The sequence below is a fragment of the Spermophilus citellus genome (assembly GCF_964194105.1).
Source record: "Spermophilus citellus genome assembly, chromosome: 18".
In the NCBI taxonomy this organism is placed as follows: domain Eukaryota; kingdom Metazoa; phylum Chordata; class Mammalia; order Rodentia; family Sciuridae; genus Spermophilus; species Spermophilus citellus.
Window position 1 is genome coordinate 35,417,167 of NC_138200.1, and position 72,089 is coordinate 35,489,255.

The following is a 72,089-nucleotide window of genomic DNA, read 5'->3' on the forward strand; positions in this document are numbered from 1 at the left end:
CTTGGGGGCTTTGGGAACCTGACACCAGGTAATGGTTGCCACTCTTGGGCCGTCACATGCTGCTGACAGGTTGGGCTCCCCGAACTGATGCTTTGGAGCTCAGCTGTGCAGCCCAGGCCCCATCCCTACACCACCAACCCCTCCATATGCCACGGGTTGAGTTGGTTTGGCTGGAAACCCAGGCTGCCCTTCTGTTCCCGAGGAGTCAGAGGGCTGGATCAGGAGTGGTCTCCAAGATGCAGAGAGACAGGCTCCGGAAGGGTGTTTCCAAAAAGCAGAGTGCAAACCCTGCTGGCCTCCCATTTAGGCCCCCGCCCAGGGACAGAAGGCAGACACATCCTTCAGAACACAGGCAGGCCCTCTTCCTTGACCTCTCCAGCCTCAGAAAACTTCTGAGTCCCTGGAAAGCTCCCACTCCGTGGCCTTCCTTCCCACACGCTGGCTCCCCTGCCAGGACTCTCATCCACGGCCTGCTCACCCAGGTACTGGGGATCCAGCTGGACTCTTGTCCATTCACCCCATTTACTCTTCAGTCCCTGGTCTCGGAGCCTAGCCTCCCACAGGGTGTGCCCCACCAGACACCTGATAATAGTGAATGAATGAATGAATGAATGGCCCCCCCGATGTGGCTTCCAGAACCATTCAGGGGAGGGAAAGAGTGCGTTCTCTGAATGTGGAGACCTGGATACAGGCCTTGACTTTGCTGACCACAAATGGCTCTTGGGAGATAACCATTTCTGCTTTCCCCACTGGGCTGTTGTGGAGGTGGACTCAAATAGGAAGTTGGTGAGCAGCTCTAGAGGGACTGAGGGGTCCCTGGGGGTGGGGAACCTGACACCAGACAGATGGGGCCTGGATCTCCAGTCTTGAAGGTGGCTGTGGAGCTGGAGTAGGGTCAAGGAACATGTCTTAAAGTCACTTCACATTGGGGCCGATTCTCAGCCCTGGTCCTGGCCCCAGGCTGTAGATTTTCCTTGTGGTCACCTGGAACAGGGACAGGGGTGCCAAGCCTCCAGGATGGTTCAGGCCTAGGATGTTTCTTCTAAGCTTGAAGGTAGCAAAATGATCCAAGCTTGCTAGAATGTTGGAGTGGACACTACTACTTCTGCAGACACCCACTTCTGTGGTGGTCAAGGATCTCCCGGTGCCCTCAGAGCCAGGGGACCAGGACGAACGCGTGACGACACTCTCCCCATCTCACCTCTGCAGGTATGTGATGGTCCCGGCCTCAGGGACACACTTAGAGGCATCTGACAATGGGAAAACTCTCCCAGGGAAAAGACCCCCCATCTGGGGAGGCAGTGGAAAGAACAGGTGGGAATAAGATCTGGATTCCAGTGTCGCCTCCTCTAACTGCTGGTGGTTGTAGGCAGCTCAAGCCATCAGGGCTTCTGTACAAACTATGAAATAATTATCTACTTGGAAACCTTCTCCTGCCCTTCTCCAGAGTGGGGGAGACACCTCCCCACAGCGCCCCAGGACTCCAGACCTGTAGTGGCTGCTGTCTGCAGGGGTAGGGTATGGTGGGGCACTTTGAAGGTTCTGGTTTGATGGAAAAAAGTCTGTGTGCTCAGCAGATGCCAGCCACTTCCCTCCTTCAGAGATTGTCCCCAGATATCATTAGAGTTGGCTTCTTTCAGAAAGTGAGGACACACAGCTGGACCAGGCACTGTGGAAAGAGAGCGGGGAGCTGGAAGGGTCCTTGGGCTCCCCTCTGTGATCTGCTTCTGCAAGGTCTTGGATTTGAAAAGGACCAAAGAACGGATGAGGCCTTTAGGGACGGCTGTGGAGCCTTCTGCATTCTAAGGAATGACAGGCTTTCCAGGTGCAAAGGCACCTTCCTAATAATGGGACATCAGCAAAGGGACGGACTTTCCCGGGGCACATGCCCATGGCTTGGGGTTCAGTTCGGGCTGCCACAGTTCTTTAGTGCAGCAGTGGTTCTCCACCTTGAGGACACACTGGTATAAATGGGGACTGACAGAAAATAGGGACAGATGTGAGGTTTAGATGGTACTGGGCTGTGGCGGGGGCTGGGCTTGAATACTGGAAAAGCTCTCCTGGCAGTGACTCAGGTAGGAAGGACTGAAAACCACCAGCTCTAGGAACAGTGCCATCAATTTCATCAACAGATGAGGAAACTGTGGCCTTGGAAGGCTGAATAACTTTCTCAAGGTCACACAGCCCTAGATATCAGAGCAAGGCCCACGTGCTCAACCCAGGCATTGGTGAGCACAGAGAAGCCTTCAGAACAAGGGCCATTCTGGCTCTCTCCTCCATCCCCCAGCACTGTCCCCTGCACATGTCTGCTCCAGGACTGCTCAAGAACAGAGTGGGGAGAGGAGGAATCATAGAGGGGCCAGGAAAGCAGAAGCCTCCAGAGGGAAGTGGGTGTTTGGGACCCCAGCCCTACCTCCGTCGCTTACTGATGGGGGCCTCAGTTTCCCTAGCCAAGCAACAGGAATGGGCAGCATGCCCCGCCCTGTTCAGAGGTGTGGGGCGCTTGTGAGGCTAGGGGACCTACCGCCTCAGGAGACGGTGGATGGGGATTCAGAGAGTAAAGCCACGTCCCTGGGGCCAGCTGCCGGAGGTCTTCTTCCTGCTGCCTTTTTTGGTGACTGAAACTCTAGACTGATCCGGGAGCCAGACAAGCAGGCAGACAAGCACATTCTTTCCTCAGGCTGCCTCCTCTGCTGGGGGCAGGGAGTGGGGAAGGGCAGGGCCTGCCCGGGCCTGACCCCAGCCTGGGTTTCAGGCTGTGTTGCCCAGCAGGGCTCCCTGGGGACCAGGGGGGTAGTGGTTAAGGAAAGCCCCAAAGGCTGTGTGTAGTCTGTGGTTTGGAGTCCTGTGACTCTGGGTGCTAAAGCCACCAAGCTGGAGGCGGTGGGAGGGGGCTGATTCAAGCCCACTTGGCTTAAGTCTCCAGCACTTGCTGTGGAATTCTGCCCTGATTCTGGGCAAATCCCTGCCTGTCCAACTTCAGATTCCCCAGCAAACGCCCCCCATCCTGGCACCACAGGTGTCAAAAGAGGACTGGAACATGGAGCTGTGGCTTAAAAAAAAAAAAAAAAAAAAAAAAAAGGCTGCTCAAGAGCCCGGTTACTGATCGTGTGTCCATAAATGAAGTGGAAGGTGGGCATGATGCCTGCTCGGCTTCCTCCTACCAGCTTCTGTAGCCCTGGTCAACTTTTTCTTTGTAAGAATGTGCTCTTGGCAGTCTCCCACGGGAACAGGGTTGGACGGGCCCCATTTCTCAGGAAGGTGGGAGGCGGCTTCCTTCCTCAGCCTCCCTCAGCCAGCAGGCCGGCAACCTTGACCCAGGCCTGTCATGGCCCTCCATTCTTTTCACGGGGTGAAGGAGGGCCATCTTATACACCATCTGGCCGTAGAGTCACCTCTGGAGGAAAGGAGATTGGCCTTTTGGGGAGGTGGAAGGAATTTTGAGAACTCAAGTTCCTAGCTCTTCTATATCTCGGGTTTTCTCTGTACAAAGTGGAGATAACAGCCCACCCCAGAGCACTGCTGAGAGCATTGAGAAAAACCCATGTTGGGGTACATGGTGGGCACTCAGCATGGGGAGCAGCATGCCCGAACGTGGCAACTCTGCCCACTGTCCTCTGTTCTCTAGCAATGACACCTGCGGGGTGATCCTCATGCCAGCCCACTTTAAGGAATAAAGGCCTCTCTAGGCCTCAGCTGGGCTTCCTGGGGCCCTGTTGAAGCTCTGAAAAAGGTGCTGATACTAACCTGTGTCCTCATCCAGGTCCACTCTTCTGGTGGTGGGTGAGATCAGAGGACCACATCACACCCTGAAGATCTGTATCTGGGCTTTTGTCAGCACAGACGGGAGGGAGCCACGGTAGTGGATGTGAGCAGAGACAGTAGCAGGAAACAGGCTGCTCCACGGGGTGGGGGTGGGGAGCTCTCTTCTGAGGGGATGTGTACTCAGGAATTATAGGGCTCTGACATTTTCTGACTGGGGTGACCACCCCTAAGTGCTATATGGCACCTTTCTAAACAGAAGCCGGACCTCTCCCATTGAATGTGAACACGTGTTTTACTCAAGGTAGACTCTTGATTTCGGGCATGTAAGACTGGTGTGAATTAGCAGAAAAGGAAACGTGTTAGAACACCGGGCATGGTGACATCTGAGGAAGGGCTTCCTTGATGAGAACCTGGAGCTCTCCATGCCAGGAATGTTTCTGCTTCCTTCCTCCCAAGGATCAGCCACTCCCATGGCAGACGTGGGCAAGGCATCCCATGGCTTTCACCAGCCGAGGGAAGCCCTAAGGCACGACACTAGCTGGAGTGAAACTGGGAGTACCTGGTGCTGAGCATGTTGTCAGGCCATGCCACCTGCCCAGGGAGAATGGAGTGAGCCAGGCAGCTGCCCCCCCATGGCCCCATGCCTGCCGCAGCAGGGCAGTGGGTTCCTGGCCCTTGTGAACACCACTTCTGAAGGTCCTCCCAGTACTGCTGCCGGATGTCGCAGTAAGAAGGCACCGTCCTCCAGTTCACTCGAGCAGACATTTATTAAGCACCTATCAAGTGCAAGGCACTGTGCTAGGTGCCACAGAAATACAAAGAGGGAGCACAGACGGTCCCTGCCCACGAGGAGCTCACAGTCTAGAGGGAGGTGACACGTACACAGTCAACTGCAGCAACACCAGCCAGAGCCACACGTGCTGGAAGCAAGACACAAAGTGCTGTGGGGCCACAGAACACCATGGGGCTGCTTCTAGTCAGAGCACGGGCAAGGGTGGGCTTCTGAGGAGGAAGCCATCTGGAAGAAAGGCATTTCTAGCAGAGAAGAGGTACAACACAGGAGGAGCCCACAGGAACTGAGGAAATCTGTGTGGCTGGGTACAGTACACAAAATGGACAATCAAGTATGGCCAGAAGGCAGACAGTCATGAATTCTAGGCCCACGGGCTCTGAACTTGGTGCTCTGGTTACAACATGGGAAATCACTGAAGAGCAAGAGGGTGGCCAGAGGGGGGCTTCTGGAAGATAAACCCGGAACACTGTGCATTCTGGAGAGGGGGGAACTAAAGAGGTAGGCTGAGCAGTCAGGAACCAATCAATGCCCTTGGAGAGGGCTTGAGAGCGACTAATAGGCAGTGGTAAGCAGAGGGCAACCTCACAGGGCCCTCAAAGAGAGTGCATGGGGCAAGAGGAAGAACAACAGATGCAGGACAAGGGTCTAGGGAGTTTGAGGATTCCACAGGGCTGGTGACAGGATTAGGATAGCTACAGAAGGAGAGTGGAGTTACAGAATAGTGACCCCTAAGGGTGAATGCAGTTTCTCAAAATGTGATCCATGGACCACCTAAACGGGAATCATCAGGGTGTGGTCCTAAAGCAGCAGATTCCCAGGTTTTCCTCCACAGCCACTGAGTCTACACCTCGGGGTGGAGCCAAATAATCTGCACTTTTAACTTTCTTCAGTGCTGAGGATTGAACCCAGGGCCTCGTGCCTGCTAGGAAAGCCTGATACCACTGAACTACATCTCCAGGCACAATCTGCTTTTTCAAGGAGAGCCTCATAGGTGGCCCAAAGGTTGAGAATCACCTGTAAGACAAAGAGAACGTATTAAGGATTGGTCTTTAGGTAAAAGAAAAGGAATGAAGACTGTCTAAAAAGGGAAAACGTGGAAAATAAGGCCAATGGTATCAGATGTTGGGTGGTTGAGTGTGCATATCAAGATGAAGAACTGAGAAGAGGCCTCTGGACTTTCAATCTCGTAGCCCTGGAGGTTCTTCCTGGACTACTTTTGAGTGATGGGGCAGAAACGAAGTTTGCAACCCAGGATTAGAGAATGGGAAGTTGAGAGAAGCATCAGCAAGGAATGAACACGACTCCTCAGACACACCAGGCTATTTAGTTTAATCTAAAGGATCAGAAAAATGTGGAGAATAATGGGGAGGTAGATAATAAAAAAAGAAGTTGGGGAAAAAAAAGAAATGGAGGTAAGCAGAGTAACTGAACAAATTAGGATTGTTCAGAGACACTGGAGGAAAGCACAGGTGAGGATGAGGAAGCACTGATGAGAGATGGAGGTGAGAAGAGATTCCCAATGGAAGACCACACCCCAGAAGTGAGGGGCGCAGGCTGGGCCCCGAAGTGGGCTAGTGCCTGGAATGACTGCCTGCTTGGGGGGAGCCATGGGGCGTGTGGCAGGGGTCAGAAGAGCATTATGGAGAGCCTGGGTTTCCATGTGTACACCATTGAGTCCTCCTTCACATTCCACAAATGCCACAACAAGTCTACAAAAGTGACTCTATTCCAAAAGCTGCACCCCGGCAAGAGTCCCCGGCAACAGAGCTGAGCCTGTTCAACAATGCTGGCCCTTTACCAAGGATGGCCGATGCGCACTTGATACTCCTGACTGGCAGACTTTAGGGTCTCAACACATGCCATTTGACAGATTGTCTTTTTTATTCCCAGAGATGGTACCTGGGGCCTAGGAGAAAATACAGGGCCAGGAATCAGTCAGCTCCACCAGCTACTTGGGCTTTGACCTGGACAATCGTTCTGAGCGTCAGACACTTTGTGGGCTGAATAAGAGACATACTCTGCCCCACCAGCCACCTTGCATAAATGCCATGACACACAGAAGGCAGAGCCACTCCATGTAAAAGCAAGAAGGAATTACAATTACAAGGAAGTGCTCCTGCTGGCACTCCTAAAGTCACAGGTGGGAGAAATCTACACAGGAGGTGGAGCATCTACAAGTCTCTAAGCAACAGAACCCAGTTGAGAGGAAGTGGCTAACAGGTCATGAGCTTTCTTTAATGGTTTGATACTGGTTTTCTTAATGGGGTTTTAAATATTTAACTTAAATAAGCATGATTAATTTCAGAAAAACAAACATGAATTATATTTCATGTTATAATTTACAATATAATGCATTTCTGTACTCTTCCCATTTCCTCTTCTCCCCTCCCATATTCAAGAAAAGGGAAGAGGGTATGTAGATCTCTCAGAAACAATACTAAGTCCCTGTGGCAAACATCTATAATCCCAGCTATCAGGGAGGTTGAGGCAGGAGAATCAAAAGTATGAGGACTGCCTGGGCAATTTAGCAAGACCGCTCTCAAAAAGGGCTGGGGATGTAGGTAAGTGGTACAGCACTTGCCTAGTGTGTTCGAGACCCTGGGGGGCGGGGGGAGTCCGGGACAGTGGTACATGCCTATAATCCCAGCGACTCAGGATGCTGAGGAAGAAGGATCACAAGTTTGAAGCCATCCTCGACAACTTAGCAAGACCCTGTCTCAAAAACAAATAAGGACTGGGAATGTACATTGGTACAGAGTGCCTCTGGGTTATCTTCAGTATCCTCACCCACTCAAAAAGAAAAACCCAATACCAAGAACACAAAGGCTTACAGAACTCAAAGGCCAAGTTCAAATTGCTTCTAGAGCCTAGAAAATTCATGACCTCTCAGCCTAGCCAACTCTACCTGACATTAGTGGAAGCTTAGCCCTGGCAATCGAGATGAGTCTCCTGTGTCACTTTTCTAACATGGAAGAGAAATAAAGGGGTTGGTGACATGCTGGACTAAATCCTGAGCCTGGAGGTAAGAGTCAACAGCTGGCCTCAGCCCTCCCACCTCTGCTGTGCTTCTGGAAACAACCAGCTGTGAAGCTGAGGCATAGGTGACTGTGACTAGAGTCAACTCCCTGGCTCACTTCAAGTCTCCTGCCTCTACTTCTACAGCTGGCTGAATTGGCAACCTGTCCAAAGTGACAGTTGACGACTACTTTTGCATTATGAGGCACTGTCAAGGCATCTGGGCAAAAACATGATTGAAATACAAGTCTGGCCACCTGGAGGGTTCTGGGTTCCTCTCTTGAAGAATGCCACCCAGGTCCCACACCATGAACACCATCAGCAAGCCCTCAGCCACTATTTCTGGGTGGAAGAGAGACACGAGCTATAGGCTGGACATGAAACTGACTGAGAGCAGCCCAGGGAGAATGCAGATATAAGACAAAGCCCTTTGAAGGTCCAGTAATAGTAAAGATGTTAAGAATTATACCAGAAAGGAATTTCACTGACAATTTTGAGCGACACTGAAAACAGACAATACTAAGATAAATTAGCTCTGGGAAAGAGTCACAGGAAGAGCTGCTAGCAGGATACCAAAGAGAAGAACACATAAAAATAAACTGAGGGGCTCTGGGCCCCACGGAGGCTACTAATGCTATTTATTGGCTGGGGTCATTCTCGAGAATAGAAACTTTTTTTGGCAAAGCTGTACGAACTCCACATGTTTGTCCATGGTTAGGGCCAAAAGCTGGCCACAAATATTGGGTCCTTCAATAAACATCTCAGACCCTGGTGAGGTCTTCTGAGACTAAGACAAGACTTCGAGAGCCAAGTAGGTGTATGGAGGCCCAGGTGAGGTGAGTGTGTCAAAGCGCTGGGTGAGCAGTCTGCCCCTGCCTGGCTGCTCTGTGGCAGTGGCTGTGGGCATGTCCCGACAGTGAGCACTCTGGGCCTCAGCTGCTTCCTCTGTAGGGTGGAAAGGGAAGAAAGGCGAGACCACACTAGCTCTCAAGCTTCTTCTAGCCCCAATATTCTGTGAGTCTAACTTTGCCCTGGTCATAAACAATGGCTAGGCACAAAGTGCCATCTAGTGGCACCACTTGTCCACTCTCACAAATGGCTCCAACAAAAGACCCCGTAGGAGGAAACCAACCCCCAACTCCCGGGGGAGGGCAGAGGCGGCAGGAGAGGGGAGCACACTCCATGTTAGTGGACAGGATATATTCACCTCAAGAAAATATACTTTAAGAGGTCTTGCTTTCCTTAAGAAAGCAACTCTTTTTATTTAGAAATGCTAATCATATCCATAACCATTTTAAGGAAAATAGTTTAAAAAACATAAAAATGTAAATACACTCAAGAGTAACTGCTATTAAACAGTTCTGAACAGGCAGAAAATGTAGACTTTCCTTTTACAGAAAATGTTAAATCTGTAATAGCAGCATAATTTATATATAGAAAAAAGCTGGTTTTGAAAACCCAGATTTTTTTTTATACACAAAACATCTTTTTTTTTCCTTTTCTTTTTTTCTCTTTCTCTATATACTACAACAGGTTTTTTTTCACATTATGGTACTTCCCATCACGTATAGCCATTAGCTCAAGTTTGATCCCTCCGCCATGAGCTCAAACTTCTCAGCACAGTCTTTAATCTAACACCATGGCAGAGAGCGCATTTAGATCTTTCATGTATGGATGGGCTACCAAGATCTGGTCAATTTTCAGTCTTTGCTCAGAATCAGGAAAGATCTTCAGCAGGGCTTCCCTTAGCTCGCTGGTTTCTGCAGAAGACCTCTGTGCTGGCATGGGCAGGTTCTGTGGGACACTGGGCAGGTTTGGCAGGAGCGGAAAGTGGGACTGCTGAGGAAGCCAGTGGCTTGGAGAGGCTCCCTGAATCCGGCCTGGAGGCTGGTGGCTGGTGCTGGCTGCCTGGGTGCCAGGAATCCTGAAGCTGGGGTCAAACATGCCCACGTTCGGCAGGGCATTGAGCAGGGGTTGCATATCTCTGTGAATGAAGTGAGTCTTGGTGAGAGCAGTTACGACATAAACAAGAAACCCCTCTACAGCATGTGCTGCTGATCCAAACCCTGATCCTTAAGATGCCACTCTCTGGTTAATAGGGAAGATACCAGACTGCCATGGAGGCAGCGATATCAGCAACTACAGGGGAGCCCCGGGGTCTCCACTGATACCCATCTCTAGACTGGTAAGGACAGGGGATGAGCTAGATTCGTCCCAGGCCTGCTCTCTGAGGGCTGACCTTATCCACCTGTTTTGGCAGTAAACCAGTGTATTCGTGGGAGAATTTTTTAAAAAATAGGGACCATAGTGTCCTTCTATTCTGGAGAGTATGATTCTGAATTAGAAAAAGGAGTCCCTTTGGGTAGAAAGGTAGCCACCTCAGGCTCATGGTTCCCCCTCCCCACCAAATAACAGGTGAGGCACTATAATGGTGCCCACAACCTGAGGCAGATGGATATGGGGGAATGTGGGGGTACAGAGAGGGCATCTGTATTGTTTCAAAATCTTCCACCTGACACTGGCTTGCAGTCTAGAAATGGGACTGGCTCAACAGTTTTCCTAATTTCAAAAACTCAAATAACTTAAAAAGTAGTCCCTCGGGAAGGAAGAGACTATCAATTACTTACCACCTTTACAAAGAATCATTGGGTAAGAGATAAAAGGGCACAATGAGGAAGCAGAGAGAACTGTCCCTCTGTTCAGTCTGAACCACAGGCCCTGGACTCACACACAGGTCTTGGGACAGGGAGTAGTGAGATGGGCTGACATGCAGCAGGTGTTGGAAATGGCTGCCATCCTCCTGTTGTGGGAAGAGAGCATGACCCTTGGGAACTAAGCCCTCATTTGCATAATAAAACCCAACACTCAAAGAGAAATGATCAGGGGACTTAAACTGTGTTGGTCTCCCTAGAAGATAATACCTCTGTGTGAACTCCCTTAACCACTACCAAGTCCAAACCTGGAGCCCCCAAAAGCTCATGTTATAAATGGCAAAAATCAGCTGTGAAGTTTTACTAGGAAAGCAGCCAGGTATGGTGATTCATGCCCATAATCCCAGCAACTCAGGAGGCTGAGACAGGAGGATTTCAACTTTGAGAACAGTCTCAGCAACTTAGTGAAGACACTATCTCAACATAAAAAATGAAAAGGGCTGAGAATGTAGCTCAGTGACAAAGTGTACCTGGGTTCGACCCAATACCAAAACAAACAACAACAACAAAAACCAGGGAGAGCAGTGTTTTCCTCTCTAGAGACTTCCAGAACACTCTTATGCAAACATCTGCTGGGAGATACACAGAAGAATAACTAATTTTGGTTTAAAAAGAAAACAGGTCTGTCACCATATTATATGATCTGCCATTTAGGCCCATAAAAGACTGATTAACATCTGTTACCTGAGAATTCTGAAAACAGAAATAACCATTAGCACTACCAATCACTATTTTCCTTAAAAACAAAACCTAAACTAAACAAAACAAATGAAACTACTAAACAATTTCAGAAAAATTTAATACTGGAGATGGTAAAAAGCAACTGTCAGTTCCCCCAGGTAGTGATTCTTGAACAGTAAACATAAGCATAATAAACTGACAGGAGGAGTTCAAGTTCAAGGTCAGCAACTTAGGAAATCTCGTCTTAAAATTAAAAAAAGAGGGACTGGGGAATATAGGACAAGGGTAAAGTGGTCTTGGGTTCTTGGGTTCTATCTCCAGTATCACAAAATAAAGATTATAATACAACTTTTACACTTTTAGTCTTTCAAAGAGAGCACTTGAATATCGCACAAAAAATTTAAATGAAATAAACTTTTAAATATAAGATAGTCTAAATACCTAAGAAAGACCTCTTTCCGAAGAAATTCTTCTAATCGAGGTCCACTTCTTCCAAGAGGATCATCAGGAACCATAAATATGTCCCCCACGAATGTGTACTGAAGCAATCTACAACACAGAAAAATCACACACTGAAAAAAACACTAATTCTTTATGGCTACAGCATCTCAGATTATCTCAAAAGTTTTCACCCAACTGCAAAGGGATGATCAGCCTATAAATTATAAGACTGCTTTACTGCCTTCAAAGGAAAAAAAACCTATACTCAAATTATACTATTTTAATTTCTATTTTGAACACAAATTCAGCAGTGCTAGAAATTTTGCAATTTAGATATTTCTCTGGGTTTGGGAAGCAGCTTCTTTTTCTAATATAACTTAGAGAAACAAGATGTAAAGACTTTGGACCCAGAAGGTGATCGACAAAGATTTAACTTTTTAATGAAAATGGAAATACATGCATCCATAGGCAAACCTACTGCAAATAACCTTTTTTAAAACAATGCAATATATAAAGAAAATCTAGTCATTAAGCATTACTTACCAACTATGGGAAAGGACTGGAGATGTAGCTCAGTAGAAGAGTGCTTTTACCTATAATGTATTAGGCTCTGGGTTTAATTCCTAGACCACCAAAAAATAAACAAAATTAAGAGCCTATGTTTGTTGTCCAGATTTAGGTATTTATGTATGTTTGTATATGTGTATATGTATATCCAGATCTCAGTTTCTGGTTTGCTTTTGCAAATTCTGAACAGAAGCTGTATTGAGTCTCATTTAAAGTTGCCAACATGTAACAGGTGTGTCTAATACTGACAAGGAAGGAGCCCCAGGGCAAAGATCCTACAGAAATGTGTCCTAGAAGATTAATGTATGCTCATAAATTGCATAAAAGGCTAAGACGACTCATTCTTGGTTCAGTTATCACCAAAAGTTTTTTAACAGCATATGGGTCAAAATGCTATGTACTCATTTATAGCAAAGCTTTTTCTAAAATCCTCTAATGATTTAGCAAAATATATCAGACTAGAAGCAATTGTGAAACTTCAATAGAGACAAATGTCTAGTTACACTACTTACCAGTTATATTTGGCTCAAGGTACATTCATCTCATGTCTTAAGATTTGTGGGCTATCTGATTTTATCCTTGGTATGTGAGCAGACTCTTGCCTTTTGTTTTAAGTAACTGGACAGAGGATGCATGTTAATAAAAAGTCTTGGAAGCTTCAGTCTGCTGGGTTTGTTTTTGTTTTTTTTTATTTTGGTACAGGAATTGAACCTATGGGTGCTTTACCATTGAGCCACATCCCCTGCCTTATTAATGTTTTATTTAGAGACTGGATCTTGCAGAGTTGCTTAAGGCCTTGCTAAGTTGAAGTTGGCTTTGAACTCGTGATCCTCCTGCCTCAGCCTCTTAAGCTGCTGGGATTAGAGGCATGTGCTACCAAGCCCTGCAGTGTTTGCTGATCTTAAGGCAGTTTTCAGTAGTTGGACAATCACAGTATCAATACAAATGAAAAATTATAGCAGTGAATGCTAAATTCTTAACTTTGTTATTATTATTTATGGATCTAAACATGTTTTTAGTATAGATGACTATAAAAAAGCTCTTGAAAAGCATCAGATATGAAAAGCAGAAATATTCTCCCCTACCCGTAAGAAGTAAAACCCCAATCAGTATATTGCTTTTGGTCCCATCCTCTTGCTGGAATCACATTATTTCAGAGGTGAGATCTCAGTTGTCATGAAAGCTAACCTTTCACTTCACAGCTAAGTAACTGAGGAAGGCCTCATGGCCTGACAAATTCTGCCATGGCAAGAGGGAAGTGCCCTTGTACTCCATCATGCCACAAAACTACACCTCATTTCATGTCTGAGAACACTGATCTCTCAGAGGACACCATGTGGACAAACACAGTAGGCCCTGTCACACCACTCACTGGTTCTGAGGCTTTGAAAAGGGGGCCAACGACCTTGTAGATGGGGGGTATAGAAGAGTCTTTTGCAGGACCAATGTACACAGTGGACAGACAAAATGCAAACAAAAACAACAAACAATAACAAAAAACTTTTCTAACTAAAGACAAAGACGAAAATATTACCTTTTTGTAATAATTTCTCGCCAAGAGACTGACTCAGTCACAAATTCTCTGAAGTTATCATTTGTTACAATTATGCCACCAGTTTTGTCCGCTAAGTGTAGCAGAAACCTATGGTAATATAAGAGTTTAAAATGAGCAAACAGGCATCCCTGGCTTAGAGAAGCCATGTTATAAGAAAATAAAAAATTTCTTCTTCTTAGGAAATGACCAAAGAATTCAACCAAGGCTAGAAAAGTTATGCCCCAGTCAACTGAAGATCAGTTAGAAATGAAGAACTCTAAAATTATTAGTGTTGTTATAAAAGAACTATTCTTCATAAAATCTAGTTTTAAAAAACAATTTATACATTTTTCTAGAAAAATTATATTATCAATAAACAATGGTAATAAGAATGAACAAGAGCCAGAGGAGAGAATGAATTAGAGGTGACAAGCCTGTGGAATCACTACTCAGCCTTTTAGCAAATAAGCTACAGTTTTTTGGTTCTAAGACTAGCTGCATGGTACAGTCAGTCTTGTGTATATATATATATATTTTTTTTTTTTTAATTCATAGGCTCATATTTTGTGCTTTGATTTAAGAAAAGAGAACTAGACCTGCCATTCTACTTAGCCTACACTACAGAGTCATTCAAATGGAAGTTATGAAGATACACAATGATGAAGAAGTAAGAAACAATAAAGAAGAATGCTGTTTCATTGCTGGAGATTACTCCTGTGGATCCTATTAGCATATTTTTAAGGACAATGTAAATTTCATCTCTTAAGTCAGGATCACCACATATGTCTAAGGCAATGTAGACAAAGACAATGAAACAAACGAAATCACTGGAATTAAAGGTGCCAACTAACAATAATTGTTATTAGCAGTATGTATTCAAAGGGCACTAAAAAAAAAAAAGCCTCATTAGTTTCAGAGATCTTAAAAGACCTTGGAAATAAACATGATTTACTTCTTTATTAATGAATATTTTATAAATTATTTCTAACTGGCATGAATTTAAGTGGTGATATTTGTGTAGCGGTGTTAATAAAAGTAGGAACTAAGGCTTGAGTGAGTGTGCCACAAATCAGCACATGTATCCACGTCCTCCAAAACCCAGAGAACCATAGAAATCAAGCAAGAGCCTAGTCTGGGTGGGCTGGAAGACCTCAAGGCTTTTCCTGAATCCAGAAGCCCAACCTGCCTTTCAACCTGTACACTCCAGAGCCCTGCCCCTCACACAGGGCTGAGCATCTAAACTTAATGGTCATGAATATTAAAATCCTCAAACCTGAGTCAAGCAACTCAAGTCCTTTGAGAGTGTGCATCTGTCCAAAGGAACAGGTGGCTGGTTCCTCACCACCCCACTCCCACCTTAGAAAGGAAAATGGCCTTTCATACCTGTCATCATGAGAAGCAATTCTTTCTCCAAACACCATCCGGGCAGGAGTTAAAGATAATATTCCAAGCTCCTGGAGCTGGGTTAAGAAGTGCTGCTCTGTTCATGGAATAAGTTAAACACACACTCAGCAAAAAGCTATTTTCCCAGATGTGTAAATAAATGAAAGTACATCCAAATGTTTCACTTGGAGAGTTGTAGAAAATCTTTCTATTGACTCAGTATTACTAACTTACTGGGAAGAATTAATGAAAATGAAAAAGCATCAAGCAAGACCCATACCAAGGCAAATGCAGCATATGAACTAGATGTATTTTTAACAATAAAAAGGTTCAACTCTGTTCAGTTCCTTAGCCCATTTGTTAATTGGATTGTTTGGGGTTTTTTTGGCGTTAAGTTTTTTTTTTTTTTTTTAAGAGAGAGTGAGAGAGGAGAGAGAGAGAGAGAGAGAAATTTTTAATATTTATTTTTTAGTTCTCGGCGGACACAACATCTTTGTTGGTATGTGGTGCTGAGGATCGAACCCGGGCCGCACACATGCCAGGTGAGCGCGCTACCGCTTGAGCCACATCCCCAGCCCCATGGCGTTAAGTTTTTTGAGTTCTTTATATTTCCCGGAGATTAGTGCCCTATCTGATGTGTGTGTGGTAAAAATTTGCTCCCATTCTGCAAACTCTCTTTACCTCACTGATGGTTTCTTTTGCTAAGAAGCTTTTTAGTTTGAATCCATCCTATTTATTTATTCTTGATTTTATTTCTCATGCTATAGGCATCTTGTTAAGAAAGTCAGGGCCTAATCTGACATGATGAAGATTTGGGCCTACTTTTTCTTCTATTAGGTGCAGGGTCTCTGGTCTAATTCCTAGGTCTTTGACCCACTTTAAGTTGAGTTTTGTGCATGGTGAGAGAGAGAGGGGCTTAATTTCATTTTGCTGCATATGGATTTCCAGTTTTCCCAGAACCATTTGTTGAAGAGGCTATCTTTTCTCCAATATATGATTTTGGTGCCTTTGTCTAGTATGATATAACTATATTTATATGGGTTTGTCTCTGTGTCCTCTATTCTGTACCACTGGTCTATTTTGGTGCCAATACCATGCAATTTTTGTTACTTTAGCTCTGTAGCATAGTTTAAGTTCTGGTATAGTGATGCCACCTGTTTTATTCTATTTACTGAGGACTGCTTTGGCTATCTTATTTTTCCAGATGAATTTAATGACTGCTTTTTCTATTTCTATGAGGAATGCCATTGGGATTTTGATTGGAATTGCATTAAATGTGTATAGTGCTTTTGGTAGTATGGTTATTTTGACAATATTAATTCTGCCTATTCAAGAATAAGGGAGGGGCTGGGGATGTGGCTCAAGCGGTAGCGCGCTCGCCTGGCATGCGTGCGGCCCGGGTTCGATCCTCAGCACCACATACAAACAAAGATGTTGTGTCCGCCGAGAACTAAGAAAAAATAAATATTAAAATTCTCTCTCTCTGTCCCCCTCTCTCTCACTCTCTCTTTAAAAAAAAAAAAAAAAAAAAAGAATAAGGGAGATCTTTCCGTCTTCTAAGGTCTTCTTTAATTCCTCTCTTTACAATTCTGTAGTTTTCATTGTAGAGGTCTTTCACCTCTCATTGATTCCCAAGTATTTTATTTTTTTGAGGCTACTGTAAATGGGGTAGTTTTCCTAGCTTCTCTTTCAGAGGATTTGTCACTGATGTACCAAAAACAAACAATCCAATCAATAAATGGGGTAAGGAACTGAACAGACACTACTCAGATTATATACAATTGATCAACAAATATATGAAAAAATGTTCAATATCTCCAGCAATTAGAGAAATGCAAATCAAAACTACTCTAAGATTTCATCTCATTCCAATCAGAATGGCAGCTATCACTAATACAAACAACAATAAGTGTTGGCAAGGATGTGGGGAAAAAGGCACACTCATACACTGCTGGTGGGACTGCAAACTGGTGCAACCAATATGAATAGCAGTATGGAGATTCCTTGGAAAACTTGGAATGGAACCACCATATGACCGAGGTATCGCACTCCTCGGTTTATACCCAAAATACTCAAAAACAGCATACTACAGTGATGCAGCCACATCAATGTTTATAGCAGCACAATTCACAATAGCTAAATTGTAGAACCAACCTAGATGTCCTTCAATAGATAAATAAATAAACAAACTGTGGTCTATATACATAATGAAATATTACTCAATCATGCTAAGTGAAGTAAGCCAATCCCAAAAAACCAAAAGCTGAATGTTTTCTCTGATATGAGGATGCTGATCCATAATAGGGATGGGGGCAGGAAACATGGGAGGAATGGAGGGTCTTTAGACAGGGCAAAAGAGAGGGAGGGAAAGGGAGGGGGCAGAGGGGTAGGAAAGATGGTGGGATGAAATGGACATCATTACCCTAGGTACATGTGTGAAGACATGAATGGTGTGACTCTACTTTGTGTACCACTAAAGAAATGAAAAATTGTGCTCCATATGTATATTATGAATTGAAATGCATTCTGCTGTTGTGTATAACAAATCAGAATAAGTAGATTTTTTAAAAAACAGGTTCAACTCATTTGTTTTTTAGGAGTAAGCCATACATCTATAGTTGTCTCTACAAATATTTACGGATATTTATGGGTGTGGGTGATGACAAAGGAGAACTAGGGGCCAAAGCCACATTTCAGACAACCAGAATTCTCATACCCGCAGTCCCCTAATAATACTCATCACTGACTTAACTAAAATTCACACAATGTATTTGATAGTCTTGGAAGTGTACATATATAAAAATTATTAAGACTCTTTCAGAGATCCAAGTTTCAAAAATAGCTTCAAAATGAGTGGATCTGTTTTGTTCTTCATGTACCTTCTGTTAGGAAAAATGCTCTCCAAAATGAAGGAAGTTGGAGTACCTGGGAAATGTGCAGTTTGACCACTTCCCACTTCACTAGTGACCCAAAGTCTCACTTCCTGCTTAATGTTGGACAAATTCTATATTCACCCCAATCCCAATCTACCTTTTCTTTCTAAGTGCTCTAACATGTTAAGCTGTCTGGCAAAGCTTTTTCACTTGTCTTCCTATCATGACCTAAGACACAAACAACTGTTAAGTTTCTCTGGAATAATTTCATAAATCATAAACAGGTTCCAACCTTTTGTGTGTGGTCTGCACAAAGTACTATATGGCTAATGATTTATATTAAAGTATTACTGTTGAAAAGACATTATATTTGAAAGTGCCAAACTTATCAAGTGGCCATTTTTTTAAAAATGCTATTTAAATAGTCAGAAATCTGGCCTAACAGAGGGCATATTTTCATTTTCAGAATGTCAAAAGAAAATTTTTGTGATGTACAATAAATTCTAACGTATCTTTCAAACAACCATATGAACTTTCGCATCTTTCCTTCAATCACTTCTTATACTGTTGTACTCTTCAACTGATATCTTACTAGATGGAAGAGACTTAGAATTTTGTTGTTAAAAGATCCTGCCACAATACATGGCTCTAAGTACTCTGTGTTGTAATTCTAAGCCAACTCATTAAAAATTTCTAATTAGAAATTTGGAAAAATTGGTTTGACTCACCTGTGACATTAGGGTCACGCCTTGTTCTCCACTGAGGAACAAACACAGTAATGTTTCGGTTGCCAAGCTTCCAAAAATATTCAACAGCAATTGCAATTCCACGACAAGAGAAAAACTTTTTTAGACCATGGCTGTAAGAAAAATTTATTTAATTTGTTAGGTCCTCAGAGATTGTTAGTACATCATTTAACCTGCTCTTCACACCAAAGGCAAAACTTTCTGGTAAAGTAATACTTTGAATTTTCAAAAAGCCATTCCCAAAGAGAGAACTACTGGTAGCGTTCCTTCTCACATGTGATCGAGTGCAGGAAGTGTAGTAGTTTCAGTCCTGTTTTCCTTTTCCTTTTTTTTTTTCCAGTTTCCAAATCCCGATTATACAAAACATAATTTGTGAATTTGATATTCACAGAATTGTGCCATTAATACATTAATGGAAATGTATATGTCAAACACTTAGCTGTTTATTGACACGAGACTGGTTAAAAAAAAACACAGGTATATGCATGTTTTTCTTATGCGTATGTTTGAAGCTAGTGAACTGTTTGTCACAATATATTTTTGTGGTATGTAAAATGCAGCTAGCTTATATAATTTAAAATTTGGTATGAGTTTATTCATGCCTTATCTCTCACTTTTTGAGTAAGTGAAAAATTTGGGAGTTTGAAAATGTCAAATTCATAAATAAAAGAACAAACTTCCCTGTAATGATCTTTTACCATGGGGGAAGGGGTCAGTAGCAGAGCCTACTACTTCACAAAACCAAAAGGGACTCCACTGAAGGAGTTCTGTCTCTCAATATGATAGTCTTATGGTTTTCCTTGTATTTTGGTTGATTTAATGGATGTGCTGTTTTGGTATAAGGTAATGAGCTTCATGGTAAATTTGTTAGTTAATGCAGGTTTTTTCCCCCCTTTAACCCAGTATCTGGGGATCACGAGTTCAAAGTCAGGCTCAGCAACCTAGCAAGGCCCAAAGCAACTAAGTGACACCCTGTCTCTAAATAAAATGCAAAACAGGGCAGGGGATGTGGCTCAGTGGTCGAGTGTCCCTGAGTTGAATCCTTGGTAATCGCCACCCAACTCCCCCCGCCCCCCAAAAAAGAGTTCATTCTACTAGGGGGAAAACACTAGTATTTTAAAATTCTGACTAGTCACTGGCCTCCAAGAATCTCTAAGAATCTTAAAATTTGTTGCTAAAGCAGACACTAGTTTAGTAGCTATGATGTTTATACCCCATGCCTGCCTGTGACAGAAGAATAGTTTAAGATTTGACATTGTGACATGATGATCACTATCACAATGACCAAGGAGCTGCCATCACCAGCTGGACTCCAGCCTCTTTGGGAGAACTGTAAAATCTACCCAATTTAAAACTTACAACAACTTTTTTTGGGGGGTGGGGGACATATTGGGAATTCAACCAGATGCTTTACCACTGAGCTACATCCCCAGTCATATTTTTGATTTTAAGACACGGCAGAACTTATGGGAAATAATTTAAGGGCAAGAATCAAATGAAACTAATAGAACCTTGAAGGAAGCAGAAAAAAGGGAAAATGAGTAAACATACAAGAACAGGCCAACAGACTTTTTCTGTGAAGGTCAATATGATCTGTCTCACCACTCAACTCTGCCAGAAAAGTGTGAAAGCAACCACAGGCAAATAGTTGTCAATGAGCCCAGTGTGGCTGTGTTCCACATTCAGTCAGGTGGTCTCTTATTATTCCATTCCTCCTGATGCCTGACCTCTGAGCTCCCTCCTCCCACCCCCCTTTTTAGTATTTTTTTAGGCAAGTACTCTGCCACTGAGCCACAATCCCAGTCCCCCGCCACCCCATTTTTTGGTAACAGGAATTGAACTGAGGGGCGCTTGATCACTGAGTCACATCCCCAGCCCTCTTTTGTATTTTATTTAGAGACAGGACCTTGATCTTGCTGAGGCTGGCCTTTGAACTCGAAATCCTCTTGCCTCAGCCTCTTGAGCCGCTGGGATTACAGACGTATGCCACTGGGCCTGGCTGAGCTTTCATGTTTGTTGCTTGCTTTGTGTGCAATGCTCTTGAACCTTCCTTGCCTACTCTATCCCAGTCCTCCTATGAAGCTGTCTCTAGACACAAGTCCTTAATCAGAGCCTTCCTCTCCTCTCACTTCCTCCCCTGCTCTGCAACAGAATCACAGAGATGGAGTAAAATTTAGATTCTCTATTAGAGATAAGAAGATAACCCTGACAGACAGCATCATCTGCCTGGGTTACCCCGCCAGAGGGTGGATATGCTAGATCTCACCCGCTGGCTTCTTCACACCTGGCCAGTCCTTTTCCCTTCCCATTACTGCACATGGTGGTGTCACTTCAACTGCACCTCTAACACCTGAGAGGAGGCATGGGCTGAACACTCAACCAACAGCTAAGGTGGGGAGAGATTCAGAAGAGTTGCTCACAAACTTCTCTTTTTAGAGGCTGGAGTTTACTCTCTTTTTCAGGGAATCATATATACAGATGATAGAGGCTCTTATCCAAACACAATTGCAAGTAAACAAACTCATTCTTAATAAAATAATTCAGGAGTGGGTGGCTTATCTAAAGGCATTCAAATATGGCAAGGATACAGCAACATGACATGACATGTGGTGGTGGTGGGGAATGGGAGAACGTGTATTGTTTTTAAAGGGCACCCTTTTTTATTAGCAAGGACAGGCCTGTAGTTAATGCTATCTAGCTCTAAAATAAAAATCTAAAATACAACAACCAAAGGGTACATGTTTATCCCTAAAAAGGCTAACCCTTGATGGAAATGTACTAAAAAGCTAGGAGTGGTGGTGCGCGCCTGGAATCCCAGTGACTCGACTCTGGAGGTTGAGGCAGAAAGACTGCCAAATTTGAGGCCAACCTCAGCAGTGTAGTAAGATCCTGTCTCAAGATTAAAAATAAAAAGAGTTGGGGATATAGCTCAAGTGGTAAAGTGCTCCTAAATTCAATCCCCAGTATACCCCCAGCCCCCACAAAAGGGAACCTCACAGAGGTGGATGCAGTGGCACATGCCTGTAATCTCAGCTGTTCAGGAAGCTGAGGCATAAGAATTACAAGTTTGAGGCCAGCCTGGGCAATTTAGTGAGACCTTATTCTCAAAAGTTTAAAAAAAGGGTTGGGGATGTAGCTCAGTAGATGGCTTGCCTCATACATGAGGCTCTGGGTTCAACCCCCAGTCCAGGGGCACCCTGTTGGGGAACTTGTAAAGTACCTCTTTTTCAATAGACAGAAATGTATATACTACCAGCTTTTCATATAATGATTCTGCTTGACAACTGTAGAAACTGAATGGATTGAAATAACATTCCACTGAGTCAAGTTGGGGATACAGATAAAGGAATGCTGTTGCCCTGGACCCCTCACAAACGCAAGCTAGTGGGCGAGGGGAGAAAGTTCTTGGAAACATTAGATCAGCTCTGATTTCCAGTGATGTTTTTTGTAAAAAGATCAAATCATTTTTGCTACTCTGAAAAATCTCCAGAGCTGGAGGAATACTGCTTCTAAATTATGGCAAAGAAATAACAGATATGCCCCCAAAATAAAACTACAGGGAAAAAAGAAAAAATGTCAAGTGGAGATAAATTGTTGTACTGAAAATATTACCAAAAGCCCCATTAGGAATCTTTCCTACTTCCAATTCCAACATCTTGACTAAGCAGATGTGTTTAATCCTCACTGCCTTTCAACCTCTCTGCATTGACAAGGAAAGGCTCACTGTTGGAAGGTAAGCCCAGATCAAGGGTTTGCCTTGACCTAGAGACAAGCATATATTTAACATACATAGTATACTTTGGGGAAGACCAAAACTATGGGGTTCCCAGCTCCAAGTGCAGAATGAACAGCGCTTTTGTTTGGAAGGCAGATAGATAGGCTCTCAAGGGAGATTTGAATTCCCATCCCATGTCACCGGAAACAAACTCTGTCTTTTGGTTGTTTTCCATATTAGAGCAGGGAGTCAACTTAAAGGAAGTGTGTCCAAAGCATGAGAGATGGGAGACAGAAAAAGTCACAACAGTCATAGAAGCAGACAGGGGAGTATCAGAAAACAGTGCAAAGTTCTTTCTCAGTTACCCAGGAAAGAGTTATTTCCTTCTATAGCTCCCACTTAACAAAGATAACCCTGAAACCCAATATTGAAAGATGAGAATTAAAAAAGGCTTAAAAAAAAAAAAAAGCATAGTTCAACAACTGAGGGGCAAGCTTCATCTACATGGAAAATTATCAACTCAGACAGGTCAGGTGCTCTTATGCTGAAGTTTCGGGTTGACAGAATCCAAATGTTCCTTGCCACTACTGTGATATCTAGCCATATACCGCAAACAGTTTCCACTGACTCATCATTTGACTCATTCATGGTGACAGGGGGAAAAATTAGTAAAGATATACATAATCAGCAGCATAAAGTAGGGTATTTTGGAATTTCTCACTGGTTTTTATGGGCCGGAGACATCATGCTGGCTAACTAATTAAACAAAGGCTTTGCAGAAACCCAGGGAAGAGTGGGCCTGAGCTCCTTTCAGGTGGAGTTTATACCAACAGAGCCTATTGCCTAAGGACTTGAATTTCCTTTTCTTCAAAACTACTTCCTCAACTAGTTAGGTCAAATAAGTACGGTTTATTTAGCAGTGGTTACACAAACTCACAACTTAAGTCTCCAATGATGCCAAGCCTGAAAATTCTAACCTCAACTTCTGTGAGAGGAGACAGGGCTGCTCTGAGCAGAAACATATCAGGTATATAGCCCTGGACAAGCTTTTTGAACTATTTCACATTATATAAGTTACAGATCATTTTTGCCTCATAAAACTGATAATTGCATTAAAAAATGTAATACCAGAAATACAGGTATTTTATCTTTAATTTCATTATATTTATTTAATTAACTAATGGCCTCAGTTAAAATTTGATCTAAATTGATCATTAGAATGGTCATGTTTTTCCAACTTAATTTACTGAGATAAATCTGATTAAAAATCCAATTATAGAAAACAATCACTTGAAAGTGAGCAATTCAATGGTATCTAGTACATTAAAATTCTGTGTCATCACCACTTATACCAAGTTCTAAAATATTTCCTCAAAAATAAAACCCAATGCCCATTAAGAGTTTCCCACAAAAAGGGTTCATTTTAATTACTGACATTTTCAGATCAATCTATATCCAATAAGTGTAACTATGGGCATGACATCCTTTTTTAAAAGCATTGCTTTTAAATTAAGACATTTACGAATTCAAAGAAAATTCAAACTCTTCCAAAATAATCAGTTTTCAGAGAGAATTAATGAAAGCTTGCAGGTTTCCCTTACTGCACTGATTGGTGGTTTTCAAAGGAGATTTGGCACTGAGCTCAAGGATGATAGGAAATATGTAATAGTGTTTTGGGGTTTCACAATGACCAGAGAGGGGGCACTATGAACAAAATGCGAGGGATCAGATACACAATATCAGATGGTACCACCCTAAATTCCAATAGTGATCCCTTAGAGAAACAGGCTACTTACTCCTCCAGAACGTTTTTAGAAGCAACTGCTTAGTCTATGTTAATTTGCATTCTTTTTTTTGAACATCAATTTGGGAAATCTTTTCACATATAGAAAAAAAGTTTCTGAAAAAAAGGGTTAGTATTATTCACGGCCATGACTTAAAAATTTTATCATCACATGGCTCAAGAAATCCTAACCAAAAAAGAAAGAAAGAAATCCTTACAATGAGGAACTGGTGCTGAGCCTGAAACTCCATTTTAGATTTTTATTTAGATAAATGCTAGGCAGCTGTGGGTCATTTACTGGGTTTCCCCCAAAATAGTTGCCAAAAAAAACCCAATGAAAACTGACAATAAATAGTATTATTTAGAGAGGAAGGCAAGTATATTACATATTTTTATGGCCAATTTCAAACTTTAACATATGAACTGCTGGCATTTTCCTTTATTCTTTGGACAGTAAAGACAACACCAACAATTCATTCAAACAAATAAAAAGCAGCTGCAGCAGGCATGATGGTACATGCCTGTAATCCCAGATACTTGGGAGGCTGAGGCAGGAGGACTGCAAATTCAAGTCTTGGCAACTTAACAAAACCCTGTCTCAAAATCAAAAATAAAAAGGGCTGGGGATGTAGCTCAAGGGTAAAGTGCCTCTGGATTCAATCCCCAGTACCAAAATAAATATGAGTGAATAAATAAAAATAAAATAAAAAGCAGCTTGATGTTGTGGTGCTCACTTGTAATCCCAGTTTTACAGGAGTTTAGGGTATGAGGATTTAAAGTTAGAAGCCAGCCTGGGCAACTTAGTAAAAACCTGTCTCAAAATAAAAAAGGTTTGGAGATTTAGCTCGTGGTAGAGCTCTTGTCTAGCTTGGATGAAGACCTGGGTTTGGTTCCTAGGACTGAAAAAGTAAAAAAAATAAAAAGCAGAATAGTCCTTATATTAAAAAAAATAACAACAACATACTAAAGACCTTCCATGGGACTCCAGGCTTGCCAGGGGGCTGGAGGATTGGCTGGATGCAATGAGCAAGCCTGAAGAAGCTGGCGGCAGGGTTCTGGGAGGTGGGAATCAAGTTGAGCCTCACCTACACCTGCTCTCCCTACTGCTGTTTATAGCCACAGATCCACACTTCTCCATGGCTGTGGGCCTCAACCTGAGCCACAAGGCAACCAAGAACATGAGCAGGCAGAGACAAGTTGCCACAGTGGACACTTTGCCAAACACACCAAGTTCATGTGAGACGTGACCAAAAAGGCGTGTGGCTATGCCTTACAAGAGCAGTGTGCTATGGAGCTTCTCAAGATGCCCAAGGGCAAACGGGCCCTGAAGCTCATCAAGAAGAGGGCAGGGATACAGATCTGCACTGACAGGAAATGAGAGGAGGTGACCTCACCACCCTAAGAAAAACAGCTGCCAAGAAGAACTACACTCCTCTCCCCTCTTTGTGTAATAAAACCTTTACAGAAAACATTCAGAACAACAGCAACAACAACAAATATGAAAATATTTCTGGATGAAATGAGGGCTGAAGAGTAGCTCAGGAGTAGAGCACCTGCCTTGCAAGCACTGCAATAAACAAGCAAACAAACAATATGGGTATAAGGCAGTAGGAAAGAGTACAGATAAAACAAAAATTACAAACATATAATGAACGTCAATAATTTTAATTTTTCAATTTCAATAGGTATTTCTAAAATTTCAGGACATTAATTGAACTTTTAGAACTCCTGGGATAAGGGGTCACACATTCAACAATGCATAAAAAGTATATTTAAGATCTGGCAACCTTTCCCTCATTCCATGTGCAGATGTCCTATGTCTTGAATGGTGGCTTCCTAAAATGCTAGACATTGAAGGTCCCTATAAATTTGCCCCCAGTTGCCCCTGATTTTTGAATTCAAACATGTAGTGAACCACAACCTAGATCTACAAAATAAACCCCAACCTAGCTGAAGAGTACATTCATGTGATAGACAAGTCTCAGTTAAAATTCAAGCAGCTGAATTTTAGCCAACCACAGGCTGCCAACTGATCTGATCATGTCCACATAAGGCAACTGTCTCATCACACCATTCCCAAATAAGGCAAACGTACAGCTACAATCAAAATTGTTTCTGTATATCACTTCCCTTTTTCTGCTTGTAAATCCTGCTGATAGCTGAAGCTCTCTGAACTTCTGGTTCTGAATGCTGCCCAATTCATGAATCAAATCTTTGCTAAAATTAATTCTCCAAATTTACTTTAACTAAAGTTTATGATAATGGGATGAGAGTATGACACTGGAGAGAAAGTACCTAGCAAGTTGAAATGGCATGATAAAGATGTCCTTAAGGGCAGGTGAAAAGACAACAGATTTGAAGCAAATAAAGCTCAGAAGTACTGAGTGACCTGACCAAAATTAAACAGCTCCAAGGTGGGGTGGAGACTCTGATCGTCATATTCTTCTTAGGCACTATGCTAGAATGTCCCTTGGAGAAGCAGCCTAATCTTACAGTAATAAAACCAGAATCCTAACAGGAGATCCAAGACAGGCTAAATAGACATGATCATTCCACATTTTTTTTTGTTTTAAATAAAAACAAATATTACAAACTTTTAGGAAAAACACAGCACATAATGAAGCTCAAACTAATTTCCTTAAGAAGGAAACTATCAAAAGTCCAATAGAAATATATCACACCTATTACCACTGTATACTTTTGGTTAGTGACAAAGCATATTCTAGCATAAATAGAAAAACTTTTTTTTTTTTTTTTTTTTTTTTTTGCTCCACACTTGTATTCAGAACCTAATGGCACTCACAGGACTGATAATATAACAAAAAACTCTCTAGACTGCATTATCATTAGGCAATACAGTGTAAATTTTCTAACATTTCCTGCCCATAGGAATGTAAATTTAGGAGGGCGAAGTGTAAAGTTCATGACTCTAGAAGATGAAATGATGAAACCTTTCCAACTGGTTATTGGAGATTCACCTCAGATTCACTAGACACATGCATAGGGTTTCTATATACATGTATGTAATTCCAAGACACTACTTAGAGTACTATGCAAAACTATAAAATAATTTGCAGATAAGAGGACTTACGTAATTGCAACATTGCTTCCATCTATAACAATATGCTTCAAGTCCATTCTCCCTGGTTCGTTTTTTAATTCCAGCTTGTAGGGTACTTTCAGAGTATCTCGAAACCTTTGAACCCCTGTAACTGAGGAATCAATATGATCAGAAGGTCCTGTCAATCTTGCATCAGTAACTGAAGGTAATAGCTGCGGCAGCGGCATTGGTGGAGAAAGGGGTGGACAATTTGGCTTAGACTGAGGAGAGCTACAATGTCCTGGACGTTTTTCACAGGCAGATTTCATATTATTTGAAAGCAAGGGTTCTGCCTGCTGTTGAAAACCATTTTCAGGAAAAACTGGAATTCTGGGCTGGTGACTTGAAGCTCCCCTTGAAACAAAACTGACATCTTTGGGACTTGAAGGAGCAGAGGGTAAACGGCCATCAGTTTCAAGGTCTATGTTACAAACATAGTTCTGGTTTGAACCCCAGATTTCACGTTTCTGTTCTATTGGCACTGTTCTGAAGGTATTAATTTTGCAATTTGAGGTACAAGGCTTACCTTCTACTTTGAATGGTAACTGAGAAAATTTTTCTACCGTATTTTGCTGAGTGTGACTCTGTGTTTTCTTTGGAGTGGAATCTGTTGTGAGCTCATTAATGCTGCTACAAACACCTTTACTTTTGGTTTTGTTGGTGTCTGTAGTACTAGGTGAAAATTCTCTGTTTTCTTGAAACCTTTTATTTTCTTTTTCAATTTCCTCCAAGAGCAATAATGGTTCGGTAGAAGGCCCAAACTCCCTAATGACCTTTTCAACAATTTCTTGAGAATAGCCCATGGTTTTAAAAAAGTTTACGAGGATATTGTATTCCATTTCCTCAGTAGTGTCTTTTACATCTGGACTTAAATTTTCAGAATCAGTAGAAGAATCAGATAGGTCAATGATTACACTTCCAGAGGATGTCTTATCATCGTGTAAAAGTTCTCCTTCTTGAACATTTTCTAAAGAAAATTGCTTCTTGGTATGCCTTTCCTCAGAATCAGAAAATCTCCTTTTGTGACAAATTCTCTCTTTGGAAAGTGCCTCTTCATCTGGGCTTAGGCCATTTACAGGAACAAAACGCACATCTGGTGAACTAGAAAAGACAGTGTCCATTTGTTTTGTAAGCTCAGAAACAGGAGTCCCAGCTTTATTTCTTTCATCTTCCTGCAAAACAATTTCATCTCTAGAAATATTCAGTCCTGTGGCAGCATTCTGTGTAAACTCTGTATGCTGAGCATCTCTAATTTCAATAACATCATCATCTCCTGTTTTAAATAGATTTTCCTCACCTTGTGTGAGAGTCAAAAGTTCTTTTTTTAAGGAAGTGGGTAAAATCAACAAATCCATTGTAAAATTATCTGCATGGGCTTCAACAAATTGTTTAAATTCCCTTTTCACCTCTGATTCTTTCTGACTACTGGGTAGGTTCTCATTATTCTCAAAGAGCTTTACAAATTGCTGAATGTGACTCCTGGCCATAACTACAGCCTCAGCACTTCCTCTGATGCCAAGAAGACCAATATCAAGAACACAGAGGTCAGCACAAGTATCCTGAATCAAGCTCTTCAGAAACAGGCTCTGTGCCCCAACAAAAATGCAGTGCATGGCCTTGGGATAATATTCTCTTTCTTCTAGTTCAGGTTCACAGATTCCTTTGATATATTCCTATAAAGAGAAGAAAAGAAATTAGATCAATTTACAAGAGCTTCTCAACAGCACATATTAAGTTACATGTATACTAACAAATGTTAATGTGACTTCACAAAACATCATAAATATGTTTATAATTTTGGGGAAAATATCACACAGTTTCCATAAAATGAGATTAACATATATAAATCATTTAATCATCTTTGGAGGAAATGAGAATTTTGCATCTGTATCTAAGAGACAGATACTTAAACGTTTTAATTGTGTGTCTTGCAGTATGATCTTAGGAATTTGTCTAAATGGATAATCCAGAGGTTAGATTTACTTAGATTAGAGAACAAACGTATTTGCCTGTTACCAGTCATTTATTACTACAAGGACATAATCAAGAGATTACATAATAAAGTCAAATGATTTATTAGAGAACAAATTTTGACTTTTGCATTGCTAGCATTACTCCTAGTTTCCAGATGAAACAAACACTATTACCCTTTGTTTCCAGATTTCTTGAAGGTATTCAGAGAACATGATTAATTTAACAAAAATCATTTCTTCCAGCTGCTTGGAATAACCTATACCCTATATAATTTTATGTCTGTTTTCTAAGAAAGGCCAAACTTTAAATCTAAAAACACAATCACCAGAAAATACTAAAACATAATGTTATTCTCAGATACTGGTACTGAAGGAGGCCTAAACAAGGTAGGCATGTGAACTGGGTTTCTCAGCCATCAGTTGCTATGAAGGTAGAAGAGCAAATCAAGTGAGCAAACACACACGGAGAGCGAAACACATTTGTGTATACAGCCAACTTTTGTTCTGCAGTTCATGTTTTGGTCTTAAATTCCAACAATAAACCCACTATTGATCTTGCTCAAGTTACCTAACTTATGCCCAGTTTCTTCAAATGTCAAAGAGGCAAGAACAGCAATCATAGGGGGTTTGCAGACTTCAAATAAATAATGAATATAAAGTCCTAATACTATACCTCACACATAGTAAATGCTTATTAAATACTTACATTATCAATGAAAATTTTCTGGAACTGATATTTGTGAGAATAAGCATGGCACCATAACTAATCCATACTTCAGGTACAATCAGAATGGCTTTGCTAAGCTAAGTACCTATAATTACAGTGACTGGGGAGGCTGAGGCAAAAGGATGGCCAAGTTTGAGGCCAGTCTCAGCAATGTAGTGAGATCCTGTCTCAAAATAAAAAGTAAAAAGGGCTGAGAATGTAGCACTCCCGACTTCAATTCCCAGTGTGTCTCTCTCTCACACACAGAGAGCATTACCCCAAATAGTAAAAAGTCTCACATGTGTATCACCTGTCAGAAAGAGGCTTTGTTTACCATAAACTTGATGCTGCTGTAACACATTATCTTATATTTAGAACTTATATTCAAATATGAGTGCACATTCTTTGTGCATCTATTATTTAAAACCATGAAATTCCTATGAGTAGATGAAAAACTACAGAGGAGAAGCTTGAACTAAGTGTTATGATGTTCAGTTGGATTCTTTGCTCCCTCACATCTCTTGAATGTGCCTGGACAGAGAAGCCATTTTTAAAAGCAAAATTTGTTATTTTTGTTAACATAGCAATTTTGTTAAATCAAGGTATAACAACTTATCATGCTTTCTTACTGAATGCTCAAACACAGTGGTAAATACTGGTGTAAGTATCCTTGAAAGATTTCCAAATAGGCAACATTTGGCTAGTACATGTTTGTACTTATGCTGTATTCAGGTTGAAGGGTAATTTAAAAATTTTTTTTTAAACAAATAATAGGTAGTACACACTTCCTTGGGTACTCTTCTAGTTTCATCTAGTTTCCTCTAACCACTTCATCTTATCTAAGGATGATAGACTATCAAAAGCAAGCATCTACATTGATACCATGCCATTTTATCACATGAATAGCTTTAAAAACTACCATCTCAATGGATTCAGAATTATTCCATTACCCAAAAGATTTCCTTCATGTTACTCCTTTACAGTCACCTTTATGTTTTATTCCCTGACACCTTCTAATCTATTTTCACCTCTATAATTTTGTGACCTCATGAATGTTACATAAATGGAATTATGTAATATGGGGCTTCTGACAGTTTTTATGTGGACTCAGGTTTTCAATTTTATGGGACAAGTACTTAGGAGTACAACTAACAGAAAACACGGTAAGTGCGTATTTAGGACAAACTATTTTTCCTGAATGGCCACACCATTTTACTTTCCAAGAACATATAAAAGACATCCAGTTTCTCCACAATCTTGCTAGCTTCTGGTTTGCCACTATTTTTCATTTCAGTCACTCTAACAGGAATGTAATATTATCTCATCTTAGTTTACATTTTCTTAGTAGTGATGCTGGATATTTTTCCAAGTGCTATTTACCATGTATATATCTTTTTCTAAAAAAAATGTTTTGTTTATTTAGTTTGTCCATTCTCCAAATTGATTTTTTTTTATACTGTTGAATTAAGAGTCTTAGCCTTTTGTCAGATATGTGGTTCATTTTCTCCAAGTAGAGTCTTTCTGGTCACCCATTCAATAGGGTGTTTTGTGACAGTCATAGCTATTAATTTAACCTTCAAGAAGCCCTAGGTCTTGAGGATCTCTCCTATGTTATCTCAAAAAAGTTTTACCTTGAAATTTATGATCTACTTTGAGCAGATTTTTCTGCATGGTGTGAGTTTAGGTTAAGATTCATGTTTTTGCTTTATGGATTATCAAATTTTTCTAGTATACCTTCTTCAAATGAAATTTCAAGGACTATCTATGTGAAAAATCAATTAGTCACACACAGCCTGGCATGGTGGCACACACCTGTAATCCTCGTTACTTGGGAGACTGAGGCAAGAGTTAAGTTCAAGGCCAATCTCTGCACCTCAGCAAGACCCTGTCTCCAAATACAAAACACTAGGGATGTAGCTCAATGGTAGAGCACTCCTGGGTTTGAACCCAAATATCCACCCCAAAATCAAAAAATTAGCCATACTTTAGGAAGCTATTTAGGGGCTCTCTATTTTGTTCCATCAATTCATGTATCTATCCCTTATCAATACCACAGTTTTGATTACTGTAACTACACAATATGTTGAACTTGGGTAGAAACTATTCTTATTCTTTTTAAAATTGTTATTTTAGTTCCTTTGCTTTTCCATACAAAGCCTAGAACAATCTTTTACTACATATAAAAAATATCTTGCTGGAATTTTGTCAGCAATTGTGTTAAGCCTGGATAACTGCCATCTGCTGGGTCTCCTGATCCATGAATCTATCATGTCTCTCCATTTATTTGCTTTGCTTTCTTCTTTGAGCAGCACTTTTAGTTTTGATTAGAAAAAGTCTTGCATAATTATGCTAAATTCACACTTAAGTTAGTATTCTTTTCTTTCCTCTATTTATTACTATGTTGTTCAGACTGGTCTTGTGATTATCCTCCTTCAGCCTCCTTAGTACCTGGGATTTCAGGCTTGTGCCAGTACACCCAGCAAGTTTTTCATTTTTTAATTATAAAAGGTACAGTATTTCAAATTTTGATTTCTATATGTTCACTGCCATATGACTGTAATTCCAGACACTCAGGAGGCTGAAGGGGTAAAGCTGGTAAGTTCAAGGCCAGCCTGAACAACTTAGTGAGAACCTAGCTCAAAATAAAATTTGGTAGGGATGTAGCTCAGTAGTAGAGTTTGTATTAGCAATATGAGAGATCCTGGGCTGTCTCCAGTACCAGGGAAAAAAATTATCTATAACAGACTTTTCCATGTTGTTGTCCTGCCACCTTCTTGAACTCACCTATTTCTAGTCCAGGGTTGTGTTTGTGAGCTTCCCTGTACAATTTCTATGTAGACAATTATGCCATCTGCCACTATTTCTTTTCTATTTACATGACTTTTATTTTTCTTTCTTTCTGTAATGGAAAGTCTAGCATTATTATGTTGAAGACTAGTGGCGAGAGATGACATACTTGTCTTCCTCATGATCTAAAGGAGAAAATGTTCTATCTTTAAGTATGGTGTTAGATGTAGACCTTGCACAGATGGTCTTTATCAGTTGAGAAAGTCACTCAGCATTCCTAGTTTCTAGGAACATGAATAGGTATTGGAATCTGTCAAATGGTTTCCTGCATTAATTGATATAATTATGAACTTTTCTCCCTTATTCAGCCTATAAATAAGGTGGGTTTACACTGACTTTTTGAATACAGATCAAGTCCTATACACCTCTTTTTTATTTATTGAATTCTATTTGTAAATACTTTGTTAAGAACTTCTGCATCTAAGCTGGATGTGGTGGTTCACATTTGAAATCCCAACAACTTGAGAGGATGAGGCAGGAGGACTGTAAGTTCGAGGTCAGACTCAGCAACTCAATGAAACCCTCAGTAAATTAGCAAGATCCTGCCTGAAAATAAAAAGGTCTGGGAATGTAGCTCAGTATAAGGCACCACTGGTTTCAACTCCTAGTACCACCTCCCTCCAAAAAAGAACTTTTGCATCTATACTCATGAAAGTCTTCTGTTTGAAGTTTTCCTTTTTGGCCTCAGTACCACAAAACACCCAAACAAATGAAGTCCACAAGCAGTCCTTTTTGGTACTGTCTTTGGTTTTAACATCAGGGTAACATTAGCCACAAATGGGTTAGGAAGTGTTCTCTCACATTTCCTGGAAAAAAAATATGTAAAACTGAGGTTAATTCTTTTTGAAACATTTAATAGAGGTCTCAGTGAAACAAGTATGCCTAGAGAGTTCTTTTATGTCCATTTTAAAATTCATTCAATTTCCAGGGGCTGGGGCATAACTCAGTGGTACAGCACTTGTTTAATTCCTGGGAGGCCCTAGGTTTAATACCTAGCACCAATAAACCAACCAACCAACAAACCCATCCAATTTTCTTAATAACTTCAAGTTATTCAAATGATCAGTTTTACATGGGGCAAAGTCATGGCAGTTTGCCATTTTTGAGAATTGGTCCATTTCAACTGAGTTGCTAAATTTATGTATGCAGAGCTGTAGTATTTCCTTATCTTTTAAATGTCTGAAGATTCTGCAGTGAAAATGTTTCATCCCTGATAAACTCGTGTTTTATGTTGCAAGGTTTTTCAATTTTATTGATCTTTTCAAAGGGGTTGTTTAATTGGTTTTTCTCTCTTGTTTGCTTTCAGTTTCATCAACATCTGCTCTTAAATTTATATTTCCCTACTTCTGCTTGCTTTAGGCCTATATCACTCTTATTTTTCAAATTCACTGACATGGAAGCTTAGATTATTGAGTCTTCTTTTCTTTGCATTGACATGTTATATATTTCCTTCAGCACTGCTTTAGCAGTACCCCAGTGTTTTGATGAGTTGCCTTTTTGTTGTCATTTAGTTCAGTGCACTTTTACAGATTTCCCTTCAGGGGCTGGGGGTATTACTCAGTCGTGGAGTGCTTGCTTAACTTGCATGATGCTTTGGTTGTTAACCCCTAGCACCAAGAAAAAAAGAACTCGCATATCTAGAAGATCCATGTTTAAAAAAAGATAAATAAAACAAAAGTGAGAACTTCATTGACCCATGAATTGTTTGAAGTGTGTTGTTTAGTTTCCAAGTATTTAAAGATTTTCCTGTTATCTTTGTTGTTTTGGTTATTTTGTGGTCAGAACATTCTTTATGACTCAGTCTTTTAAATTTATTGAGATTTATTTTATGGCTAGGACAAAGTTTATCTTGATGGTTCTGTGGATGTTTGAAAAAAACATGTATTCCACTGTTGTTGAGTAGTAATTCTATAAATATCAAATATAATCTTGTTGGTTGATGGTATTAGCAAGTTCTTCTGTACCCTTGCTGACCGACCTTTCCTTTAATGGGTGGGTCTTAATTGTTGAGAAAAGGGTGATGAAGTCTCCAAACACAACTGTGGATTTGTCAATTTCTCCTTTCAGTTCTCTCAGTTTTTGTTTCACATATTTTGCATTTTGTTACACATTTAACATGTCACATGTCTTCTTAGTGAACTGTCTTATCATTATTGTTATAGCTTCCTTATCTCTGGGAATTTTCTTTGCTCAGAAGTCTACTTTGTCTGATGGTCACATTGCCACTCTTTTTTTTTTTTCCTTCCAGTACTAGTACTGGGTATCAAGCTCAGGACTTCAAACATGCTAAGCAAATTAGTCTCTACCACTGAACTGCATCCCTAGCCTTACCTTTTTAATTAATGTTTACATGGTGTATTTCTCCCCTTTTTACTTTATTTTTTAATACTGTAATATTCTTTGTAATATTCATTTCAGTTATGGCTTCTTTTATTTTTATCTATATTATTTTTTAAAATGAGTTTCTTCAAAACATTCGTTTGGTTATGTATTTTTAATCCACCCTGACAACTTTTAATTGGTGTACTGAGACTATTTACTTTTAATACAATTATTGGGAAGTCTGGAATTAAGTCTTTTTGGGGTGGTGGTGGTGGGGGGTGTCGGACCTGGGCACTCAATCACTGAGCCACATCCCCAGTCCTATTTTTTAAAATTGATCTTATTTTATTTTTTTTGCATATGATTCTGATTTTATTCCTCCAGCTAATGAAGATAGTATGCCTTGAGTATAACACAACACTATTAAAGCAATAAAAAGCAGTAAAGCAGTCATAATTTGATTTTATTAGTTTTTTAAAATACATGACAATAGAATGCATTACGATCCTTATTACACATAGAGCACAATTTTTTGTACTTCCGTATATAAAGTATGTTCACGCCAATTTATGCCACCATACATGTACTTTTTTCAATACAATTCTTAATACACATATATATCACAATTTTTCTTTTTTTTATTGGTTGTTCACAACATTACAAAGCTCTTGACATATCATATTTCATACATTAGATTGAAGTGGGTTATGAACCCCCAATTTTACCCCAAATGCAGATTGCAGAATCACGTTGGTATATCACAATTTTTCATATCTCTGTTTGTATATAAGGTATGCTGACACCGAATTCAAGTCTTCATATATGTACTTTATATAATGATGACCATCACATTCCACCATCCTTGCTATTTTTGTATTTTATTTGCAGACAGGATTTCACTGAGCTGCTTAGTACTTTGCCATTGATGAGTCCGCCTTGAATTCGAGATCCTCCTGTCTCAGCCTCCTGAGCTGCTGGGATCATAAGTGTTTGCCACCATGCCCGGCAAGCCTATCATTTTATTTGCTATTTGTCCACACATCTTATTTCTGTTTTCCCTATTTCCTCTTGCATTATATGAACATGTTCTAGTATTATAATTCCTTGGATTTTACTAAACTTATTTATATAGTCTTTCTAGTGGTCACACTAGCAATTACAATATATGTATTTAAATTTCAAAAGTACACATAGAATTAATATTCTGTCATTTTAAGGAGTGTATAAAAATGTTTCAGACCTGGGGGAAAACTGCCTATTCCAAGGGCTAATTCTTAGGGGTGGTGAAAAGCTTGTGTAGAACATACCTTTCAGGTGCAGAATGCCCAGTTTAGTATCCCATACCCATCTACCTCCTTAACTAATGCTTACATACCAAACAAGTGTTTTCCTTGCCTTAAATCAAGCCAGGGTCAGAAGTCAGACAACTAGAATAGTCCTTATAAAGGCCCGATACTTATTCACACAAGCCAATTCCTGTTTATCCCCTGTCCTGCTTTCCTCATGGAAAGCCCAATAAGGGCTGTGGCCCAGCCTTTCCCATTGCCTCTTTGCTTTTGCCCCTTGACCCAAGATCTGATGTTTCCCTTGTCACCCTGCTGGTGTGGCAGCTCCCTTTTCTTGACCTGTGTATCCTCACTCAGTCACCTCCACAAATTCAAACACTTGGGCACAAATTTTAGGACACATGTAGTTATACAGTTTCCTTTAATCCTTGCTACCTTTCCTCTTTCTTTCCTTTATGTTATACATGTTTCATTTATGTGTTTATATTTGAAACCTTGTCAGACCATGGTTGTATTTTTTGTTTTAATGAATCAAATTCATGTTAAAGAAGTCAAGAAGCAAAGTGACTTAGTACATTTACCCAGATATTTGCCATTTGTCTCTATAGAATTTTCTTTAGCAACTCTTTTGGGGCAGTGCTGGTAATAATTTTCCTTCAACTGAATTCCTTTATATCCCTTTTACTTTTGAAAGATAACTTCACTAAACAAAGAATCCTGGGATAAAAGTTCTTTTCTTTCATCACTTAAAAAATATTGTGTCACTTCCTTCTGGCTTCTGTGGTTTCTGATAAGAACTCTATAGTCATTTTAGTTATGGGTCCCTAACAAACAATGCATTTTCTCTCGATGTTTTCATTATTTTCAATTTGTCTTTGATTTTCAGGAGTGTGCTTATGGTACATTTGGATGCAAGATTCTTTCTTCTTGTATTAGTATCTTTTACCAAATCTGGGAAATTTTTTAGCAATTATTTCTTTAAATACCTTTTATTCAGATTAGATGTTTTCTGTTTTATCTTCAAGCTCACTGACTTTTTCCTGTTATCTCCATTATAAAATTAAGTTCAGGACTGGGGATGTTGCTCAGTTGTAGCATACTTTCCTAGCATATGTGAGACTCTGAGTTCAACACTCAGTACTTTAATTAATTAATCAACTACCAAAATAAATAAAATTGAGCTCATCCAGTAAGTTTTTATTAAGCTTATTCCATTTTTCAGTTCTAAACTTACCACTTGGTTTTTCTTTTATATGTTATTTCTTTGCTGAAACCTTTTTTTCTATTAATTTCAAGAGTCTTTGTGATTGCCTATTAGAGAATTTTTATTGTAGATATTTTACTCTTTGTCAAAAGATTCCAGCCAGGCCTTGTGGCACATGCTTGTAATCCCAGCGGCTGGGGAGACTGAAGGAAGAGGATCATGAGTTCAAAGCCAGCCTCAGCAATTTAGCGAGGCCCTAAGCAACTGAGCCAGACCATGTCTCAAAATTAAAAAAATAGGGCTGGGATTGTGGTAGAGTGCTTGCCTAGCAAGCATGAGACACTGGGTTCAATCCTCAGAACACATTAAAAAAATAAACAAAATCAAAATAGAAAGGGCTAGGGATGTTGCTCAGTAGTTCAGTGCCCGTTCAATTCCCTGTAAACCCCTCTCCATCCCCAAAAGATTCCAACACCTGGTTAAAATTGCAATTTTCACTTTTCTATGTTCATATGTGAAGTACACCACCAGTGAAATTCCATATCATGTACAACTACAAGACTGAGATTCTAATTAAAATAAGTTATACACCATGTATGTATAATACATCAGAATATACTCTACTGTCATGTATACCTAAAAAAGAATTTTTAAAAAGAAAAAATTCCTATTTTCAAAAATGCACACCTGTAAATCCAGCAATTTGGGAGGTTAAAGCAAGATTATAAGCCTTGGCAACTCTGTGAGACCCTGGCTCAAAATTTAAAAATTAAAAATGACTGGGGATGTAGCTCTGTGGTAGAACATCCCTGGGTTAAATCCTGAAAAAAAAAAAAAAAAAGTTGAGATTTTCCTGGTTCTTTATTTACCAACTATTTCTTTACTATTCATTTTTTACATTATGGTATGTGTTTGAATCTTAGGAATGCTAACACTTTGTTTTAACAGATAATCGATCTAATAATATTCAGGCTGCAAGCTGCAACCTATTCTTTGTGAGTTTTGGTTACAATGTCAGCTTAGTTTCTAAACCCTTTTGTGATGCTATCTGTATCTGCCCCACATGTGTGTCTCTAGTCTATGATTTAGATGGTGGCCATAGTGTTTGCTCAGTCCTCAAGAGCCTTTCTAGAGCTGATAAAGAGCATATACATGCACATATAGCTTAAGGAAGGGCCTAGGGTCATAACTTTAGGGCCAACTTTCCTGAGCTCCTTCCACTCTGCAATCTCCTTGGTACTTTGGTTTCCTGGGGTTATTCTTTCGGTAATTGAGCCAGAAAGTTTGGGTTTTGATTATCCCACTCTAGCTTGCACTTCTAAAACTGTCCCTGGATTCATCTAGAAGACCCAGAAAGATAAAAATCAATAGAGCCTGACCCCACAACTGCAACCAGAGAAAAGGTTCTCCTCCCTAAGAATTTTGGCTCTTACAAACTCCCATCACCACAATACCACCAGAGGACTGATGGGGGCTGGTGTTCATGAGTATGGAGAAAAGGGGGAAAAGAAACACATAATAAGGATTTTCTCACTGTAGGTGTTCCCTTTTCTGTCCCTTTAACCCAAACCAGAGGGCTCCTCCCAGGACACAGTACCCATTTCCACTTCCAGGGTGGAGGACAGTAACAGGAAAAAATAGTAAACTCATGGTTGGTTTGTTGGTACTTTTCATTCTGGTTTTTCTTCCCAATCTGTTACTTTTCAGACTCCTCCTCTAAGCTGTTTTCATGCATTCTCTCTAGGTTTTACAGCTGAATCAATTAGGAACTACAGGGTAGTTACCCTGTCTTACCTGTACTAGGATCTTTAGGCTGCCTGCCAATAAAAAGGAGCTATCTGTTCAGCATATGCTAAGTTACTGCTTGAATTCATGTGACTTCTCAAATACTGTTGAGACCAATAAATGCAGACATTGGGATAAGGAAAAGTTTAGTGTGCCACCAGCAACAATTAATTAGTCAAGCTGGAGGGGTACAATTTCTTCTCTAGGTAAAAGACCTTCAAAACAAATGCTCTAAAAGAAAAAAAAAAAAAAAAAAAGAAAGAGAAAAGAAAAGAAAAAACTGATTCTCTGACCAAGGTAAAGTTCACTTATGAACAGTTTCTGCAGAGACGGAGTGTCCAATTGACATTTCAAATTTACTATGAAACATAACAACACCCAAATGGAAGAAAGGCTCAGATATAAAAGACAGAAATGAATACCATAAAATAGAACACAAAATAAGGAAAACTGGAAGGAACTATAGGTACATGGGAAAACTCTTGACAAAAATTTAACAGTACTTTCTAACAAATACAAAATTATACTGGATGCATAAAACAGGAATCAGGATGCTTAAAGAAACAAAGAGTAAAGGAAAGAATATGATGGCCAGAATCGTCAACAGAAGAAATGGAAGAAATATTTCCAAAAGTACCATAAAAAGAAACAAACACAGAAGGAAAAAAAAAGAGAGAAAAGAGGCCTAAGGCTCCCTCTAGGATATTCTAAATTCTAAATCCCAAGTTTGAGGCCAGCCTCCAAAACTTGGAGAGGCCCTAAGCAACTTAGAGATCCTATCTCAAAATAAAAAATATGTAGCGTAGTGGTAAAGTGGGATATGTAGCATAGTGGTAAAGTGCCCTGGGTTCAATCTCTAATACAAGGTAGGAAGGAAGTTCTGTTATCTCTACGAAAGAGACTATGACTTTAAAATATTAACAAGAGTTCTACAGAATACACACAAATTGCCTAGAGAAACCTCAGAAAATACAAAACAGGCCTACTTTTCATCTCCATCTATCATTCATGTTAACAATATCATCTTAAAGAGTAACCACATCACCCATTTTTCCAGTAATATAATTTCTTTTGCTTTCTATTTTACCTTTTTCTTTAACCTCGTCTCTACAGTGTCCATCAACTTCCTCCCAGAAAGGTTCCTTAACTGGAGTGTACTTTAGGAGACAGGACCAGAGGCCACACTCAAGAGTGTACAATCTTCAAAACTTTTCAGCTTTCCTGGTAAAGTTACCCCTCACTCTTACCCAAAGAATGTTTTCACTTCCAATTTCATTTTTATTTTTCACTCTTCTCACTCTCAGTAGAAGATGTGAATATTTCACCAGAGACTGGAAGTTAGTATGTGTGAATCCCTTCATCTTCCTCTCCATTTGGCACACCACAGCTGCTGGGGAAGCTTAGGCAGGACAGTCTGGGCAACTTAGTGACCCCATCTCAAAATAAATAAATGAGATTTCTTTTTCCTTCCTTCCATTTCAAAGTCACGCCCTTAAATTCTGACTTTCCCCAAGCACCATCACTTTTATTTACCTACTAACCCTGTGCTGACACATAGGCTTGGGTCTCCCTGATTCCACTGTACTTTCTCCATGCCCCACTTTAAATATATGGGTCCACTCCCATCTCTATCCTTTCATCCTCACACTTTTTGAAACAAGTACCCTAAACTGTATTTTACAGTCAAATCCTGGAAATCTGGATTCTGGCTTATTCAAACTGAAAATTCTTGACTGCTAACAATAACAATGCCAAAACCAAAGACCCCTTTTCTGTACTCATTCTTCTTGGGCGTGACGTGTCAAATGACTTGTCCATGACAAGTTTTTTCCGCTTCATGTTTGTGAGTTACCATGTATGGACACAGATCGACATGACTGCAGCCATCTTGAGTCATAACTGCCATAAGTGCCCTGAGGAAACCTACCCCTCACTTTTCCTGCATAACTTCCCAGCAAACCATTAACAGATAAAAACACTAGAGTCATATGTGAAGATTTACAATCAGACCCAAGCTCCAGGGATCCAATGGACTCTGATATTATGCACCGATAAACCAGGTACATCTCTCTGATATGTGGATGCTAACATACAACAAAGGGTGGGGATAGAAGTTCTCTAGGTTAGACAAAGGGGAATGAAGGGAGAGGGGATGGGAACAGGAAAGAAAGCAGAATGGGGACTGGGGATGTGGCTCAAGCAGTAGCGCGCTCTCCTGGCATGCCTGTGGCCCGGATTCGATCCTCAGCACCACATACAAACAAAGATGTTGTGTCCACCAAAAACTAAAAAATAAATATTAAAATTCTCTCTCTCTCTCTCTAAAAAAAAGAAAAAGAAAGCAGAATGAATCGGACATAACTATCTTACGTACACTGATGAATACATGACCAGCGTAACTTCACATCATATATAACCTGAACACTTGCCGAGCATGTGTGAGGCACTGGGTTTGATTCTCGGCACCACATATAAATAAAAAACCAAAGTACATTGACAACTAAAATTATTATTTTTTTAAATGAGAAATTAAACTCCATGCATAATGTCAAAATATACTTTACTATAATGTATATCTAAAAAGAATAGAATTTAAAAATAAATATTCACAGATATTAATGCTTTGCTCACTAAATAGGTTGTATTTATTAAAAAATAAAACAAAAAAACAAGATAAATCAGGTACATTCTATCCTGGGTGAAATTCCTTTTGTCCTAACCCATAAATATACCCTTCTTTCTGGCCCAAATTTTGAGTATCCAATTGGTCTTTCTTCCATCTACAAGCTTCTCTCAGTCCCCCACTAAATGGCCCTGTGCAATCCAAGATCAGCCTGCCTCTCTTTCTTAGGTCTCACTACACCATGAAGTCAGCTCTCATACTGACTGACTGGGTTTTCTGGAACATACCACTAGTTGTCTTTACTTTCTTTCTATTCCCAAATCCTTTGCTGTCTTTTTCTACTATTTCTTAAATGTAGATATTTCCCCAAATTCTCTCCTGGTCCTTTCTCTTAACTATATTCTGACTCTTCAAACTCCAACCTCACTTTCACTGTTCTGGTGAAAACTCCATATCTGAACCTCTAGCCTTTTAACACTTTGCTAGGCTGGAAGATACCCCCTGGACATTTCTACCTGATTCTCCCCCTTCCCAACCCTCCCAGTGCCTCAAACCTAGGTTTGAAACAGATCTCACTCTAGTTGGGGATGTAGCTCAGTGGTAGAGCTCTTGCCTAGAATGCATAAGGCCCTGGGTTCCATCCCCTGTACCACCAAACACCCCCCCACCCCCACCCCCCGCCAATCCCCACCAAACAAACACACCAAACGGATCTCATAGCTCATCTCCACTTCATCCTTGGTCCAAGTTTCTTTTCAATGACAGTCATTTAATCGTCGTGCAAACACTGCAACCAACTCTAAAACTCTTCTTTCTACTTGCCAATTTTGTCATACTCCAATCCCTTTGTTATAACATCAAAGTTATTTCTGGAAGTATACCCGTTTCACTTCCTTGCTCAAAAACTTTCTCAAACTTCTCCCTGTGCAGGATTCATGTTGAAGATCCTTAGAACCATATTCAAAGACCCTGTGATTTGGACTAACAAGAGTGTTTTATTTTGCAGCCTGATTTAACCTTTTCTTCCTTGTATTCTTATCCAAAGATATGTTTGGAGACAGCTAGAAAGTATGTGTATTAACCTCTGTTCTAAACACAAAAATATCTTATTAAACTCTTCTAGGCTGTTAATTGATAAAGGGTGAGGATTGACCTTGGTCATTTAATTCAGTGGTTCTCAAGCAGGGTGATTTCACTCTTCCCGGGGCATTTGGCAATGTCAGGGGACATTTCTGTTTTTCACAACTGAGGGGATTTTCCCTGGCATTTAAAGAGTAGAAACCATCAGGTTCAGTGCCACATGCCTGTTAATCCCAGCATCTTAGGAAGCTGAGGCAGAAAGAATCACAATTTCAATGCCAGTTTCAGCAACTTAGTGAGACTGTGTCCCAAAATAAAAAGTAAAAAGGAGCTGGGGGTATGGCTCAGTGGTTAAGCATCCCTTAGTTCAATCTTGAATACCAAAAAAGGAGGGGGGGGGGTGCAGAGAGTAGAGGCCAGAGATGCTACTGAACATCCTGGATTGCTCAATACAATCCCAACAACAAAAAATTATCTGGTCAGCGTATGCTTAGAGGACTTCCAGTTCAAAGCCAGCCTCAGCCAACTTAACAAGGCCCTAAGCAACTCAGTAAGACTCTGTCTCTAAATAAAATTTTAAAAAGGGATGGGGATGTGGCTCAGCAGTAAAGCGGCCCTGGGTTCAATCCCTGAAAATCCCCTCCCCCCAATTATCTGGTTCAAAATGCCAATAGTGCTACTGTTAAGAAACCCTGAACAAATCAATACATATCTCTAACAAATACATGTCAGAAGAGGAATTAGGAGGTTTGGGAACACAGACCAACATCCAGCCTTTTATCAAAGACATGGTTAAATATTGGTTGAGAGAGGCCAAAATGGCAAAAAGGTGTGTTTCATTTTAATAGTTTGTATAACATTGAGAAAAAATCATCAAAACTTCTATAAGGCAATTGCCATTAAGCACTATCTTTGTACCACCCCCAAATCATTAACTCTTTAGAAAATATACTCTTGTATACTTCCACTTATTACGATATACCACTTACTACAAACATTATCTGAACTGTAAAGCTGGACATTACTAAATGAGACTTCTGTCCCACAGAGATGCCAACTATGCATCTGGTAGAAAAAAAATAAGTTTATGGTCTGTGGTTGTAGCTCAGAGGCAGAGCGCTTGCCTAGCACATGTGAGGCACTGAATTTGATCCTCAGCACCAAATAAAAATAAATGTAAAAAAATAAGTTTATGATTTCATTATATTATAAGCAATTAGCCAAATGTGCTATCTAACTGAGCAATTTTATTCCAATGATCTTGTTTTAGTACTGATAAATACTGATTCTCAAATCCTCTTTGAATCACTTTCACATTCCTGCTGGTTCCCTCATTCATCAGTTACCTGAGTGACTGAAAGCATGCTTATAACTTTGAAAGCTTTGTAGGACCCAGTTCTCAATTCTACTTACCTGTTGGAGCTATTAAACTGAATGGTCCAAGAAGGGCACCCTCATTGTGTGTTTAAACCCAAGTGTGTCTAACTTTGGCTCCCTGAGCCAGTCCCAAGTAGGAAGTGAATTTTACTTTTGTTGCTTCCCTATTGCTTTCTTTTCTTCTGATACTACATATCGCCCAGGCTAGTCTTAAGTAAACCTCCTGCGCTAACCTTCCTAGTGCTACAGGAATGCTCCTTATGTTCCTTTCTACATTGGCCCAGGGACCAGTGCACAGGGGATCATTAGGTTATTCCCAAATGGATACTTCATATATATAAATCTGGTCGGTGCATGGCTGACAATTTACCTCTACTAGCAATCTAATAGAAAAGAGTCAATTTTCAGTCAGGTCAAGTGACTGAGAAAGTCCAGTTTGGGGTATGTACCTCAGGGATACGGCACTTGCTTAGCATGTTCAAAGGAGGATCTGGGTTCAAGAAGAAGAGAAAGGAATAAAAGAAAAGAAAGGATGGATGGAAAAAAAGAAAAGAACTGTGGTCTTGGTAATTTCTGTTTGTGCAAGAACATGTCTTAAGGCCAATGAAATAGCTTTTATGAAATCTCAACCAGTTAGTTATGTGTTTTTAAATTAGTTTTGAACTGTAGCTAAGGTTATAGAATCCAAGCTGAAGGCTCTCTTCATATTTGTGACTATAAATGAGAAGAGCCTTTATTTTCCATGATGTGAATGTGAAGTATATTCCTTTCTCTGGGCGCTAGTTAATAAATTATCAAGTTTCATAAAGAACCTGTTTTCGAATTGGCTGATAGAAAATAACAAGCCTTTATATGAATCTCCACCATGAATCTCATTGTGATTATAAGTGGGTACAATTTTATTTCTAAAATTCCTAATAAACAAATAAGCTAAACATCTAATACTTTCAATATGTTTGTCTTTTAAGAGCAAAAAACCAAAACCAAAACTCTCAGAAGCTCATACTGTTTCAAAATCTTTTTTAAAGAAACAAATTCAGCCAGGCACATACTTGTAACACCAGATACTCAGGAGGCTGAAGTAAGAGGATCTTAAGTTTGAGACCAGCCTGGGCAACTTAGTAAGACCCTGTCTCCAAAAATGAATGAATGAATGAATGAATGATAAATAAAGGTAGGCTAGGGATATATGTAGCTCAGTGGTAGAACACTTGCTTTAGCATGCTTGAGGCCCTGGGTTAAACCCACATACACAAAAATAACCACCACTGGACATTATGATTACAAGTGGGCACAATGAACAAAGATTACAAAAACCCCTAAAAGAAAGGTTGCATGATTCTTCAATGTTATACTAGACTGCTGTCTAGCAGGTCCAACCACAGATTACTTCATACTCCAGGACAAAACTGTCCAATAAAACTTTTTGCAATGATGGAAATGTTTTATACCTGCAGTAGCCACCAGTTACATGTGGCAACTTAGTATTGAAATTCAACCAAGGAACTGAATATTCAATTTCAATAAATTTTAATTCATTTCAATTTAAGCAGCCCCATGTGCTAGGGGCTACCATTTTGGATAGTACAATCCAACTTGGAAAATTTTTGTACAGCCTTTGAAAAAATCTTTTTACATTTTTAAAAGGCTGTGAAAGTAAAAACAAAGAACATGATACAAATTTTTAAATACTTATTATCTGGTTCTTTACAGAAAAAAGTTTGCTGATGTATGATCTAGAAGGATGTATTTTTGTTTGACATACTACTCATAAAGTAAGCTCCAGAAACTGTGAAATTGCGTTAATTTGTAGATTTTTGTCCAATATCGACACAGATAATTTCTGAATCCAAAGATTATGGTTTCATTATCCTATAGAACCATAACCAATTTGGTATCCAATCTAGCAATCTTTTTTTTAAATTTTTTTATAGTTGTAGATGGACAAAATGCCTTTATGTTATTTGTTTATTGTTATGTGATGCTGAGGATCAAACCCAGTTCCTCACATTGCTAGGCAAGCGCTCTGCCACTGTGCTACAGCCCCAGCCCCCAATCTAGCAACCTTTTTCCAATATTCTTTCTTTCTTTATTTTGTGGTGCTGGGGATTGAACCCAGGGCCTTGTGCATGCTAGCTAACATTCCTTTTTCAATACTCATATTATTTCCTCCAATGCTCCCTGAGCCAGTTTTCTTATCCAGCTGGTTCCCTCAAAACAAGCTAAATAAATGTTTTATATAGGCTAACTTTATATTTTTTGGACCTATATGTTTTTGCCATGCTGGAGAGTAAACCCAGGATGGTAGGAAAGCACCCTACATCTCTAGCCGTTCTTTTTATTTTGAGACAGTTTCTCACTAAATTGCCCAGGCTGGCCTCAAACTTGTGATCCTCCTGCCTCAGACTTAAATAAAATGCTGCTTTCACATTAAATAACTGATTTTTAAAAAATTTAATTACTCTAAGGATTTCCCTCCTATTATTTTGTTTTGAAATTTAAGACTGCTAAACTTCCACAATCATGTCAATTTAGTAAAAAGTCAGCACTATACAAGATGTGGTCCTTAATTTAAACAAAACCCTACAATACTGGCTGGGAAGTGAATAGGGAAGAGGAAACTACAGTCATGAGTAATGGCTTTTGACCCCAGCAGTAACACAGTGTGAGTATCCCATATTTCAACATTCCGGTATAACCCCAAAATACTAACCATAAAAAGAGACCGAACCAACCACCGTTTCTTAAGAAGATTATTTTCATAACTATATTGAGTAAAAAAAAAAAGATCATTCTAGGAAATGCAAAGGACACCGCCCTTCTTTCTGGTAAAATCAAAACAAAAGCTCCAGGGACATTAACTAGTATTACATCTCTGAAGTATTTCCTCCATGAATAAATCTACCGTTCATTCATGAACCAGCTATCAAGGTCTCCCAACAAAAAAGGAAATGAAACAACACAAAGTCAATTTTAACCCTCTGAAATCAGTAGAGTAATAGGCCACTTCGAAGTGCATCACATTTTTCATCAGGGCACCCTGTACAATTTAGTGGTCTTAAGTTTAAGGCCAGCCTGGGCCTTAAAGAGGCCCTATTTCAAAATAAAATTGAAAAAAAAAAAAAAGGGGGTGCGGGGGTGCAGGCTGGGGATGTAGCTAGGTAGAGAGTGCTTGCCTAGCATGTGTAAGGCTCTGGGTTCAATTCCCAGTGCCACAAAAAGTGTCTTTTTTTTTTTCATTCTTATCTTTATTCCCTTCCTCTACAAATATATAAGTAAAAACTCAATTGGGAAAAGGTCAATTACCACTCCTTCTTAAGACTCTTTCCCTTTTTCTTTTCTTCACAAAAATGGATTGGATGTTGTCTACCTTAGCAGTTTCAATGTTTTAAGACTGATTAGTCTTCCCCATTCCTCTCCTAGAGTTCTCTAGGCTTGTGCTCAGGGTATGCTTGTGATGTCTACTCATTTCCATGAAGTAATACTTCTAAGAAAACATCAAATGAAGGACAGCTATGTTAGCAAATTCAACTGCCTAAAGGTTCAGGGACACTATATACAATAAGCAGCCATGGCACTTACTTTCAGTTACTATACTTCTTAATCTCTAGGGTACTGTCTCACTAACTTTTGCATTCAATTTTCTACTATGAACTCCTAATCTCAGCACTGCATTATCTTTAGATACTTCATACTTCCACCTCCTTTCTCTCCTCACTGCTCTAAGATGAAAGGAACACTTTCACTTTACCCATGACCAGAAGCAACCCTGGTGATCAGAATTCCTTCACATCCAAGATTCTAATCTTTGAAAATTCCTCTGATTATAACCTCCAGAGTTCTTTAACATATACTGAACATGTCCCAGGTACATGACTCTAAGGCTAGAAGGGAACAGGTTTTCTCTCTTCTGCTATTCCCACCATGCAACATACCTTTCTGCTTTTACCTGTCTCCTTGTTCTAGCCCCCAAAAGGTGACCATCCAAAAACAATTCCTGGGCCCCATTTGGCCTTGCTCAATTGCACTTTAGACCCCTTTGCCTCTAATCTGTGTACTGGCATCACTAACCCCAAACTGGGGAAAACACTGCCATGACAAAGTTTCTGGATGGCTGAGTGCGCATGCCCCTAATCCCAGCAAGTAGGACAGCTGAGACAAGAGGATCTCAAGTTGGAGGCCAGCCTCAGCAACTTAGCAAGACCGTAAGTAACTTAGCGAGATTCTGTCTCAAAAATAAAAAGGCTGGGGATGTAGCTCAGTGGCAAAAATCTTCAGTATCAAAAAAAAAAAAAAAAAAAAAAAAAAAAAGGAAGAAAAGAAAGCTAGTTTCTGGGTAAAGTGACACTATAAAATTCACGCTAATTTTGCCTGGCCCTTATTTTAGTCCCACAGTTCTTCTGGTTCTTTCTTTTCCAATGTACTTCCAGCAGTTCCCCTGTACCTACAACGTATATTCAATCTCTCACCCTCATTCTCTGAGGATGATCTAGCATTTTACTTTACTGAGACAGTACTGTAGGCCATTAGGGCTTTCAAGTGCCCTCTTGTCCAAGCCCAAAAAACCAAAAACAAAACTAAAAGGTGCTAGCTTACTAATCCTGTCTGCTATTAAAGTAGGAATCCTAAAAAGGCAGTTCAAAAGCTGAATCTGGTTCACTAACATGTTTTGTTTAGCATGCATAATTGTTTTTTATTTTGCTTTTAACAATATAAAATTTAAAAAAGTATTGATGCAAAATTTTATAATTCACAGCATGGGTGATTTTAAAAACATAAATTAGTTGCCACTTAAAAAAAAACACACATTAGATTGTACACAATGAAATCTAGACTCCCAAAGGCTTGTGGATAATGAACCTACACAGTGTAACCGTCTGATACTATGCATGAGCATTTGCCCTCTCCTGCAGGGCAGACAGCCTTAGCTCACCAGTTCTTCCGTACTATCCAGTCACTTCCTAGGCTGATTCTCTGTCTGGTACCAGAGAATTTGTGATTCTCTCATGGAAAAGAAAGTATCTCACTCCCCAGCAGAGATCTCCTCAACAACATCCCTTTCCACCACTGCCTATGAAGAGAATTCCCACCCTGCTTTATATCTTTAATCTCTTTCCTTTTGCATGAAGTGGTTACTACCTCCCTTCCTCTCTGAAATTCAATCTCCTTTGCTTCCATTTAGTCTTCTACCACTGACATCAGCTCCCTCTGTGGGCCCCCTGTGGACAATACTCTCTTCTGGTTTTCCTCTCACTTTCATACATTGTCTCTCCAGTCCCTGAAGTAAAGAAAGAATGCTATGAAAGTTGCTAAACCTTCTGTACTTATTACAAACTATCAATGGAACACAAGCCCAGAGTGGTGAACACTGAAGCATTTTATAAGAATATTGCTCTCTGCATCACTGTGGAGGGGTCTCCACTGTCCACCTGCATGTTAAAAAATCCATGTTCTTCAGCAGGCTCCAAACACATGTGCCCCACTCCTTTCTACCTCTAACAATTTCCTCCGTACTCTCTCAACACTTAAAGAAACTAATGCAATTACACTCTCATATTCCTGTGATTTTTTTTTTTTTTGCATTGAGACTTGAACCCAGGGCCGCTTAACCACTGACCCACATTCCATTTTTTATATTTTATTTTGAGACAGGGTCTTGCTAAGTTGCTTAGGGTCTCACTAAGTTGCTGAGGCTGGCTTTGAACTTGCTATCTTCCTGCCTCAGCCTGCTGACTTGCTGGGATTACAGGAATTCGTCACCATGCCTGGCTATTCCTGTGATTTTGTGTGTGCTCTTTACTCTGTCAGAAACTCAACATCCTATAGAAAACTCTCATTCATCCTTTAGAACTTAGTTGAGGACAGCAAACCTTCCTTTCTTGTATTACTATAACACCTTGCACTCTTCAACTGCTACATGTATCACACTGTCCTGTTTGTTTCCATATTTGTCTCCCCTATAAGACTGCAGGCTCTTTGAGGTGAAGCAGCGAATGCTCATGAGCTTTTCTTAAATGTGAACTACCTGGTAGCCCCACCAACCAACAGAACACACACCACATCAACCATTCTTCCTGCAACCAGGACTTAAAATCTATCCCTAAATCTCTACATCCACTCAGTTTCAAAATCTGTGAAAAACTTTACCCACCCCAACCACGCAAACTCTAACTTGGAATGATATTCCTACCACTGTTGGATCTTCCTAACTCTAAAGCAGGCAAATTTTTTCCTTCTCAAAATCCTGACTCCCTACTAGATAAAACCTAAGGGTCCTGGCATGGCTTTTGGGTCCCTTGGCATTCATCTCTCCCAGTGGGTCCTTGACACTTTCTACTATATCAGTCTGGCTTCCAAGCTTTTGCTCATAACTACCTCAGTCTGGAATGCAAGTACCTAATAATCTTCCAGGCTCAAAGTCCAAAGCTGGCCACTCTCAGTGCCTTTTTTTTTTTTTTTTAAACTCTGCAGGCACTACCACTTTCTACCAACAGCTCCCAACTTGCCTCTCTCCAGTGAATGAAGACCTAACTAATCCTCAACATTCTCCTCAAAAATTTGCAAAGGATAGTGAATTAACATTTTAAAAGTAAACCACCAGGTGGGACCCTGATTTAAATCAGTTCATCTCTTCTTAATCTGATCAGAGACTATACCAGATAATTCTTAGGCAGGGGGGATGTGGCTTAGTGGTATGTGGATGAGGCCACATACTTAGTGGTATGTGGATGAGTTGGGTCCCCAGCCCTGCAATAAATAATTAAAACTCTTCTTTACTCCAAATATCTCTCCCCAACCAGTTTCTCAACAGCTAAACTTAAAACACTGTGATGTTGAATCAAGTTGGCTCTCTGTTCTTAATTTTTAAAGTGAAGTTAATGTTTTTTCCTCCAAAAATGTAAAACACACTTCCAAACAATCAAGAACAAAAAAAGCCTTGAACATGGCATCAGCTCCTTACTCTGCATTTCAAGGAAGAAAGAGAGAAAAAGGATTTCTTACATGTGAGAGAGTTGGACTATGAGGTGACACATGCTATCAAAAGTTATGTAAGACAGAACTTTTCAAATTACTTTATGCTAAACCTGTATGGTAGTAATTGCCAAGAGAACTGCAGTTGGAAGGGCCTGGCAGAATGGGCAGGGCTTTTCCATATAGCAAAGGGAATACTTTCTATTCTTGGGCTGTTTTCAGTAAAAGCAGAACCAGGAGTGGACAAAAACACCCAGCAAGGGCAGAGAATAGACTACAGTGGGGGTTTAAGCAAAGAGCTGCTATAACAGAAAATTAGGAAAATAAGATGGGGCTGGATTAATAGGGAGTATCTTCTTAGTTCAAGTTCAGACTGAATGAGCTAGGTGATAGGAGGCTCCAGCAGCTCCCCAGAAAGTGAGGGAGCCATAGAGTAAAGGCACTGAAGCAAGGGAGGGGGCACATACCAAAAATGAAGGTCTTAATCACAGCAAAGGCAATGGAAAGGAGAGAATGAATACAGGTAAGATAATTCAGAAACAACAGGAAAGTCAGTCATGTTGAACTTTTCAGCCCTGAGTAGTAGAAATTAGGCAGCTGGGGAGAAAGGAGAGATATGGGAAGAAATTAGACTAGTTTTATGAAATAGAAAGTCAATTTAATAAGAAATTAGTAGCACAGAAATGCAAACTTGATTCAACACTTACTTTTTAAGATAAGCTGTGGAGAAGACTCAACAGCTAAATGTCCTACTGCAGCTTTACAAGTTAAAAAGTAAGCATCTAAGATTTTTGTTGTTAAATCTACGAATGACAGGAGTTACAACTATTCAGATCTTCAAGAGCACTGTGAAATTTGTGAAATAGGCAATAAAAGGACCCACTCCCATCCCCAGAGAAGTCATTTGAGAGGCAATTATCAAGAACATGGGTTCTGGAAACAAACTCCCTACTTCTGAATATTGCTGCCCTACTGTAAACGGGAAAATTTGGAGAAACTCAGGTACCTGGGAGGGTGAAAGGGTTCAGGAAATATCGTTCTTATTTAAGCCACTTTAGTACTTCGATTACTTCAAATTGAGAGCACCTGAGGAACAGCAAATGAAGGGAGGGGCTTTCTCAGAAGTTTCCTGATCTGACTGAAGGCAAACCTTCCAAAAATGTCCAAATACCGCTGCAGAGGAAACCATCACCTAAAACCACAAGCTCCTACTACTCTTGTAGCTCAGGATGCTACAAAACTTCAATCACCTGGCTCTTGTTCCCGATCATACTCTGTGGAACTCCTTTGCATATATGCACAATTAAAAAGGTTTTTCTCCTGCTAATGTGCTTACTGTCAAGTTTATTTCAATTACTCAGCGATCTTTTTGTAGGCTGAACTACAGAACCTCCAGTCGGTAAAAAGCTTTTTTCTCCCCTACACAGGTCGTATTTTGGGTTTTTTTTTTTTTTTGGCTTGGGAAGGGAAGAAAGGAGAGGTATGGGAAGCAGTAGTCTAAAATGCTGATTTAGATACAAGGTGAGTCACCACTTCAAGTTTCAGTTTCCCCAGCTGATAATTTAACAAGAAAAAAGGGAGGACATAAAAGCTACCTCATTGGATTTTTTTTAAGGGCTGCATTATTCCGTAAGTATTCGGAGTAAAGTCTGATATGCAACAACAATATACAAATGTTAGTTGTGCATAATATTAACCCAAGGAATAATATTATTTTAAACATTCTGATTAAATACCCTACTTCTCGACAGTCTCTGAATATTTACTATCACGGTTTTTTCCTGATCCTCAAGAGGGACTGAGACCCTACAAGGTTCAAGAACCCCCTATGGAGGAGGTCTGGATGAAAACAAACACAGTGAGAATCTGGAGCTGCGGGCCTTACGCACATCCAGGAGGCGGCTACAGATAACAGGCAACGTTTCCCAGTTAAACACAGTGCCCTGTGCTTTACACCTACCACCCACTTCCATCCGCGCGACAATGCTCCAAGGTAGGTGCTTCCACGGCACCACTTTACCAAAAGAGAAACTGAGGCTCCCGGGATTAAACCGCTAGCCCAAGGTCACATGGTTGATGTGCCTCGAGAAAGCAATTTTCGCCGGCTCCCCAACACTGCGCTCTCAACCCCAGCGCTGGGGTCAGGGTGGGTGGAGGGAGGAGAGACTGGCCCAGCCGAGGCCGCGGGCCGGGCCCGGGAAGGAAGGCGCGCGGGGGCGGCGGCCGAACTCACCTTGGCGCTATGCACCGCCTCCTGCACCCCGCGGAGCTGTAACCAGATGCGCGCGGGCAGCGGTTCTTCAGCCCCGAGCGCGCCGAGCACCGCCAAGCTCACTCCGAACAGGCCCTCGATTCGGCCGCGACTCCGCTCCAGCAGCGCCGCCTTCTCGGCGGGCGCCGTGAACTCGTCCAGCACCGCCCGGGCCGCCATGGCGGGCGCGGCCTCCCGCGGCGGCTCCGGGGGCCGGCGGCGGCGACGCCCCCTCAGCGTGCAGCCGCTACACCCGAGCCCGTAGGGCGACGTCGGCCGTCCCCGGCCGACTCGCCCCCACCCCCACCCTCCCGCCAACAGGCCCGGCTACACCATCCCGCCTCAGTCGCCGCAGCTTGGCAACTGCGGACAGCTATCCCCTACGCCCCTTCACCGCCACCACCGCGGGCCGGGCTCCGCCGCCGCGCATGCGCCCCGCCTGCAGGCGTCATTGAAGTTCGCCGCCCCCTTGGGAAGAGCGGGTAGGTAGAGAGAGCGCGACGGAAGTCTACGTCATGCGCGTTCACCATGTTGGTTGAGGGCAAAACCACAGTTCCGAAGGTCTGAGCGGCCTTCTTTGATGAGGGCTCAACGCTTTAGGGCAATCTAATAATGCAGATTTCTGGTTTTATATTAATACGCAGATGGGACTTTTTCTTTTTTTTTTTTTCTTTTCTTTTCTCTCCTACTTCCCTCCCTTACACCCACCCTCTTCCTTTAAAAAAAATGATGATAGGGGAAAGAAAATGGGAATGCCCATGAAGAACTGAAAAGTGATTTCTGGGAGGGAAAAGGTAGGAAATGTGTCATGGGAGAGGCACAGAAGTAGGGAGTTTTGAGGTTTGCACATGATTTTACGGTGGAACTGGGACAAATAACCCCAGATCTAAGATTTTTTTTCATCAGTAAAATCAGAGATTAGTGGGGGGGCAGGGTAGTAGGGATTGAACCTGGGGCTTCACACATGGGAATCAAGAGTTTTGCTACTCAACTACATCCCAGCTGTAAAGGTTACATTCCGTTATCTCTAGGGCCTTTTCCAGATCTTATATTTTCTGAGTCATGGAGAACAAATTGTGGGAAAAGTATTAGTTTCCTCCTTCTGAACTAAACATGTGGACGCGGCAGATAGTTGGAAACCATGGGAACACCACTGGGCTTCTCTGTGTCTTAATAAGCCCTCTGTAAAATGTGGGTAACAACAACTCTTACTTCCTACTGAGAAAATTAGTATAATGCCTGAGCATTAGGTATTATTATTGCTAAATTAGCAAGCTTCAATTTTCATGGAAAATCTTGTGTAAGCGCGTGGAACTTGTGTGAGCTTAGGAGCCTGCTCCCTCTGTGTCCATTGACCCTTGAGGAGAGGAGGATCTAAAGATGTTTCAGTTGGAAATGCCAAGGGTGATGTCTTGGTTAAAGGGATTACCCCAGGTAAAACCTGTCAGGGATCCAGGCTGCGGGGGTTTTCCATATGTTCCAGAAACTCAGTCAGGTGTTCTCCTAGTGCCCCACTGAAGAGATGACTAAGCACAGGGAAGAGAACCATTAGGCTCACAGACCAACAGCTTCCTCTTGCCCTGGGCTTTTGTGATGTCCACACAACCGGCAGCCTTGCTCCATCAGGTAGATGACCTGGTATTGGCTGAGGCAGATCAGGCGGAAAGTACAGCCTTGATGATACATTGCACCCAGACCTGCAACATACCAGTAAGGCATGTTATCAGGATAACCTGTTATTTCCTGCCTTCTTAGTCGCACTCAGTGCAATTGCTATATTGTTCAGTAACTGGTCAGGGCTTTCCCCTGGGCTGGTTCCTGTTTGCTTCCAGTGACTTCCAGGCCAGTGATTGTTTTAATCACTGGGTGAGGAGGGAGCCTGCCTTGAAAAACACACAAGAGTCCATTCCTCTCCACCCTCTAAAAAACACCCCACCCTAAAACAACAGAAGTAGCACACACACCCATAAAGACAGCCATTAACTATACTCAGGAGACACTGGGTTGGTATGTTACCAAAGATACACAGTTTTGGGGTTCTTTTCCTATTTAGAAGTCTTGCCAGTTCATATTTTATCAGTATTAAGGAACTCTCAAGCTTTTCTGAGTGTAGGGAACAGATAGAGAAATGAAAGTGCAATCCCTCCACCCTTTAAAAAACTCCCCCGTGCTGGGCACAGTGTTCAAGGTAATCCCAGCAACTCAGGAGGCTGAGGCAGGGGGATCACAAGTTCCTGGTCAACTTAAGCAAGATTCTGAGGATATCGCTCAGTGTAGTGCGCCCCTGGTTTCAATCCCCAGTACTGAAAGAAAGAAACTCCCTTGTGCTGGTTGTGGTGGTCCATTCTTGTTATCCTAGTGACTCAGGAGGCTCAGGAAGAAAGATCATAAGTTTAAGGCCAGCCTGGGCTGTTTAGTGAGACCCTGTCTCAAAAACTAAAAAGAGCTGGAGCTATGGCTCAGTGGTAGAGTGCCCTGAGTTCAATCCCCAGTATCACAAAACAAAAAAGCTAACAAAAACACTTCCTTGCCTCCTACATTCTCTAACCACACCTTCCCTTAGTTGGCCGGTGTTGTCCGTCTGGCTGTGAAGCCAGATTTAAAGTTAGGTAGTCAGTATAGTTAGGTAAATCGGGTCTAATATCATATCGAGTGAAATCTAAAATGGAGGCCATGCTGATAATGATTCCGGAAACGCAGGACAACTCATGGAATGTTAATGAAGTCCCGGAAAGGCCCTAGGCCAAAGTCCACCCTAAAGAAATGTTAATGGAACCCAGGAAACAGCCCCCAACAGATTTGGAGATAGCCCATCCCAAGAAGTGATAATGAAGTCCTTTCTGCCCAGATTTCCTGTGTCCCAACCCTTCCCCCTTACATTCCATCACCAAAACTATAAAAAGGGAAGACAACCGCATTTCCACGAATTCCACCTCTTGGGTCCCCTTCTTCCTCTGGTGGAAGTCTTTTCTGCTGTCCTTTAATAAACTTCTAATTTCTACTCTGACCTTGCCTCGGCGTGCTTCTTTGGTGTTATTCTTCAACATTGGGGAAGCAAGGACTCGTCACCGGCCAACAGCGGTAACAGCTGGATTTACCAGCCTAGAACGACCCAGGCTGGTAAGAAATCTTTCTGGAGTCTGTTCCAGACACTCCCTGTATTTTTCTCTAATCTCCATATTAACCCCATGAGATGGGGTTGAGGGAATCACTTATTACACATTCTCATATTTTCAAGGTGGGCAGGTAGATCCCCAACTCTACTCCCCAGTAAGGCCGAGTGTGGAGGACAAAAGGTGGAGAGATTATCTAGTTTTCATCCACCTCTCACTCTTCCCCACAGCAAGAGGGGGATTTCCCTGAGTAGTGGCTTTCTGAGAAGGTTCAGTTCTGGGTTAGAGCACCATGCCCAACTGAACAGGGTGTGCTACTATCTGCTGTCTGCAGTTGCCTACTGTGTTACCGACTGGGTGAAGTATTTTCGCCTCAGCCACATCTTCCAGCACAGCTTTTATTAGTAATAAAGATGACATTGATCTCTACCTTTCTGTCTGTTTTTTTTTTATTTTTGCAGAGCTGGGGATAGCACTCACAGCCTTGTGCATGCTTGGCAAGGGCTTTATCACTGATCTGTATCTCCAGCCCCTGTATATCCGCTTTTATTTCTCAGTTCTGGCCTCAGAAGGGGCAGAATGATTGTTTATTGGCTTCCTAAAACTTCGATCCATGGATATTTTAAAGATGAGGGCTGGGTGTGGTGGTGCATGAATGTAATCCCAGGTACTCAGGGGGCTGAGTCAGAAGGATTGATAGTCATGGCCAGCCTTGGTAACTTAGCAAGACTCTTCATCAAAATAAAATAAAAAGGACTTGGGGCATGTAGCTTGGTGTTAAAGTGCCCCTGGGTTCAGTCCCCAGTACAAAACAAAACAGAAGCATAGAGAGATTCTGGAATGTTCCACAAAGCTGATAAGATATTAGGAATGGGCAGTTGAACCAGGGCAGTGTGACTCTGCTGAGTGTTCTTGCATTGCTAGGTCATAATAATAACAAACCTTTATGTGTAAACAGCTTCCTTTTTTGCCCTTGTAAAAGGTAAGCAAGAAGAGACGATGTGTTCTTAAACCCCATCCCCTAATGCTTGGATCTTATTTGCCTTGGGGATGTTGCTCAAAATAGACCAGCATGTTGGAATGTTGCTGGGCCCCCCAATCTGATAAACAGATTCAAGATGCCCCCTGGCCAGCAGTGTCTAGGTCAATGTCCTCCTGGGTTCTGTGCTGGTGCAATCACATACAGGCCTTTAAAGTAAGAAACAGGAGTGCAACTGTAACAGAGTCCACTTGATGCTTTGACTATATCTCTTGTCGCTTTGAAACTTACATGTGTAAGGGTCCGGCAAAGCGTCGGAGAAGGAGAGACCACACGAGACTAACTTCATGCAATGGCAAGGGGGATTTTTATTAGAGGGATCCGTTCCAGCGCGCTGGGACTCTGTGCTCACTCAAGAAGGGAGTGCAGCCCAGAGCCCAGAGCAGAGATCAAGCATAGCTTAAGTACACTTTTTGGAGAGGGCGGTGGGCTTTGCATACATCAGAACAAATCATCATGAGGCGCGGGAAAATTGAACAACAATTCTGATACATGATTAGTCCATTCATTGGTGGGAACAGTTTGGGCAGGGGTGATTGGTCACTTCTAAGTGGGGTACACATTCAAACTGATTGGTTCTGGGGCCTATCTGCTTACGTGCCATGCTACCTGGAACCCTTAGCTATTAAACAACCAGGGAATCAATGGAGATATTTACTGGGCAGCTCTCGTATTGTCCTAACAACTTCACAGAGATTACAGGTTCCGGGGATAGCAGGAGAATTGTAACAATAGACTATTTTAATTCTAACAATGGTCTTTTACTTTTTAGCCCAGGCCTTGTAATCTAGAAGCTTTACAATGCCCTAGTCTTTTACACTTTAACTCAAGATTTTGCAGCTTAGAAATTTTACCTTTACACATGTACATGTTTTTTCTTTTTCCCAAACTTCTCCTCTCTGATCTTCTTTTCCCTAAACTCTCTTACCTGATCTTTTCCTTTCTGATCTCCCCTCCCTAATCTCATTTTCCCTGAATCACTTCTGTAAAGGCCTTCTGTGGTCAGGTGCAGTGGCCCATGCCTGTAATCCCAGCGCTTTGGGAGGCCAAGGCAGGAGGATGGAGAGTTCAAAGCCAGCCTCAGCAAAAGCGAGGTGCTAAGCAACTCAGTGAGACCCTGTCTCTAAATAAAATACAAAATAGGGCTGGGGATGTGGCTCACTGGTTGAGTCCCCCTGAGTTCAATCCCCAATACCAACAAAACAAAACAAAACAAACAAAAAAATCCTCTTCCTACTGATGGGAAGATGTTCCTATTGATAAGCAGAATCGCAGCCTTTGGGGTAGGAGTCCCCTGTGTTTCTCCTTTGCAAGCAAAGCAACAAACCCCCTTTTTCCTTTTTCTCAAAACTATATCCTTGTCATTGGATTGGCATCAGGGACAAGGACTGAGGTTTTGGCCACAAATTTGGTGACCCAGATGGGACCCGAGAACAGCCCCCCACTCGGCCTGGAACCCTACTTTTCAAGGAACCCCACTTCCATGCTGAGAATTCATGGTGCTGATGAGTTGTTGGGAGCTGACTTCTGGAGAAATTGGGAGACGGTGTGAGTTTACAGACCAAACCAGAGGAGCTGTAAAGGGAGGGACCGAGGGACCATCCCAGCAGCTGCCGCAGCTCATTTTGCTTCGGGGAACTCCAGCCCTCCCTCCCTGAACTGCACAAGTTGCTCCATCAGTTGCTCTACTTTGAGAAAAAGGAAACTGAACTCAGGAAAGTAGCTTAAACTTTGGCCATTTGGTAAGCTCCCCCAGTGTGCACGCCGAGACCCTTGATTCTACACACCTGGTTCCTCTTTGTAGGAAGATCTGGTCCCTCTTCATGGGGACATCTGTGGCACCGCTAGTGTGGAAGTCATGGTTAAACTGGAGTTGGGAACTTGGGATTTTCCCCTATCTAGTCTATCTGTTTTCAAGGTTTCCGTCTGTTGGCCGGTTTGGGAATTCCCTCTGGTTGTCTGTTTTGTTTGAATCTGCTGCTGCCCCTTTTTAGACATGGCCGACACTGCATTGATTCTATGGGTAGTCTCTTGGGAAAGATCTTGACTGGTCAATTTGTAAAGGTTCCCATCTGTCAGCCGTGGTTTGGGGGTTCCTCTCTGGTTGTCTCTTTCTGTTTCTTTTTTGCACAATCTTGCAATTGGAGTTGGCCTGTCAGAGTAAAGTGAGTGGTAAAAAGGCCACATATAGGTCTATGTGTGTTTTACTGTAACGATCTGGCTTTTAGGTAGCTTTCTAAAATATTGTACAACCTTACAGTTGGAGTTGGACTGTCAAAGGTAAAGTAAGTGGAAGAAATTTGTACTTTCAGTTTTGTTTTAAAGATTCCCGTCGGTCAGCCCTGGTTTCAGAGATCCTCTCTTATCTGTTTGTTTTTTGTCTGTTACTGGCCTTTTAAGACATGGGTCATGCTGCACTGATCTTACTGGTAGTCTCTTGAGGACAGAAATCTTGGCTGCATAGGCCACCTGTAGGAATAAGCCTGTCTAAGAGAAAGATAAGTTTACTGTAACATAACCTGGCCTTTCAATTTTTGCATGTGTGTGTGTGTGGGGGGGGGGATTATTATATAATCTTCAAGCTGAAGTTGTCAGGGGTAAAGTATATGAAAGTGATTCTGTATGTACAGGCATTTATGCAGTTGCATAATAAGGGGTCTGAACCATCAGGAACTAAGTTGAAGGGGACAAAAGGGTGCCTCTGGGGTGCAAGGGGAGCAGACACCAGAAGAAAGGGTTAAAAAGATTTAAATCTTGGGGCTGGGGTTGTAGCTCAGTGGTGGAATGCTTACCTAGCATGTGTGAGGCACTGGGTTTGATTCTCAGCATCACATATAAATAAATAAAAATAAAGTTCTATCAACAACGAAAAAACTTTAAAAAATTTTAAATTTTTGAATTAAAAAAAATTTTTTTTAAATCTTTTAAACCCAGTGCTGGCACTCCCAGTACTATTTCTCAGCCTGGCCCCAGACAGCCACAGATCATCTCACTGTGAGTAAAGGACACAACCCTAAAATGGTGGTGTGTGGGGGGGAATCCCAGAAAAGCTGCCCGGGCAGTAGAAAATGGCCAAAGAGAACCTGGCCACTGCCCTGTCTTCCAGCCCCTTTGCCCCTGAGTGGGGGTGTGGAGGCTGCTGGCCACAGGAATGTGGTGGTGGGTTCCAGCACTCTTAGTTTATGACCTGAGGAGACTGGCAGAATAAATAACTGCACCCAGAAAAGAAAAAGACAGAAACTAAGGTCAACCGTGTTTTGTACGCAGCTTCTGCAAAGGGATCTCAAGGAAACCTAAAGAAAGGGATGGAAAAATCCTCCTCCATTGCATACCAATATGCCCAGTTCAAGAAAAAGGCCCAAGAGGAGACTCTGAGTACAACTGACAGTAGGAAACTCTAACTTATAAAGTTGATGGCGTTGTGATAGTGATAATGTGCTGAGGGCCATTGCCAAGTAGGAATGATGCATCAAAATTTCCTTGCTACTGGGAATGGATCCACCATTTGACCCAGCTATCGCACTTCTCGGACTATTCCCTGAGGACCTTAAAAGAGCGCACTATAGGGATACGGCCACATCAATGATTATAGCGGCACAATTCACAGTAGCTTGTGGGGAGCCATTCTGACATGTGATTGGGTGACTCCCGTTAAGGGTCTGAGGCACTCTGGCTGTGTCGGAGTTATCCCGACCCTTTTTTGATGAGAGAGCCCATCCGTGTGGGGGTGTGCGTAACCACTGACCCTGGAGACCCAATCACTGACCCTGACCTTGGAGTGCAGCCCCCCCTCAACCTTCATTGGATGGAATTCTCCCCTGAATCTCTTGTCCCCCCAAATAAAAGGCTACTCCCCGGCGTGTTCGCTCTCTCTCTCTCCTGCTAGCCCAGAGTAATCCTCGCTGCCCTGCTGGGCGGCTGGAGGCAGGGAAACAGGGAGACCGAGCCGTCTCGGACCTAGCATTAAAATAAGGTACTGTCTGTGTGTTTTATTTTGATCTCTTCTAACTAACTGAATGCCAGAACCTCATTAATGAAACCACTACGCAGGCCACATGGTAGAGTAGCTAGACTGTGGAACCAACCTAGATGCCCCTCAATAGATGAATGGATTAAAAAAATGTGGCATCTATACACAATGAAGTATTATGCAGCACTAAGAAATGACAAAATCATAGAATTTGCAGGGAAATGGATGGCATTAGAGCAGATTATGCTAAGCAAAGCTAGCCAAGCCCTAAAAAAACAAATGCCAAATGTCTGCTTTGATATAAAAAGAGCAACTAAGAACAGAACAGGAAGGAAGAGCATGAGGAAAAGACTACAGTAAACAAAGACGAATGGGGGAAGAGAAACGGAGAGAGAAGGGAAAGCATATGGAAATGGTAGGAGACCTTCAATGATACATAAAATTATAAGAGGTTATGAGGGGCAAGGGGGAGGGAAAAAAAGGGAGAGAATTGAACAACAGCAGGGGAGGTAGAGAGGGAAGATGGGAGGGGAGGGGGGATAGTAGGGGATAGGAAAGGTAGCAGAATACAACAGTCACTAATATGGCATTATGTAAAAATGTGAATATGTAACAGATGTGATTCTGCAATCTGTATTTGGGGTGAAAATGGGAGTTCAAAACCCAATTTGAGTCAAATGTATGAAAGATGATATATCATGAGCTATGTAATGCTTTAAATAATCAATAAAAAAAAATCTAAAAAAAAAAATTTCCTTGCTAGCGTACCCCATGTTAAATGGATTTCGCTGTTGACATTGCATGTAAGGTGACCTTGCTCAAGGACCAAGGCGGATCCGGGTTTAGAGCTGATCAGGTTTGAGGAAGTATCCCGGTCCTTGGGTTTAGGGCGTTCCCGGTTTAAAACAATAGGGGTTTTAGGGAAGTTGGAGGTTGAAGATTATTGCTGCCGGGATTAGGGTGTTCCTGCTGCTTGTTCCCGTTGAGTTCTCCTGAGATTCAAATGGGATATTGGGAAAAAAAGCCTCGTGGAGTAGGTGAATTGGGCGGAGGAGAACTGGGATTGCCCCAGAACGTGTGTGGAGGCCGGTGTGAGTTCGGGAATAAAGAATTGCTGTTTGAATCTACAAAGCTGTGTGGTGGCTCGTGATTCTGTGCCAAGCCAAGACATTGGCAATAATGGAGGTAGGTCAGGCTAGAAAACATCCTGTGCTCCAACCCCTTGAATGCAACCTGGGAGAAAAAAGATTAACCCACAATTTTTTTTTATTTGTTTGTTTTTGTAAATGATGGATTGTCCAACCCTTTCCTGGGATGAAATTGGTTGTGTAAATTAAATGCACATAAGATCTGTTTTGGAATATGAATTTAAGAAAGGGTTCAAAACTACAAAAGATAAAAGAAAGTCATAGGTATGGAAATATATGTTAGTATGGAAAATTAGAAGATAAAAGAAATGTCTCCTGATGAGAAAGTATTTTGTCTGGTAAAGTAATATTCCAAGAAGAAAGAGGACAAAACTTAGAATGTAAAGGAGTTGTGAATGTTTAAGTAAATCACAGAAGGTTTGCAGAAGGTAAATCTCTAAAAGTTTGTGTTTTTGATTAAATTGGCTGTAATTAGCAGTCAGTTAATTGAACTTTAATGTACTGATATGAAACAAAGTCTGAAACATTGATCTGCTTTACCTATGAGATAATTTTCTTGTGATTTGTTAGGTTTTATTATTTGGGGAAACTAAGTCTTAAAGGAATTAGGGTTGTGCCTGTTTCAAAGTCTTAAATGATTACTATGTAACTGGTTAAACAACTGTTTATTTAGGTTCTAACAATATGATTGACATCCTATATATATGTGACTAGGTATATACATGCATCTGAGAACTGTATCTGTCTAAGCCTTGTCTAAGTGTTATGTAAAAGTTTGTAAAATGAAAGTTTATGTAAGTTTACTGGCAAGATAACCATTAAGTGCTCTCTTTTATACATTGTATCTGATGTAGAAGGGCTCCACTGTCATTTGAAGACCTGCCTTATATCTGTTTGCTTTGACTAAGCTAATTTCTGCTCATTAATTCTGTTTCCTAAATGTATAAGAAATTTGATTTTTGTTAACCCATTCAGACCTGTGATTATTGTTACTGTATATTATGTATATACTGTATACTTTAAAAGACTAGTTAAATATAAAGCTTTGGAGAGCACTTTGCCAAGTTGGTGTTCTCCAAACTAAAATTAGGTATAGCAAAAGTCTTGGGTTTGTGTGGAAATAAAAAATTTGGTTGGTGTTTATTTGTGTGTTTTATGTTTTATAGCTGAACACAGTAACCTGTTGTCAATAAGTTAAATATACAATTTAGTGTTACTCTTCACGCTGGAATTGGAATTTAAGTGTATTTTTGGAAGGTATTAAGGAGAACCTGATCTGTTTAAAGGTGACATTGTAAAACACAAAAGCATTCTGCCTCACTTTTTCCACAAAAAGAAAGTTAAAAATCTCTCTTAGTCTTTCTTTGACTCATGTTTCAGATGTAATGTTGTATTATTTGTGAAGAGATAAGGCTCTGCCTCCCACCTGGAGTACCATGTTAGAATGGCTCCAAAATAGTCTAAACTTCAGCTCATTTAAAGTTGTATTCAAAAGATTGATTTGTTTTAAAGATTACTATTATCTCAAACAGGGAATGTATATGACTAAATAAAGGTTCAAGATTATAAAAGTTGGACTGGGCTTGTAAGTCAGTGGCAGAGTGCTTGCCCAACATGTGTGAGGCACTGGGTTCGATTCTCAGCACCATGTATTAATAAATAAAATAAAGATCTATTGACAACTAAAAAAAAAAAAGATTATAAAAGTCATTTTTCTTTGTTCATAGCTATCACACAAACTGAATATGTTTTTTGCTCCGTTATTTTATTTTGTACTTTTCTTGTAAACCTGTTGCCTATTAGTGTTTTTCAGAGATACTGCTTCTAAACAACAACAACAACCTGAGTTAATTTGAGAGAATAAGCATCACATACAGGATAATAGTATATAATGCTGACTTCCTACTAATGCTAATACCAATTAAATGAGAGGGGTATCTGTAAAATTATAGATATTGAAGTTATAACCTATTACTCCCTCTTAAAGACTGGTGAAACTGCCTTGCTGGGTCCCAAAGTCAAGGAAGTAAAAGGGCCAAGGAAAAAGCATCAAACATTTTGGCCCTTGCCCTCTAAGGTCAGCTGGGACCCAAGAATGACAGTACCCTGCTTTGGGCCCTGCAACCCTGTTGAGTCACCCGATTAGCAGATCAGGGAGATGAAGAGGACCCCAGAGAACCGGAAGCTAATCAGTGCACATTCTACAAAGAGGAGGGTCATTGGAGATGAAAATGTTCCTGATGCTTCCAAGAGAAGCCACATGAGGTCAGCCAAACCCCAACCCATCCTGGAAGGTGGCACCACTGGCAGAGGAAAGCTAAAGGAGCCAGGAGGCTTCACACATGTCCCCAAGTGTGATCTTTGAGAAATCTTAGCTGATTCTGAAGAGTAGATAGGAAAAAGGTCAGTTTTGACCAACTTGGTTTTAAACATCTGGCAGGAGAGTATGGTATAAAAACAGAGTCCTACATGGGCATTTAGAAGGAAAAACAATGGTTTTTATTTTTAATGTAACTTAAAATGGACACTGGTGTCAGCCCTACCAAAAGTAAGTTAAGCTGGAGGTTATAAAGGAAGGATTCTTGTGTGAGAGTGAATAATAGTAATGATCACAAGAGTCCCAAATTTGTCCCTGAGTTAATTTGAGTCTGATCTCATAGACCTACAAATCTCTCTCACCTCCTACATTGATGAACGTGATCTGTTTTTTTCAATGATAAGATTATGAGTTTCTGTCCTCTTGGTTTTCAGAGACTGGCTGAAATATTGATCATTTTTTGTGCTAATCATTTACCAAAAAAAGTAACGTTCTGCTGTCTTTGTGTTGTCGTAGCATGACCCCTGCCGTATGTATTAGCTTATTTGGGTTCTAGCTGACCACCTCTGTTAGATGATAAATAAAAAGATCCTGAATATAAAAACAAAATAACCCAACTTCTCAGTAAGCTTAGTAGACGTCTCCTCCACCAACCCTGACTGCTTTAAGATAGCTTTTTTTTTTTTTTCAATACAAAGGATTGAACCCAAGGGTGCTTAACCACAGAGCCACATCCCCAGCCCCGAGTTACTTAGGCCCTCACTAAGTTACTGAGGTTGGCTTTGAACTCATGATCCTCCTGCTTCGGCCTTCCAAGATAAGATGGCCCTTCAGCCTTTATAAAGCTGTGCTTCACTATATCACAACAGAAAAAGACCAAGAATGGGGACAGAGTTCTTCTCATACAAAACCAAGTATGGTGTGTACCTCGTTAAAAACTGAAGGGCAAAGAAATAAAGTAAAGGTCCATCAACAACTAAAAACAATAACAACAACAAAACCTGACGGGCAGTGCACCACCACCATCACAGAGCACATAGAGATCTATGGGTGCCCTCCACATTTGTTACTCTGCACTCCAGTGCAGTCTGCATCTCCATTAGCCATAAAATAGTCTTGCTATCAGTGGGGGTGGAGGGTAATCAGCATGTTATTTTTTTTTGGGGGGGGGGTGGGTGGGTATTGGGGATTGAACCCAGGGGTACTCTACTACTGAAGTCGGCACCTTTTATTTATTTATTTTTTTGAGATAGGGTCTCCCTAAGTTACTAGCCTCAAACTTGCCATCCTCCTACCTCAGCCTTCCAAGTTGCCGCTGCGCTGGTTCAGTGTTTTTTCCTCAAGTGATGATACCGTTTCTTTCCTATGGAACTTTGATAAGGAAATGAGAACTCCCTCAGTTATACTCCCACAATTTGAGATGCAGTAACCTGTCAGAGGATTTAAAACTTGTCCAAGGAGATAGGAGCGGGTGGCTGTCTTAACAAGTATTTTATGGGGGGATGATTTATTTATTTGTTTATTGGGTACTGGGGATTGAACTCAGGATGCTTTACCACTGAGCTACCTCCCCAGTCTTTTTTTTTTTTAATATTTTATTTTGAAATGGCCCTCACTATATTACTAAGGCTGGCCTTCAACTTGAGATCTTCCTGCCTCATCCATCCAAGTCACTGAAGCTTATTCATTAGTTACCAGAATGTTAGGTGAGATACACAAGGTAAGGGGAATGGCTAATAAAGGTCCTAGAGAGCCCAAGATAATTTTGGCTCTCTTACAATAATTTTGTCTATTTTTACAAAGATTTTAGGATAGTCTCCTTTAACTGAGTTAAAGGCTAGGAGTAAAAATAAAAACTCCATCCTGAACCTTTTATTGTTCAGAAGATCCATCATTTCTTCCATTGAGATGCATTTTGGAACCCTAATGAGTCACATGTATATCACATTTTAATTTAAATAAGCCACTGTAGTCCTGGAAGCCTTGGTGATACAGGAATTCCCTTATCCTTAGTTGTCAGGATACCCAAGGTCAACTAAGATATTCATGGAAAATTCTAGAAACAGTTCATAAGTTTTATAATGTGATTGGGGAGGCTGGGGCAAGAAAATCACAAATTCAAGAGTAGCTTCAGCAATTTAGTGAGGCCATAAGCAACTTAGCAAGTCAGTGTTGCAAAATTAAAGGTATAAAAGGCTGGGGATGTGTGCCCCTGGGTTCAATCCCCAATACACACACACACACTCTCACACACTCACACACACACACAAACACAGTGCTCCAGCAAAAAAATGCATTCAGGGAAAAAAAAAAATTCTGAAATGTCCAAAAAGATCAAGAGGTGGTGAAGGGAAGAGATAAAGGAAGTTAACCAGCTAAGGACAACTAAGTGGACCCTACAAAAGTTGGTCCCCCATTTCTGAATGCGTTATTTTTCTCTTGAAGTACTAGGAATTGAACCCAGGGGCATTCTATCAGTGAATGGCACACCCCCCCCCTCACACACACACTCCCTGTCCTTTTAATTTTTTTATTTTGAGACAGGTTCTTGCTAAGTTGCTGAGCCTTGAACTTGTGATCCTCTTGCCTCGGTCTCCCAAGCAGCTGGGGTTACAGATGCGTACCACCGTTTCCAGGTAGCTCCTGCTCTTGTGTAGTTTCTGGACTACTCACCCCAACCATTTCAGAAGTAACAGCACTTCTGATGCATGGTCCACCGGCCCCCAAACTTTCCCTGCTTCACATTATCCACCTCCCTTATCTACAGCCAAGGTAATTTCAACATGTCAATGTAAAACAACAACTCTACTTTAAAGGCAATAAGAAAATAGTAAAATAATAAATAAATAAGAAAACACTTTATTCAGAGACAAATATGAGTGACCATGGCCAGGGAACATGAATTCAAGTTACCCTAAGATGACATTTTCAACCATGGGGAAGAGATTACATGAACTTTTATAGGTGCAGAACAAAAGAAAGTCATAAATCAATACATTTGCCAATTGCATTTTTGGGTGCATCAGGTAGGCTGTCCAGAGCAGGGTGGGAAAATCTTTTCTATAAGGTTCTAGATGCTCTCTTAAATTGTTCTTAGCTTTAAGGCTGGTGGAGACCAGAAGTCCAAGAAGCTCAGTATTATAGTCTGAGAATCTTATTTATTAGTTATCAGAATGTTAGGTGAGATACACAAGGTAGGTGAAAGGGCCTAAGATAGTCCAAGAAGATAATTTTGCTTCCCGACCTGCAACATTCCATCTCTCCAGAATCACAAAGTTTAGTCGGCCAAGCTCAGGCAGTCTGCAGGATCTTAAATACAGATGCAGCTTCTTCAGAGAACTTAAGTTCAAAAAGATAACTCATTTATGCTTTTCTTCTTCCATGTTTACATTCTAAAAATGTTCTTGGCTTAGACCTGGTGGCACACTGTAACTGCTCTCTGTTTGTTGCTGGTAGTTGAGGAACTTGTCCTAGGACCTGGTCCCTTTCTGCCTAAGGATCCAATAAGTACTATCATTTCACAGAAGCCTCTGTCTCAGGAGTTTTGGTGTAAGGGTTGGGGATGTAGCTTAGTGGTGAAGCACTTGCCTAGCATATGCAAGGCCCTGGGTTTGATCCCCAGCTCTGCCAAAAGAAAAAAAAATCCCTTGAGGCAGGTTCTCAGGGGGCTGTGACCCCCCTCTCCGTTGTATCAATAGTGCCAGTTTTCTCTGTGCGTATGTGCTATGATTGATTCATGTCTGTCTCCACCAGTATACCCTCAGCTCCATGGGGATGCTACCAGAATCCTGTCTCTGGGAGTTTCAACAAATCAGTTTTATAAATTCCCCCCCCCAAAAAAAAAAACAACAAAAAAACAGAAGAGGCCATAGTGAAAAGCAGGAAAGGAACTTTAGTCAATATGACCTCAATAAGGTCAATTAGTCAATAAGGCAAGTAGGGTCAAGCAAATGAGCCCTGTCTTCTGGATGCCGACATGAGCTTTAGGTTTATTTATTTGTTTACTTTTGGGACTGGGGATGAAACCAGGGGTGCTTACCACTGAGCTACAGCCCAGCCCTTTTTACTTTTTGAGATAGGGTCTTGCTAAGTTGTCAAGTTACCCAGGCTGGCCTTGAACTTGTGATCCTCCTTCCTCAGCCTCCTGAGTCATTGGGATTACAGGTGTGTGGGCTGCACCTGGCGAGCTTTAGTTTTAACTAGCGGAAGAATTGGGGCAGGAGCTGGCAGGCATTCATAATTAAGCAATTTTGATCACACTGTGGTTTACTTGATCATTTTGTTCTGGTACTAGGAGGTGGCTCTGGAGAAGTTCTTATCACTTGAGGGGGCAATCTCCATTTGCTTCAAGGAATATTTACGTGATCTCCCATGAAACAATTGCTGCTGCTTGGGGCGGGGGGCATTCTCATAACGGGGTGAGGTACCTGCAAAGCTCTGCTGTTCCTGGACAGCAAGACACAGGGCAATGATCTCCTGGAGGCTTGTAGGCACGGCTCCAGGGGTCAGAAACAGGGTGTTGTAAACAACCCGGCAAATCTTGCCTCAGTCTTGAAGGGGAACAAAGCAGGTTAGGTGCATTTAGGGCTAATAAACCTTGAATCACCAGTTTTTAGATGAATGCTCCTTAAATGATTTACGTGCAGAGCTGAGCTGGTCACAGCTCATTTCCTTATTTTAAGGAAATAAGGGGGACAGACACATCATGAAGGCAGAGATGCCAAGCTTTGTCCTGTTTGTAGTTACCCACTGGGCATCTGCACGCCTGGGTAGAGTCACTGCTTTTAGCAAAAGTCGCCTCTCCAAGTGCCTGTTATAGTGACAGTGACCTGAGGCTGGAGTGCATCTGAGGCCTTCTGGGAATGGAGAGCAGACTAGCATGCAGTTCTCCATGGCTGAAGGGCACTGAGGAGGAGGAGCAGCCAGGGGAGGTGAGGCTGGGTCTTCCAGCACATGATGGGCCCATTAACAGGAAAAAAAAAAAAAACACACACACACACAAAAATCCTCTGTAGGTTTTTCAGCAGCCAATTCTCTAAGATCCCTCTTTCTTTTCTGAAGGATGAAGCATGGAAGGGATCAGAGGAGACCTGGGAAGAACATTTAGGGAGTATTGGTCCAGGTGAGAGATGATGGTGGTTTGGACTAGGGAGGTTGGAGTGGAGATGGAGAGGAGGAATCCGGGACCTATTGTGTGGGTAGATTCTCTGCATTAAGTACAAACCACTTGTTTCTCCTTAGTTCCAGGAGGATTTTGATGTGCGGGCTGATCCAGTCTTTTATTTCCTTCCTTGTATATGTCTTTTGAACTTTTAATTATCCCTGTTATTGAAGCTCCATTAATTGAGATTGCTGCAATATTGAAAGAAGTCATTTATAGAATACAGTCATCTTAGGTGGGAACACAATTTTTGGGACGAGCTCTACTATGAAGATTCTCCACCGTATGCCATCTCACAGATACCCTGAATTCATGGCAATTCCCCGTGGTGCCCCATGACACTCTCCAACAGGGCCTTTTTTTTAAAAAAAAAAAGTTATTTTATTTGTTCTTTTTAGTCATACATGACAATAGAGTATATATTGACATACAAACATGGACTATAACTTCCCATTCTTGTGGTTGTACATGATGTGGATTTACATTGGTTGCGTATTCATATGTGAACACAGGAAAGTTATGTCTGATTCATTCTACTGTCTTTTCCCTTTCCACAGCTCCTCCTCTCTCTCCATCTCTCCCGTCCCATCCGGTGAACCTACTACTCCCCACTATTGTGAGTCAGCATCTGCATATCAGAGAGAACATTTGGCCTTTGGTTTTGGGGACTGGCTTATTTCATTTAGCATGACAGTCTCCAGTTCTATCATTTTCTGGCAAATGTCATAATTTCAATTTTCTTCATGGCTGAGTAATATTCCAATGTGGTTATAGACCACATTTTCTTTATCTATTCATCTGTTGAAGGGCACCTAGTTTGGTTCCATAGCTTAGCAATTGTGAATTGAGCTGCTACGAACATTGATGTGGCTGAGTCACTATAGTTTGCTGATTTTAAGTCCTCTGGTATATGCTGAGGAATGGGATAACTGGGTTAAATGGTGATTCCATTCCAAGTTTTCTGAGGACTCTCCATACTGCTTTCCACAGTGGTTGCACCAATTTGCAGTCTCAATGAATGGGTGTCCCATTTTCCCACATGTATCAACAGAGCCTCTTAACTGTGGAACTGTTAACAATTTGGGCCAGCTAATTCTTTGTTGGGTGGGGCTGTCCTGTGAGCTGTAGGATATTTAGTAGTGACTTCTACTCACTAGATACCAGTAACAATCATCCCTTTAGTGTGACAATAACAAAAAGTCCTCAGACATTGCCTAATGTCAAAACTGTTTCCAGTTGAGAATCTCATGCCTACAGAACAAGGTCAGAGGAAGCCCTATACGCGGAACTGAGCCTGTGAGAATTTAGTCTCCTTCCTCTGCAGACTGCGCCCCTGCCATGGGACATACACAAATGAACATTAACCCACATGTGTGCACTGACTCTGATGAAATTGCCCTCTTAAATGCTCTCCTATATCTGCATTGAGTTTGAAATACCACTGGATCAAGAGGCTTCTGGTTGGTCATGTGCCCACCGAACATATAACTAGGCAAGCCTCCCATTTCCCATCACTGTTTTTCTGCTTTCTCTCTCTCTCTCCCTCTCTCTCTGTGTCTGGGGGGCATCCAGTCACTGAGCCATCCCCAGTCCTATTTTGTATTTTATTTAGAGACAGGGTCTCACTGAGTTGCTTAGTGCCTCACTTTTGCTGAGGCTGGCTTTGAACTTCCGATCCTCCTGCCTCAGTCTCCAGAGCTGCTGGGATTACAAGCCTGCATCACTGTGTCCAGCTTTCATTTCTTTTATGTGTTGGAACTAAACCCAGCAGCACATTAGAACTGAGTTACATCCCCAGTCCTTCTTAT

At 41.3% G+C, this 72,089-nt stretch overlaps 1 protein-coding gene across 3 annotated transcripts; it reads right to left on the bottom strand.

Moving 5' to 3' along the window:
* Positions 1–8,052: 8,052 nt before the first annotated feature.
* Positions 8,053–53,951, bottom strand: N4BP1 (NEDD4 binding protein 1). Of its 3 annotated transcripts, XM_081275297.1 has the most exons (8): positions 53,516–53,651; positions 51,750–51,879; positions 27,099–28,780; positions 18,492–18,622; positions 14,891–14,987; positions 13,508–13,615; positions 11,407–11,514; positions 8,053–9,557 (listed from the first exon to the last, which is right to left on the bottom strand). In XM_081275297.1, the coding sequence occupies exons 3-8, from the start codon at positions 28,718–28,720 to the stop codon at positions 9,200–9,202; spliced, it is 2,424 nt and encodes an 807-aa protein (XP_081131423.1). In that variant the 5' UTR covers positions 28,721–28,780; positions 51,750–51,879; positions 53,516–53,651; the 3' UTR covers positions 8,053–9,199. The 3 variants fall into 3 exon arrangements, 2 of the variants coding, with proteins under 2 accessions (XP_081131423.1, XP_081131422.1); XM_081275296.1 differs by lacking the exon at positions 51,750–51,879 and having other exon boundaries at positions 53,516–53,949; XR_014019767.1 differs by lacking the exons at positions 8,053–9,557; positions 11,407–11,514; positions 13,508–13,615; positions 14,891–14,987; positions 18,492–18,622 and having other exon boundaries at positions 28,655–28,780; positions 53,516–53,951.
* Positions 53,952–72,089: the final 18,138 nt, after the last annotated feature.

Coding starts and splice junctions, on each gene's coding strand:
- N4BP1 (XM_081275296.1), bottom strand. CDS start 53,713: ATGGCGGCCCGGGCGGTGCTGGACGAGTTCACGGCGCCCGCCGAGAAG. Junction 13,616..14,890: donor ATTGCTTCTCATGATGACAG/GTATGAAAGGCC, acceptor ATATTACCATAG/GTTTCTGCTACACTTAGCGG. Junction 11,515..13,507: donor CGAGAAATTATTACAAAAAG/GTAATATTTTCG, acceptor TCTGTGTTGTAG/ATTGCTTCAGTACACATTCG.